General features: G+C 45.0%; 1 protein-coding gene across 3 annotated transcripts; it reads right to left on the bottom strand.

Annotated features, from left to right (window-relative positions):
- Positions 1-38,644: 38,644 nt before the first annotated feature.
- On the bottom strand, positions 38,645-66,238 carry SLC22A5 (solute carrier family 22 member 5). 3 transcript variants are annotated; one of them, XM_059063367.2, is made up of 10 exons: positions 65,393-66,238; positions 58,408-58,511; positions 51,486-51,640; positions 50,319-50,490; positions 49,000-49,126; positions 46,943-47,043; positions 45,113-45,327; positions 43,395-43,577; positions 42,016-42,151; positions 38,645-41,659 (listed from the first exon to the last, which is right to left on the bottom strand). In XM_059063367.2, exons 1-10 carry the CDS (start codon positions 65,783-65,785, stop codon positions 41,572-41,574), a joined length of 1,674 nt encoding a protein of 557 aa, XP_058919350.1. In that variant the 5' UTR covers positions 65,786-66,238; the 3' UTR covers positions 38,645-41,571. The 3 variants fall into 3 exon arrangements, with proteins under 3 accessions (XP_058919350.1, XP_066887714.1, XP_066887713.1); XM_067031613.1 differs by lacking the exon at positions 42,016-42,151; XM_067031612.1 differs by lacking the exons at positions 38,645-41,659; positions 42,016-42,151; positions 43,395-43,577 and adding an exon at positions 43,598-45,007 and having other exon boundaries at positions 65,393-66,231.
- Between the last annotated feature and the right edge of the window lie 5,851 nt (positions 66,239-72,089).

Here is a 72,089-nt window from a genome sequence, read left to right as displayed (position 1 = left end):
CCTGGTGGCGCAGTGGTTGAGAGTCCGTCTGCCGATGCAGGGGACATGGGTTTGTGCCCCGGTCCGGGAGGATCCCGCGTGCCGCGGAGCGGCTGGGCCCGTGAGCCATGGCCGCTGAGCCTGCGCGTCTGGAGCCTGTGCTCCGCGACGGGAGAGGCCACGGCAGTGAGGGGCCCGCGTACCGCAAAAAAAAAAAAAAAAAAAAAAAAGCCTGGGAATATTCTATTCTCATAGACATTCCATGCCCACCAGAGTCAGCATGGTCCCCTTCTCTGCCTCCACACACCTGCAGGGTCTGCTATGTCTCTGGGTTGTCCTCCTTGGAGGTGGATGTCAGACCACTTGGTGTAACTCTCAGGGGTTCAGCTCTCTGGATCTGTACCAACCACATCCACATGGTCCCTAAACCACAAACTCTGATTATGGGGTAATGCAAAGTTCCTGGGGGACAATCACAGTGTGAAGGTAATGATCTGGGTTTCTTTCTGGAATCACCCTGGGATCTCCATTACTCAGTGTTGGCAATCCAACTAGAATCCAGCTTTAGTAGGAAAACATCCTCTCTTTTTTTTTTTTTTTTTTTAATTAGAAAGGCTATTCTTCTTTGGGTTAAAGCAGTGGTTTGGATCACAGACTTTTCTGGTAAAAAAGAACCTGATGTGAGCTATGCCTCCACCAAATACACAATTTAATACTACCTGAGGGGAGAGGGTGGGTTCACAGCCCACGAAGATGAGCCTGTGGACACAGAGGTAAGAACCTTGGCCTTGGACGGGCTTCTTGATAACACAAAGCCTCTAAGTATTCCTAACCACTGCCAAACAAGCACCAGCAGTTAGGGCCTCAGCCAAGAACGTCCCTGTTTCCACTTGCACTGAACACCATGGGAGAGAAGGCAGAGGCACAGGGCCCTCATGCCTTGATGAGAAAACCCTAGTGTTTCTCCTGAGGGCCCAACAGCTTGGAGAGGTTGAGGAGAGAAGGGAGGGTGTGGCCACCCCAGCCCTAACCTCCTTCAGCTGAGGGACAGTGGCCAAGGGACATCTAAAGGAGGGTGAAGAGTCTGGGTCAGCAGTTTTTCCTCTCTGTTCTCTCCACCCACCCTTATCCCCACCAAGCCCCGATGTCAGCCCCGCTATGCCCACCCTGGAAACCCTCGGCCACTTCCCACAGGTCCCCTCCCAGGGAAGTTCTTTAACTGGTGGGCGTGGGAAAGAGGAAGAGGAAAAATATTTCTATCCCTCACAATTCTCTCCACTCTATAAACACCCAGTTAGAAAATGACTGGGTCTGACCTGGAGATCTCATGCCAGGTATCTTAATGGCTGTTCTTACACCCGTAAGGAGAATGACTGATGAAGAAATGCAAAATCCCAACACATAAAAATGTGTTTGAAAAAGGGAAGCCCCCCAAAAGTTCCCATCTGTTGAGGCAATAAAATGATGACTTAAAAAAAAATCTTTGGGGTCTTTCCAAATCATGGAGGAAAATATAAACAGAGAAAGACATGCTCTAGTCTTAAAACTCTGACTTGGTACCAAACTAGGTGATCCCTAACAACAGTAACCAACCTCTCCCCAGCACCCTTCAGCTCACTTTGCCTCACCCAACATGAGGTCCTGGACAATTGAACAAACATTTATTGACCACTGAATGTGTGCTTCCTACCATTCCAGGAGTTGGAGCTCTGCAACCTCTAGGCGTTTTGAGAGGAGCAGGAAAACAGTTCAGTCAACATTTACTGTTTACCTGCATTGTGCTAGGTTTTAAAGTTTGAAGGGACAAGAATCTGAGAAAAGAGCAGCTAAGAATAATCCAACCTGGGAAGTACTAATCTACAAATAGCACCACAGGTGCAAGAAACAATTAATTCTGCATGGTGGGATCAGGGAAGGTGATCTAGAGAGGTGACATTTAAGTGGGGCTTTAAAAACATATTAGGATTTTGATGGGTACAGCTGGGAAGGAATGGCATTCCAAGCAGAAAGAACTGAGTGAGCAAAGGTTACGGTTGGGAGGGGTGGTATGGACAGTTGGTCATGTGGGGTACGGCATGTAGTCAGGCCAGTGGCGCCAGAGCATGGGGTCTGGGAGCAGGGAAAGAGGAAATAAAAGGCAGGCTGCGGTTTATGATAGCCATGGATAAGTGCCATCCAGAGGATCAGCCTGCAGCTTCAGCATCTTCTATACTTACCATTCAAGTCAAGGCCCCATTGCCTCCTAGGAAGCTCCAAACCAGTGGCAGATTATGGCAGGGGTGGTAGGGCTTGTCCATTTCTGCTCAAAGTGGGACTCCTCTAACAGGCAATCTTTATGCTGGAGCTTCCCATTGAGCTGACTGAGATGTTCTCAAAACTGTATCACAGTCAGAGGATCTTCCTACCCAATCCTCCTTCCTTCCCCCATCTCCTTTCCCAGGAGGTAGACCTCCATTGCTGGATTGCCCTCTGAAGGCTGCCTTCTCCCTATGTACTCCTGCTCCCTTCCTTTTATCTTTCATAGGCATTACCCACCAGCCCCCAAGTAAATCTCCTGTACTTCAAATTCCATCTTGGTGTCCTCTTCCCAGAGGACCCAAACTGACTGAGAAGGATCCTGGATGAATGCTCCGTGTCTGGACTCTGTCTTGTTGGCAAGGAGGAGCCGTTGAGATCTTTTAAACAGGGGAAGCCATGATCAGATCTGAATTTTATAAACATTATCTAGCAACAGAGTAAGGAATGAACCAGTGGGGAGGGAACATGGTGGCAAAAGGACCATTTAAAAGGACAGTGCAGGGCTTCCCTGGTGGCGCAGTGGTTGCGAGTCTGCCTGCCGATGCAGGGGACGCGGGTTCGTGCCCCGGTCCGGGAAGACCCCACGTGCCGCGGAGCGGCTGGGCCCGTGAGCCGTGGCCGCTGGGCCTACGCGGCCGGAGCCTGTGCCCCGCAACGGGAGAGGCCACAACAGTGAGAGGCCCGCGTACAGAAAAAAAAAAAAAAAAAAAAAAATAAATAAATAAATAAATAAATAAATAAATAAAAGGACAGTGCAGGGCTTCCCTGGTGGCGCAGTGGTTGAGAGTCTGCCTGCCAATGCAGGGGATATGGGTTCGTGCCCCGGTCCGGGAAGATCCCACATGCTGCGGGGTGGCTGGGCGCATGAGCCATGTCTGCTGAGCCTGCGCGTCCGGAGCCTGTGCTCCGCAACAGGAGAGGCCACAGCGGTGAGAGGCCCGCATACCAAAAAAAATAAATAAAAAGACAGTGCATTTATTGGAACAAGATTTTGACATGAAGAAACTGGCAGCATCTATAATTTTCTATGTATATACTCTTTAACTCAACAATCCCAATTTTAGAAATCTTACAGAAACGGTAGCACAAATGCATGAAAGTATAAGGATGAGGATGTTTATAGTAGCCTCATATATATTAGGATGACATCAGAAAACTCCATGTTCATCTGTAGGAAGGAAGATAAAAAATGGTACATCCACACAATGGAATAATACCATGCAGCCTTTAAAAAGAATGCAGCAGGTCTCTTTGTACTGTCTTAGAAAGATGTACACATTATATTGCTGTTTGTAAAAAGCTAGTTGCTGAACAAATATACTGCAAGATCTAGTTTTCACAGACAAAATTGTGCATATACATATCTTCTACATGTGCTTGTGTAAATAAGTCTAGAAGGAGATACGTCAACTGTTGATAAAGGTTATTTTTCGGAGTGGAGGGCTTTTACTTTTTATGTTTTTACAAAGTACTAGCAATAGAGAGATTCAAGCTTTAATTTTATTTAGTTTGGTATTTTTCTGTACTTACCAATTTTTAAGGTGATAAACATAGTTCATTCCTCTTAAAAGAAAACAAGATTTTAATTTAAAAAGCTCTATGTCCACCTGGAAAAAATATATAAAAATTCTTCATATTTCCTACTCAGAGAAAAAAATAACAAAAAGCTCCTAGGATATTTGGGATGTCTGTCAATGACCTGGTCTAAGTAAACAGGAATTAGAGATGATCTGGAATAGAGCTGAACACAGGGTGGCAAAGACAGAAGTTCCAGAAGAAGCCCAGAGTGCTATCCTGGGTAGTGGGTAGATGACCCACAGAGGAGGGGTGAGTGGGGGAAGGAGACGGAGATGGGATGTGTGCTGAGTGTGCTGGACTGAGTGTGGAGGCTCAGGCCAGGCCAGGTGGTGTAAACGAGAAGTGATGCTGGCTCCTGTCCCACAGCTAGGAGAGTAGCTGGGGCTAGAAACTTATGACCTAAGAAAGACTCAAAACTCACCAATGGATGAAAATGCTAAATATAAACAGGGAAACTGTTAACAACAACAACAAAAAAACCTAGAACAAACACTGGTGAATGTTATCTGATCTGAATGGAGAAGGACTTTAAATACAAAAGCAAATAGCATTTTAAAAGTCTGTCAATATTACAACATTAAAAATAAACACCTATACTTTAAAAACAGAACTCACAAACAAAATCAAAAGTCAAGCAAAACTGGAAAAATATTCACAATATTTACAGAGAGGAAATATCCTTCAAAAAAACCCAAAACAAAACACAGATCAGTAATGAAAAAAATGGTTCAGAAGAAAACAGAGCATTTTGTATTAATTACAATTTGGTTCAATTACATATAATGGAAAACAACAGTGGCTTAAACAAGATGGAATTTTATTTCTCTCTCACACATTAGAAAAAAAAGTTCACAGTCCGTTCAGGGTTGGTATAGTAACTCCAGGAGTCATTAGAGACTTAGGTTTCTTCCAGCACATTCTGCCCCACCCATAGGGCACAGCTCTCATGGTCCATTTTGGTTGCTAGAGCTCTAGTCATTGTGCCCTCATTTAAGAAAGTAGGATGGAAAAAGGGAGTGTGGATAGAAGGGCACCTCCCCCTCCTTTTAAGGAGACTTATTAGAAGTCCCACATGATGATTACATCTCATTGGCCAGAGATCAGTCACATGGCCATACCTAGCTGCAAGGGAGCCTGGGAAACATAGCCTTTCAGTTGGGTGGCAAAGGCCTCAGCTAAAAATTGGGTTTGTTACTAAGAAAGAGGGGGGAAAGGATATTGGAAACAACTAGCAATTTCTAACATACAAGTGAACAGAATTCTCAAAAGAAATACAAATGTAAAACTTTTTTAAAGGGTCAACTTTACTAATAAATAAATGTAAAGCAGCCTTCTTATAGGCTTCTCCTGCTAAGATCTTGAAGGGCTGGCCAGACAAGCCATCAAGAGGACACTCAGAAGCTGACAGTCTTAATAACAACCTCCATACAGCTGCCCACAGACCGAGTACCAGGGTAAGGCCCTTCCACCTGCTGAGTGGCTCCTGGTCTTTCTCCCCAAAGTCTCCCTCTAACCCCAAGTGATGTCAGATTCTATAAACACTGGAAGGTGGAGAAAATTCTGCACCCAGGGATTCTCTAACTCAACTATGGCTACAATTAAATTTTAGGTGTTTTTGAAAGTTCCTTAAAAAGTAATACCCTCATGCAAACTGAATCAGCAGTTTCAGAACTAAAAAGAACCTCTGCTCCTTTGCTTGGAGTGTCACAAACCAAGCATGAAAACCGGCCACTAAACATCCATTAATAGGTTTTATCTCAGTGCCCCCTTTCCTCCAAAAACCAAGTAGTTAAATTTGTTCATGTGGATGTTCAAATACTTGCATGCTCCCATCTGCGTGTCTGCTTCAGGTGAATCTTATATTCTGATTCGGGAAATGTCTGCCTGGAGTGAGTTGGTACTCCCATGGGATGACTCCTGGTTGGTAGGGAGGCCCAGAGAGTGGTCTGAGCTCATGAACCCCAGCATCCTTTCCTTAAGCCTTTGCCTGTTGCTGACTTGGCTCCTTAGGAATCTGTCTTAACTCTACAAGCTATTCTTGAGTGTCTGGTATAGGCTCCAGAGCAGAGCATTCTTGGCTATCTGTTCTGCTCCAGCATCCTTCTCACATGTACTGACTCTTCCCCTCTAGGCCTTTGTACAAGCCACTCTCTCCGCCTGGAACATACACTCTGTATTATTCACCTGGCTAACTTCACCTCATCCTCCAAGACCCCTCAGGTGTCACTGCAACCAGGGAGCCTTACTGAACTTGTCTCCTCCCCTCAACACCCAAAGGGATTGGGAAGCCCGTTGTATGCTCCCACTAACCCTCTTTGATTGTCTCACCACAGCACATACCACAGTCTTGGTTTCCTGGCCTAACTCTCCCAACAGACTGAAAACCTCTTGAGGGACCTTGACATATTCATGTTGGTTTTACAACAGTTCAGCAGAGTGCCTGGCACACAAAGGATACTCAATAAAGTTTTACAGAATGAATGTTTAGGGAATAATTCAGAAAATAGAAAAGAAGTGTCACAAATCCCAAAGCATCAAGTTAACCAAACTTGATGAACATATGTTCATCAAGAACATATGTTCTAGAACATTCTTCCTCTCCTCTTGTTACCCGGGCTCTCCTGCTCCAATAGCAGTCAGGACTGGTAAACTTATGACTGTTCACCTGCTCTTTCCTCGGTCTTCTTCAGGAATCCTCTTAAATGCCACTTCCTCAGGGGCTATCTCTGACCACCTAATCCAAAGTAGTCATTCAGTTGCTTGATTACACATCAGTTATTTTAATTTGCTACACAGTGCTCACTGTGTTGCCATTTTATTTATGTGTTTGTTTAATTATTTTCTATCTCCAGCACTAGACCGTAAGTTCCATGTGAGCAGGAACCTTGTCCACAGGTGTATGCCCAGCATCTGACGAAGTGTGTGCTATACAGTGGAGTGTTCATTAAATGTCTGTTAAATGAATGCATGCTACTGTTAACTGCATTCTGATTTAATTTGATGTTTGCCTTCTCTCTTTGCTCTTGGATTAGGTGCTCCAGAGAAATGGAGAAGGGTCTCCCTCATGGCATTGGAGGGTGAGAGGGGGACCTCAGTTCCCTTCCTAGGCCAAGATGGGGTATGTTGCCTACCTACAGCTTCCTTGTGACCAGATGCTGAGGAATCTTGGCCCACGTATCTGCAGCCTCCAGATGCTGGAAACGCTCCTCCAGCTTTCTGTGAGAGCAGCTCCAGATGCCCATTGCACAGCCTGACAGAGGAATGTGTTCAGGGCTACTAGCTGGCTTGGCACCCATCAGGAAGAAAGTGCAGTGGCCAGCACACTGAGAACAGAAATCTTCCTTTTCCATATCGCCACCTTGAGAGTACACGTAGCCGCCTGGCTGGGTGCAGAAGCTGGCCCTGCCTCACGTGGCTTGGCAGCGTGGTTCTCTGGCTCTGCTTTAGAACTGCCTTGAGAAGCTGCAGCCTCTGTTCCTGCAGAAATTGCTCTGCCAGCTCAGGGGAGGGCCAGGACTGGAGTCTCTCACCTGTCCCTGGCCCTTCCTTGAAGTCCTTTGGTTTACTGGAAGTCATAAACTATGAGAGACAGCCTTTATCACACTCTGAACAGTGCACTCTTAATGTTTAACGCCAGAGGCTGAAACGACCAGGGACACTGGCCTCCTGGTTACTCCCAGTGACTGATATTTGCACCTGGTAATTGAGGTCAGATTTGCTTCTCTTAAGTCACATGGTTTGCTCCAAGGCAGGAAGACGTTGGGGCCACTTGTTGCAAAGAAACCAGGAGGTGATCACAGAAACGCTGCAAACCAGCTTTGGCAGCAAAGGCCATGCTTCCCAAGGAGCCAGCCCTGGGAGCATGGAGCTGAGCTGGTAAATGACCCACGTGGGGTCTAAACCCCAACATTTGACTCAGAGCAAGCTTAGGATACTTTTCTTCCCTCTAAGATAGCTACTAAATGGAGTCAACTTTGAATCCTTGCTGGAATAGAGTGGGACATTAATTAATTAACAAACTAATTAAACATACTGAATAGGCCACCCAGAAGATTCTGGTCACTTAAGGGTCTCCAAATCACAGTACAGGCCCCACCCTGTCCAGACACCCTAATCTTGCTCCAGGATTTGCTTGACCTCAGGTATTTATGTCCTGGTTGTCATGGAAGCAGCTCAGATAAACAGCAACATAGCCAGCCTGGCTTCTCTGCCAGCCTCAGGTCCTTCTGAGCGTGGTAATGCTCCCTGGTGGCCACTGGTGGTCCTGCCCACTGGGCTGGACGCAGCCCTACACCAACTCACGCCTGATGCCTCTTTCAGGTGGCCTCTTGAGGAACACAATAGGTGCTCAATAACTGCTTGTTGAATGAAGAATCCCCCAGGGTGTATGTTGGCTCTCAGGCTTCACGGCTTAGATAATCCTTCAGTGGCTGCTGTGGCTACAACAGATCCACCCCTACATGGGTCACCCCAGGGACTGCAGGCCATGCTGAACATGGCCACTCATCTCCTCAAGTGACCCAGTTAGTCCACAGGCCACTTCCTCTGCTCCCAGAACCAGGTGGCTACAGACCTGTGAGGAAGGAGTCAGCTGTGGTCAGGCAACTCGGCTGGAGGGCAAACAGGGACGATGTCTGGCCACAGTTGCACTGGATGCCACGCATCACAGTGAGAGTGGCAGAAGACCCCCCCACTTGCGTGCCAGTGGAACGTCACCCTCACTGTCTGCGTGTCCACCTGAGGACAAGAGCACACTCTCGACAGAACGACCCTCGAGGATGGACAGCTGGCCTCAAGAGGACACTACAAGGGAACTAAGAGAGAAGCCACTGTCCCCACAGACCCTGAAATGGTTACCAAAGGAAGAGCCACAGTGTTCTCAGGAAATTTTCTAAAGTGGGACAGATTCTCCCCTCTGTGACATACACAAAGGGCATTGGGGGATAGACCAGATTACCTGATCTCTCAAGGCCACCAAAGTCAACCACTGCCCTGTTTAGGGAGGCAGTACAGGGCTGAGTGTGGACTGTGGAACTGGACCTGTGAAGCCCAAGTCTGCTGCATGAAAGTGTAGCTTAGGCATCATCTAACCTCTGTTTCTTAATTTAGTCATTATGTGAATTAAAGAAGATAATATACATAAAACTTTTAGTATAAAACCCTCAATACGGGCTTCCCTGGTGGCACAGTGGTTGAGAGTCCGCCTGCTGATGTAGGGGACACGGGTTCGTGCCCCGGTCCGGGAAGATCCCACATGCTGCGGAGCGGCTGGGCCCGTGAGCCATGGCCACTGAGCCTGCGTGTCTGGAGCCTGTGCTCCGCAACGGGAGAGGTCACGACAGTGAGAGGCCCGTGTACCGCAAAAAACAAAACAAAACAAAAAAACCCTCAATACATTTTCACTATATAACTATTTTTTCTTTCAAGAACACTGAACTAAACAGAAAAGAAAGAGGGAAATGAATGGCATGGCATTACACGTCAGCAGAAACTTGATTACCCACCCCAGATAACAGAAATGACTGCAAATAATAGTACAGCAAAGACAGGTTTGAGCTTTCTGGCTCAGTCATTCTAGGCTCCTGAGTCATGGCAGATGTACAGCCTACATGAAGCTGAGCCACACGTGAAAGCTGTTTCCACCCACAGACTAGTGGAGCCTACTGATATGCTTAATAAGAATGACAAGGATGATAAAAAAAATAGCTACCATGGGCCACGCACATGCTAAACAGTTCACACAGGTTATTTTATTTAATTCAAACTGCAAATCTGTGAGGTAGGTTGTTCTTGTTCCCATTTTACAGATGTAGAACATGGGAGGTAAAGTAGCTGAATAATTTCCCAAGTACACCCCCCACTCACCTGTGTACACACACAAAGAAGCAGAGCTGGGATTCAAACCCAGGCCTAACTGACTGTGGACTTCTCCACTGTGCTACACCATCTGAAGCAAAATTCTAAGAGTTGTCCATACCCTGGGAAAACGCACTTGGGTAGTCCTTAAGTCTACTTTTCTAGGAGCAAGGGCCACAACTGTGTATCTAAGACCAATGGGAGCAGTCCTCAGATGACAGTGTGACTAGGGCAGATCTGCCACTCCTGACCCATAGGGCAAAAGTCAGGCTTCTTTTTCCAAAGGGTCTTAGGGAGACTCCTCCCACACCCAGTTTGCTGCAGGAGTAAGGGCCCAGCTTTGCTCAGGGACAGAGTTCTAGAGTATCCACCTGCCATCTGCATGTTTGCACCTGTCCCCTCCCCACTCCAGGTTCAGTCTCTGTTGCCCCAGGGAGGGGGCAGGGGGTGGTGCAGGGTCTGGCCAACCCCAGGCCAGGGTGGGGAATGGGGAAGAGGAGCACTGGAAGCACACCACCCCCAGCCCCACTCCACCTCTCAGAAAACAAAGGAGGCTCCCTGCCTCTGCTACCATGGATGACCCTCCCTGAGGGGCTCTTAATGCCCAAGACTGATGGTCCTGTGTGTTGAGGAAGCCCTGTGCCCCAATCCCCTGCAATAGCCGGAACCAGCTGCCAAAGGATTAGGCTCCGAACTGTTTCTGTATATTAACATTTTCTCCTGGAGACCAAAGTGAATCCTGGGGAGGGAGCACTACTGGCCTGGGACTCCATGAGCCATGGTTCCTATTTCCAGCTTTGCCTCTAACTCTCCACATGACCTTAAGTAAGTCACTTGACCTCCCTGGTCTAGAATTTCCTTCCTGTTAAATGGGAATTATTACATATAATCATCATTGTAGCTGCCATTCACTGAGGTATTACCCTGAGCCAGGCCCTATGCTGGATGCATCATCACATTCATCCTCAGAGTATACTTTGCGGTAGGTACTATTTTCATTCCCATTTTCAGGAAACTGTGGAGGAACAGGAAAGTTAGGGGACATGCCCACAGTCACACAGTTAGTAAAGGTGGATCTGGCTCTCAGGACCATGTCAGTTTTTCTAAGCTTTTCACCACTGTGACATACAGAGTTACTTTATAAAGATCAAGGACAGTTGTAAAAATGTTTGAAAGCAAAAAAAAACAAAGGGGGGGTGGCTGCAAAATACAAATATAAATCACAACCCCCTGGACATCACTTAAGGTATAATCCTAACCCCCTGAAGCACATTCTGTGGAATCTGTCCACAGAATCAGAGACCTCCAAAATGGGAAAGACCCTCAATTAGCCATTTTTTTTCTCCCTCCTTCCCTTTGAGCAAGAATGTCATGACTAGCCAAATTCTACAGGTGGCACCAGAAAGGTCAAGTGAGGGTGACCAACTTAGGCCCTCAGCTGGCAGGTTAGGAGGGAGACAGAACCAGGATTCCTGGCTCCTAGAAGAGGGGACAGGGATGATAAAAGGCCCATTTTTTGTCAAGGTGGAGCCCCGCCAACCAGAATTTAAACATTTTAACATAATATTCAAGTACACCTTTTCTAACCTTAAAAACAAATTTTATTTCACTACAAAGCTGGTCAATATTGAGTTCTGAATATAGTTGGTCCTCTCTCTCCTGGCAAAGCTCTGTATCAGATAGGGCTCACAATTGCAGACAACAGAACAAATGGTGGTTAATACTGTCAGAGATGGTCTATACAGAAGGATACTGAGATGTGCAGGATCTGCGAGGCCTGCATATTTAGAGGCCAACCAGCCAGGAACAATGCCTCAACCACACCTTACAGCTGGGCCAAGAACAAAATCCTACCTTCCTACAGTGCCCTACAAGGCCAGCCCCTCCTCCCACTCTTCTCCTGGCTCCCTGGTGCACGGGCCTCCTTCCTGCTCTGCCAGCAATCCCAACTCAGGGCTATGAACTTAGTGTTCCCTCTTCCTGGAACACAGACAATCACATTGTTTGCTCCCAGGCTTCACCCAGATTTCTGCTCAAAGACCCCCTCCTTAGAGAAGTCTTCCTGGACTAGCCTGTCGCTTTAACCCCTTTCCCTGCTTGACTCTTACTCATAGCACCTACTGCTCCCAGATACTCTATAAAGTATTGCCTGTCTCCCAAATCAGACTGCAAACTCCATGAGGGCAGGCTGCTTTGTTTGCTGCTCTAAGCCCACAGACTGATAACTTTTAGGTGCTTAACTATTTGCTGAATACTTTATAAAGGAATAAACAAAGGAATGAATGGAAAACTTCAATACAAACCAAGTCCTCACATTCTCCTGCCCGAGCTGGAGGATTAGGGTAGCAGCATGAGTCAACTTGTGTTGTGGCTGCAGCTGTGTTGTCACCATTCCCGGATCTTGATCTGCCCTGCAGCTCCTACTCTGGAGGGAAGACATGCCTGGGGACCTGTAGCTCCAAAACTCCCCTGACAATCTCTGCAGCTCTTGGAACTTGTCCAGACTGTTGCTGTGCAGACCATGAAGGCCTGGCTGGGTTCCTGTCCCTGCTTTCCCAGGGCCTCAGATAGGCTGGGAAGTGACTTACCCAAAGTCCCCTTTTCCCCCTGGATGAGTTCAGCCCAGGGAGTGACATTAACAAAAAAATGCAGTCATGTATAGATTCAGAGGGTCACATGAGGTCAGAGTTGGGGGAAGCCTTGGTGATCTGGAGACCAGCCTGTGCTCTGCAGATAACGCAGGCCAGTGTAGGGGCAGGCGTGTGTGTGGACTCTGGGGTCTGGCAGATCCATCCTCTACCAGCTATGTGATTTTGGAGAATCTTTTGAAAAGACAGTATTTGAAAAACACTGCTTTCCTCAGATGTAAAATGGAAATAAACGTCCCTACTTTATACAGTAAGCTTGTCCTCCTGTTCAAAAGTCTTCCCTTCCCTATTCTTTATGGATATTTAAAGTGAAACTCCTTGGCTTGACAGTCAAATCCCACCACCACCAAAATCCAGTCAACCCAGTGTACCGGGTATGGTCCCTCCGACTCCCTGTGAAACTCCTGCTCCTTCTCACACCTGTGTACCTGTAGCCTTCTTCTTCTCTCCTACCTGAGCCTACCAAAGCCCAGGGGCAAGCTTCACGAAGTCTCCCCTGACATGGGCTTTTCTGGGCACTCACTCGTGTAAGTATTGCATGTTAACAGATAGAAATAAAGTTTTGACTCTCCAACCAGAATGTGGGTTCCTTGAGGGTCTCTTCTCTTATGATGTCCCCCCCCAACCAGGCATTAAATAATATGTAAAAAATCCTGCTGACTGACTCACCTGAAGTTAGAATTTAGTTAAAATGCTCCCAAATACTACCTCTATTACCCAAGGGAAGGAAAATAAAGATATAAAAATAAATTGGAGACAAATTCAAATCATTCCGATTTCTGCATACTTGTTATGGAAAAAAAACCCCCCTCTACCTCCAGCCCAGACTTGACAAGTAAAGGAACTCCCTGAAAACAATGCATAGAATAAATCACAAGTACTAGTCTCACTTAAAGACTTCAGGAAGGAAAACACAGTTAAACTGAAAACTGTTAACTGGTGTTTAAAAAAAAAACACAACAAACAGCCAGGAAATGTTTTTAGGACCATGTCTCTCAGAGTCCCTTAGGGGCTGATTCATCCTTCAACATATTCTTCCCAACACCTGCTTTTACTAAAAACCAACAGCCCAACACCAGAGCTTTGTGAGTCAGAAGCAGAGTGAAACTGGACACAGAAGCACTCATAAAGCACATCACCCAGATAACAAGCAATAGCCACACTAAGTATGACTGCCCAGTGCCCTGTGGCCATGAGTGTAGGCCCTGGCAAAGCTGAACCAACATCACCCCAGACTCTCCTCCTGCCTTGTTCCTCTCTCTGATCCATGCCTCTACTTCCCCCCACCCACTTGCTAAATACATCTGGAAAAAGGTACTTGCACAACCCTCCACCCAAACTAATTCTACAATATTTCAAGTGAGACCTAAGGACCAATGCATATTTCTTTCTTGTGTTTTTTTAAGCAAGAATATTAAAAGACAGAGCTTAGAAAAACTCAAGTGATATGGAGAAGAATTAGATCTACTACTGTTTGATTTTAACCTCATATTAGATAGATAATCTTTTTGAATGCAGTTCTACATCTACACATAGAAACTGTCCCTTTAAATTTCAAACATCAACTTAGTTTTCTTCCTTTCTCAGATTTTTAAAAACAGGACTTGGTCCCTACAGCTTACAGAGTCATAAAACACAGTCCACACAAAACCTGTATACAAAAATGCTCATTGCAGCATTTTTCGTAATAGCCAAAACATGGAAATAACCCAAATGTCCGTCAAATGATGAATGAATAAACAAAATGTGGTATCCCCATATAATGGAATATTATTTGGCAAAGAATAGGAATGGAGTACTGACACAGGCTACAACATGGATGTACCTTGAAAATATCATGCTAAGTGCAAGAAGTTAGAAACAAAAGACCACATATTGTATGGTTCTATTTATATGATCCAGGATAGGCAAATCTATAGGGACACAAAGTAGATTAGTGGTTGCCAGGGGCTGGGGAAATGGGGAGATTGGGGAGGTAATAATTTAGGGGTACAGTTTCTTTCTGGGGTAATGGGCAGAAGACCTAAATAGATATTTCTCCAAAGAAGACATACATATGACCAATAGGCACATGAAAAGATGCTCATCATCGCTAATTATTAGAGAAATGTAAATCAAAACTACCATGAGGTACCACCTCACACTGGTCAGAATGGCCATCATTAAAAAGTCTACAAATAACAAATGCTGAAGATGGGGGCTAGAAAAGGGAACCCTCCTACACTGTTGGTGGGAATGTATATTGGTGCAGCCACTATGGAAAACAGTATGGAGATTCCTCAAAAAACTAAAATAGAGTTGCCATATGATCTAGCAATACCATTCCTGGGCATATATCCAGACAAAACTATGATTCGAAAAATATATACACCCTTATATTCATAGCAGCACTATTCACAATAGCCAAGACACGGAAGCAACCTAAATGTCCATCAACAGGTGAATGGATAAAGAACATGTAGTATGTATATACAATGGAGTATTATTCAGCCATAAAGAATAAAATAATGCCATTTGCAACATGGATGGACCTAGAGATTATCATACTAAGAGAATTAAGTCAGAAAGAGAAAGACAAATACCGTATGATATCACCCACATGTGGAATCTAAAATATGACAGGGCTTCCCTGGTGGTGCAGTGGTTAGGAATCCACCTGCCAATGCAGGGGACATGGGTTCGAGCCCTAGTCCAGGAAGATCCCACATGCCGCAGAGCAACTAAGCCTGTGTGCCACAACTACTGAGCCTGCGTTCTAGAATCCATGAGCCACAACCACTGAGCCCGTGAGCCACAACTACTGAAGCCCGCATGCCTTAGAGCCCATGCCCCACAAGAGAAGCTACCGCAATAAGAAACCCACTCACCACCATGAAGAGTAGCCCCGCTTGCCACAACTAGAGAAAACCCGCACACAGCAACGAAGACCTAACACAGCCAAAAATAAATAAATAAACTTATTAAAAAATAAAATAAACCTTATTAAAAAAATAAAATAAAATACAACACAAATGAACATATCTACGAAACAGAAACAGACTCACAGTCATAGAAAACAGACTTGTGGTTGCCAAGGTGGAGGGGGGATGGGAGAGGGAACGACTGGGAGTTTGGGATTAGCAGGTGCAAACTATTATTGTAGAGTGTACTAACAACAAGGTCCTACTGTATAGCACAGGGAACTATATTCAATATCCTGTGATAAACCATAATGGAAAATAATATGAAAAAGAATATATATATGTATAACTGAATACATTGCTGTACTTTGCTGTATAGCAGAAATTAACACATTTTAAATCAACTATACTTCAATAAAATTTTTTTAAAAAGAAGACACAGAAAAAATACCCCACAATCTCAAGTTAGTGACTGTTGTTTATGAGCGTGACTATTGTATAAGTCTATCAGTTTGAAACATCCAGAGTTAACGTGTCCTTGAGGCTATTTGTCCTGAGTGGCCTGAGAATAAGTGCCCCAAAGCAGTGCTCAGAAAGGTTCCACAGAACAAAGGACAGCTTTTGTTTCACTGACCGCAGTTTTAACTGTAATATTTTAAAACATTCAGGTATCAGCAGGTACTTATGAGTGACTTGGTTTATAAAACAGTTGATTTTGACAATTTAGACTTGCGTTGCATCAGTTACTAGAACTAGGCTGAGACAGAGTTATGCTCAGGGAGTTTAGGGTTTGTCAGTGCCTTCATCCTCAAACAAGTCACCGAACCTCCTGGGTACAGAGGAAGAATTTTCAAATTTTTGAAATAAAACTTTTCCAATTTATGGAGGTTACAGGTTCTTCAAATGAACAATTAAACTAACTTGCATCAATTGGTACACATAATGATGCATATAAGGCAAACAGTAATAAAGGCAAATTTTACCAGTGTGTGCCAACAATTCAGGTTAAATAAAATAAGAAAGAAAAATAATACTGTGTAAACTTAGGATAGTAAATTTAGAGATGGGGGTTGTTGGGGAATTATAATGTGGTTTCCCATTAATTTCACTTTGTTCCTTTTTCAGTTTACAAGAACAAATATAATTCATCTTCTATCCATAGGTGGTCAGCCTAATTTTCTGATAAGAGGCAAGAGCTACAGAGAGACCTTGGGCTGCCCCTCTGGCTTGCTACATTTTAGCTCTGTAAGTAATCTAATCTCTGAGTCTTGGTTTCCATATTTGTAACAAAAGAATTATATCACCTATTTGACCAAGTTTTTGTGGAGACTGAATAAGATGTAAACTGTGGAGCATGGTGCCTAATGCACAGAGGCTTGTGGCAAAGCTGGCACAGGCTGGGTGAAGGTGGGGATCATCAAGTTCCCCACAAAGAAAGACTTGCGACACTGAGGGAAGATGTCAGAGAAACTTTGTCAGGCAGGGCCCTAAAGGGTTGCAGGTAAGGGAAGGACACCACCAAACCTAGAAGATGCTGGTAATCAAGGAAGGCTTTTGCTAGACCCCTCATTAGAATGCCAAGAAGTGGTGTAGTTGCCCTTAGCATTAAGGACAGAAAAGTACCCTTATTCCCAAATATAAAACTTAGAATTAGTGTCTATTGAGGGTAAAGCTAACAAATAGGGTTGAAACAGAATATAAACAATCTCCACTCAAACTGCTCAGATTACAACACTAAGGGGGAGTTTTAGGATTGATAAACTAGAGCTGTGAAATTACCAGCTGTGGGATGAGAGGGAAGATCAGATGCAGAAGCCCTCCAAGGGGGCTGCAAAGTCAAGGCAAGCAGACAGAAACCCTGGGCCCTGCTGGGCCAGGGATGGCTCTCCAGCAGTACATGAACAGTCCACCCTATGAGCAATTGGAAGAAGGCCAACGAAGTCCACGCAAAGAACACCTCATATTTCTGGCTTACCACACACTTGTTGAATTAAAGGGACTGTCTGGGTGGGTACCACCTCCTAGGATGACAAAAGGGGACAGGCCCAAGGAGCAGAAGGGAAGGGACACCACACTCAAACTGCAGAGGATGGCCCCCTTGCCCTGCATCCCCTCTGCAACATTCTAGTAATACTTCTGGTGTCACTGCTATTGTTTTTTTGTTTTCATAAGCAAACTGTGAAAATCAACAAACTACCTCAACATCAAACACGTGTGATTTGCACCAATTTTTACACACACACACAAAAAAACCAAATAATGTAGAACAAATAAGAGAAAAACTCGGGTCAACCTCTAAGCTCACCCATGGCTGGTGGCTGGCATTCTTGTCCTCAGAGGAGGGAGTCCATTTTCTTGTTTCTCTGCGGCCTCAAGACTGCCTGCAGTGCAGGGAAGTCCGGGGCCTGCTGCCATCTGCAGGCAAAACAGAAAAAACACAAGTTATGGCTCAAATCACCCACCTGAAGCCCCCAACCTGGGCCTGTCCCCTGGCAGCTGGAAGACCTGGGTCCTGTCCAGGTGTAAGAAACAGGAGAACTCACTCAGTTCTGTGTTTGGGACCCCACCACAGAGTTGTGACAGACATAGTAAAAGTTCTAAATGATCAAGGGCTCAAGTATTTCTTTTTTTAGAAAATAAATTTATTTATTTATTTATTTTTGGCCGCATTGGGTCTCTGTTGTTGCACGCTGGCTTTCTCTAGTTGCGGTAAGCTGGGGCTACTCTTCGTTGCGGTGCACAGGCTTCTCATTATGGCGGCTTCTCTTGCTGCAGAGCATGGGCTCTAGAGTGCAGGGTCAGTAGTTGCGGTACACGGGCTTAGCTGCTCCTCAGCATGTGGGATCTTCCCAGACCAGGGCTCTAACCCGTGTCCTCTGCATTGGCAGGCGGATTCTCAACCACTGCGCCACCAGGGAAGTCCTCAAGTATTTCTTAACAACAGCAGCAAACCCTTACACATGTGCCAGACATTGCTCTGAATGACTTACATTTAATCCTCATAGAAATAGATGAGGGACTTCCCTGGTGGCGCAGTGGATAAGACTCCTCGCTCCCAGTGCAGGGGGCCTGGGTTCGATCCCTGGTCAGGGAACTAGATCCCATATGCATGCCACAACTAAGAGTTCACATGCCACAAATAAGGAGTTGGTGAGCCACAACTAAGGAGCCCTGGAGCTACAACTAAGGAGCCCACCTGCCTCAACTAAAACCCAGTGCAACCATAAATAAATAAATAAATATTTTTAAAAATAATAGGTGAATGTTTTAGGAGGTCTCTGCCAATTTGCCTGACTATTGAGTTAGGCTGAATAATTAAAATGAAAACCTTCATAAAACCTGATTTCAAAGAAGGGTCAAATATGAAAACTCTGTGAGAGATTCTGAGCATCCTCCAGATCAGTCATTCCCTGAATATTTATCAAGTGCCTTTTATGGACCAGACACTGCTCTAGAACCTGGGAATAGCAGCATGGACACAAAAGACAAAGTCCCTGCTCTCACAGAGCTTCCATTCTGGTGGAAGGGGGCCACAACAGAAGAGGTGATAAATGTTGTACAAAGAAAAAGCCGCATAAAGGGGACAGAGAGTGATGACAATGCTGCTAATATTCATTCATTTATTCATTCGTTTCCAAGTGCTTATTAACCATCTACCACAAGTAGGCACTATGCTGGGATGCAATGATGGGCCAAAAATAGACGTGGCCCCTGCCTGTAAGGGCTACTTACTCACACAGGAGAAGCATATGATCACCTAAATAAATGCAAAGATGTTAACTCATGGTAGGTGTGATAGCAGAATGGCACAGGTCCCAATGAGAGCATCTTAGGGAGCTCAGAAGCCTGGATGGAGTGGGAGGAGGACAAGCATCCTTGGTAAAAAGCAGACCATGTGCAAAGGCTGGATCACAGACAGCAAGCCAGAGGCAGAGTGGGGAGAGAGGAGGCATATGGAGGTGGAGAAGGAATGTGGGCTCTTGCACGGCACTCCCAGCCACAAGATGTCCTTATCCTCTGAGAACTGCAGCACCACACAAGGGCCTTACGCAGAGGATTAAGATGGTTGGATGATTACACTATGTGGTAGGCTGAATAATGGCCCCACCAAAGATGATGATGTCTGAATCCCTGGAAGCTATGAATATATCTCCTTACATGACAAAAAGGACATTGCAGATGTGATTAGGTTAAGGATCTCGAAATGGGGAGATTATCCAGGTGGGCCCAATGTAATCACAAGTGTCCTTATAAGAGGGACACAAAGAGAGATTCAACTACAGATGAGTGTCAGACTGATGCAGTGTGAGACAGACTTGTTAGTTTTAAAGGTGGAGGAAGGGTCCATGATCCAAGGAAAGCAGGAAGCCTCCAGAAGCTGGAAAAGTCAACAAAATGATTCTCCTCCAGAGTCTTCAGAAGGAAAAGGGCCCTTCTGAAACCTTCAGAACTGTAAAACAATAAATTTGGATTGTTTCAAGCTACTAATTTTGTGTTCATTTGTTACAGCAAAAACAGGAGACTAATACACATTGGTTTCTGTAAAACACAGGCTAGAGGTTATGGGAAGGGGAGGCAGGGACCAGCTGGAGGTCATTGTGTCATCCAGACAAGAGATGTGAGAGCTTGAGCCACAGTGGTGGCAGTGAGGTAGAGGGGAGCTGAAGGACCCCAGGAGGGAAGGAGTCGGCCAGTCAAGTTCCAGACATTATTGGAATGCAGCAGCAGGCCTTCTTTAGGCTCAGGACCCACCTGGCTCACCCTGGGCAGCGCCTACCACCCTTTGTAGAAGGAGGAAGCTTGCACTAGGGCTGTAAGACCACCTCCAGATAGAGACACCGTTTGCTCACTTAACAGGGACCTGCCAACCCATTTCCCACAAAGGAGTCCAGGGATTTCCAGGAACACACTCTAACACTCTTGGAATTTCTACTAGGAAAAAAGTAGCAGTTGTTTCTGCCAAGCATTAGGCCTTGCAGTGAACCTTTTTTTCTTCCTAAGAGAGATTTTGTAATCCTGGAAAGGAGGCATCTAAATTTAAATATACCTGTCTTCAACCCAGGTGAAACAGAACCATGATTATATCTAACATGTAGAAATGTCACGGTCAGTAGCATAATGCAGAAGTTAAAGAAAGAGAATAAAGAAGAAACTAGGAGACCTTCTCTCAGCATTTCCTCCATTGTTATTTAATGATTCAGACCTACTGAAAAAGTGGGATCCTAATTTGGTCCAGCCTAAAAGGGCTATTAAGAAGAAGAGGCAATAAAAATTATTTCAAAGGATTTTTAGATATATTCTATTTTACTCCAAAAGTATAAATATATACCCACTAAGACAAGTACCTTGGAGGATACTGAAGGGTGACAAGAAAGTCTTGTCATCCTCCCATGGCTTTGCAGGAGGCCACAGGGACCTAACTGGATTCTAGGAGCATATAAGGACCCAGGAGTGCCTGCAGATGGCAAAATACCAGGCAGTCCTGTTAAGGTTAGGACATGTTAATTTAAAAATAGTTATATGTTTAAATTGTTTTTCTGTTGACAAAAGTGACATATATTTATTAGTGGAAACCACAAAAATTTCCTGTACTCCCAACAGTCCAGAGATAATTTATCTGTAAATATTTCTTCCAATTTTTCACACACAAACACACACACAGGCATGCACACATACACACTTTCTTTTTAACAACATTAGGATACTGTGTATATTCTTCTTTTGCAACCAGCTTTGTTTTATCTAACAGTATATAATTTTTCCATGTCAGTAGATATACTTTAATAGTTGGCACTATTCTATCACCATTTTCCAAGGTATCAAAATCACTTAACTAATCCCTTATTGTTAGACAACAGAGTGGTTTCTAACTTTATGATAATGGAAGTCACACTGGGAGGAACAGCCCCATATATAAGAACACCTCCCCATTTAAAATCTGTGTCTGAAGCTCAGATTATTTCTTAGGGTTGTGTTTCACACCTTTCAGTCATCCATACATCAACATTATTATTTTGCCATAATTAAATGCCATCTGTACTGTACTTAACATTTCTCTTCAAATCAACTCATTTTTGCCCTTAAATAAGTGTTTTAAAAGTAAACCTTATTTACTATTGTAAATGGAAACCAGCATCAAATGTCATAAATGAAGGCAGTCACAGTAAATAAATACAATGGAAAACACAACAGTGTCATGAAAATACAGTTGATATTGCTATCCCTTTGCTCATCCTTTTATATCAAGTGGGAGATTAGGAAGGCTTAACAAGGTGTTAAAGACATACTAGCACCAAGCTGAGATTTTTCTCCTTCCCTTTATCAGAAGATTGGAAAGGAACTGACCAGAGGAATAACTTTCTTACCATGGGAGTCAGTGTTAGATGATGCTGCAAATGTATCCCACCTAGAATTACCCTGCACCACATGAAATAAGCCCAAAGGCAAACATGTTTTAGGATACATGCTGAAAGCAGAATTACTGGGATAAAATGTATGGACACTTTAAAAAGGTTTTGATAAACTCCATCCAAGTTAGTTTTACCATAGTTTTACTATGAGAGTGCCCACTTTACTTCACCCTCAGATACTGTTATAAACAAAAATGTTAAAATGTTAAGCTTTTTAGTGTAAGATATTCAGCAGCTGAATTTTCAAAGCTATTTTCATACTCCTCCAGCCAGTTTCTGACCCTGGGGAGGGCAATTATATGAACCTTCAGCTAGTGGTAAATTTACACAAACTGATATTGCACTTGGTTTAACCAAGCTAAAGTAAACTCAGTAAAACATGAGGAAGTGACTTTAGCATTTGCAAATATTTTAGAATGCTTTTGTGCTGGCAAAGGTCAAATGAGGATCAGAATAGCATGGATTCCAAAGAATACTTTTGAGAAATAAGAGACCCAGAGAGGCATTACTCCTGAGACACAAATCACTAAAAATTTTCAGTAAGTCAATGTAAACTCTAAAATAAACATGTGTTTAAGCCTTCTTATCTTGGTGCAATGAGCAACTGCACAAATAAGTTACAGATTAATGCAATTGTTAAGACTTCTAAAATAGAAAAATAAAAGTGTATTTTGAAGCATGAAGAGTTAATAACAATAGGAAGCTTCCAGATTATTTCAATTATTCTTAGGCAGACACACGTGTGTATGTTCCTGTGGGAGAGGAGAATTAAAAACATGCTAAAAAGTTTCTTATGTTTGAAATGAAGTTGGACATTCTGATTTTTAGCATTTATAGGAAAATATGTTTACCTATGCTTAGAACTTAATGAGGGCTCCTAATAGGATACAGAATTCCAAGTCACTAAATGAAATGAAGGAAGGAAGGAATGGGGACAAAGACACCTTGACGATTCCAGAAGACGTCATAAGAAAAAAAAAGAATATATAAATAACACAACTCAATAAAAAAAGACAATCAAATTTTCCAAATAGATCTGAATAGACATTATTCCAAAGAAGATATACAAATGGCTAACAAGCATATTAAAAGATGCTCAATATCATCAACCATCTGGGAAGTGCAAATTAAAACCACAATGAGCTAGAAATTTACACCTGCTAGGATGGCTATAATAAAAAATATAGACAAGTGTTGGTGAGGATGTAGGGAAATTGAAACACTCATGCACTGCTAGTAGGACTGTAAAATGTTGCAGCTACTTTGGAAGGTTAAACAAAGACACACCATATGATCCAGCAGTTCCACTTCTAGGTATATACCCAAGAGACGTGAAAATATATGTTTACACAAAAATTTGTACATGAATGTTCGTAGAAGCATTATTAGTAATAGCCAAAAAGCAGAAACAATCTAAGTGTCCCTCAACTGATGAATGGATAAACAAAATGCAGTATATCCACATGATGGAATATACTGGGCAATAAAAAGGAACAAACTGGGTCTTCCCTCACGGTGCAGTGGTTAAGAATCTGCCTGCCAATGCAGGGGACATGGGTTCGAGCCCTGGTCCAGGAAGATCCCACATGCCTCGGAGCAACTAAGCGCACGCGCCACAACTACTAAGCCTATGCTCTAGAGCCCGGGAGCCACAACTACTGAGCCTGTGTGTTACAACTACTGAAGCCTGCGTTCCTAGAGCCTGTGCTCTGCAACGAGAAGCCACCGCAATGAGAAGCCCGCGCACCGCAATGAAGAGTAGCCCCCACTCACCACAACTAGAGAAAGCCCGCGTGCAGCAACGAAGACCCAATGCAGCCAAAAATTTTTTTTAAAAAGGAACAAACTACTGATTCATGCTGTAGTGTGGATAAACCTCCAAAACACTATGTTAAGTGTATGAAGCCAGTCACAACAAACCACATACTGTTACAATCCCATTTATATGAAATGTCCAGAAATAGGCAAGTATATAGAGACGGAAAGTAGATTAGGGCTTGCCTAGGGCTGGGGAGGGGAATATTAAGGGATACTGGAGAATGACTACTAATGGAGTAATAAAAATGTTCTAAAATTAGATTATGGTGATGTGATGGTTACACCCTCTGTAAATATACCACAAACCACTGAAATGTATCCTTTTAATGGGTGAATTTTATGGTATGTAAATTATATCTTAATAAAGTTGTTAATAATAATAAAAAGGAGACCATAAATGAAGCTAACAGATAGGAGACCAGACTAGGGGAAGATTTACAACATTGACATTTCACGAAGGATTAACATTTTAGTGAGCATACCAATATATAAGGATCAAAATGAAAACCTAGAAGAGTAATGAGACAAATAGGCAATTCACAAATGGCAAAACAATATGATGAGATGCTCAATTAAAACAGAAATGGAGTACTGCTTAACCTACTAGTTTGACAAAAAATTAGTAAATTAGATAATAAGTTCTGGCAGATGTTGGAAAAGGGACTCTTCATGGACGCCTGGTGGGAGGAAACTGATGAAGCCATTCAGCAGCACAAAGTAGCAGTTTTTAGTAAAAGACATCCTACAAGTATCCTAGAATTAGCAATCTCATACCTATCTATGGATCTATCTATCTCAGAGACATTCTTGTCGGAGAACACACGGAGACACTGCAAAGTACATCTAGTGCAGCACTCTTTGTGGAAGAAAGGAGTTGGAGGCCACTTAAAGTCTATTTCCTGGGGACTAGTTAAGTACTTGTGGTGTACACTCTTGATAGAAAATTATGCAACAGCCAGGATTAATGAATCAGACTTACATATATCAATATGGTTCGACTTAAAAACATAATGCTGAGGGAAACAAAGAAACAGTATGAGATTTATAGCACAGCAGTGTTTATTTAGATAAGTACAACAAAAGCAAAACATGACATACATTTCAAAGATACACATTTTCCGAGAAGATATAAGGAAAGGTAGTTTGAAAGAACAAACAAAAATGCCACCATGGCTGCCTAAGTGTGTGTGCATGGGAAGGAGTGTGTTGAGAAATGGAGGATAAAAGGAGGAAATAACGAAATAAACAAAATGACAGACTCTAAACGTACCAAGGGTTATAGTGTGCCATGACTGAAGAGTATGAGCAATTCAATTTTGAAGGCCTGAGATCCTAAGGAAAATAAAATCCCATGCATTGTTTTCTTGTGAAAAGTGTAATAAAGTACATCACATGCTGGTGGCTAAACCAATGAATAATAAAGCCACGAGAAAAGAAGGTAGTAGGGAAGGCTTTCTCGGTCTTTAGCGGATTCATTCGGTTTTCAGGAACATGGAAGCAAGAACCTGGGGTGGTGAAATGCTGTGGATGGTGTCTACTACAACCCTCTCCCTCTCCACCCGCAGACAGAAGAGAGGAAAGGGAGAGAACCATGTATTACAGCTTAAATTTAGTTAATAGGAGAGAGAAGAGACATTAACGAATTCCAAAGAAAAGGAATAGCTCGTTGAAAGTACATCACAAAATTAAAGAATCTGACTTTCTGGCTCATGATAAAGGTGGTATTTTCTAAAAGCAATAAATACTTACCACCACCCTGAAGGGGTGTACAGAGGGGGAACTCCATGTTTTAAAAATTAGGACCTTGATCTTTTGTCACGGCTGTTTTCAAAGTTAAGGTTATTGAAGTGTTCTTTCAGTAATGGGCCTTATGATCAGATCCATGTGATTAGGCTGAGACAAAAGTTGAGTAAAAAGGGGGTGGGTGTTCTTGGTATTGCCTACAAAAACCATCATCACTCAAATATAAGTCAAGTGCCTGCAGATTTAGTCACTTTACTCCTAACACTTAGGGTCTTCTCCCATCTACATAACTGGTCTTGTGGGCACCTTGCATATATATTTTCTCTTGCCAGGGAATGTGGGACACCCAAGGACAGGGGCTGTCTCCATAGCCTTGAGGTGGAGCCCAATTTTGAGCTGGCATGACCAAGGGCAAAGACCTGGGCATTCATCTTTCACCCTTCTGCTGGTGGACAGAGTGGACAGAAAGTGTCCTGTCTGGGATGGACTCAGTCCCCGAGTGCATCCACCCCTGACCATTTCTGCCAGCCCTGGGGTTTGGGCCCCTGCAGAGTCAGCCCCTGTTTTCACCTGGGCAGAGCCTTGGGGAGGGAGCGGCATCCTGGCCTAGTTACTGTCCATGCCTATGACCAAGAGAGATAAGCTGCAAGCTTGCCAGCTCAGGGAACACCTAAAAGGCACCCCAGGTGCGGCCAAGTACACCAGATCTGAAAAACGTAGCCAAACAAGCCAGGTATGGGGCTGCATGCCCAAGCAGAGGAGTTTGATAGAGAGAAGAAGGCGTAAATTATGTCCCTGCTGGGCTCCGGTGAGACACTCTGGCTCAGCATTTTACATACATACTCCCACTTTGATTTTTACAGAAACTCGGTGGAGGCGGGGGCGTGGGGGGAGGGGTTTTTTTGGGGGGGTGTCGGCCTTCTGCAAAAAGAAAACGTGTGATGGGAACGGTGGCCTGGCTAGCCCCCGCCCCACCTCGACCCCAAGCAGCCAGATCCTTGGCTCGTTTGTCCAAGCCCCCCGCCACCCCGCCCTGGGCTTCCAGCCCTGCCTGGAGGTCCAGAGCCACAAGAGCCCAGCGGTACCGCATCTCAAGGCCCTCCCAGCCCCGCCGCAGGAACCCCCGGCCAGGCCAGCCCTCGCCCAACGTCCGCCTGGCGTCCCGCCCGCGCGGTCCGCAAGGAGGAGCCCGCGAGGCGACCACGAAAGGGCTGCGCTTACCTCGCCGGGCGCGGGCTGCGGGCCCAACTCACCAGCCCCAGGCCCACCGCCCCGCACCCTGCGCCCCTCGCCCCGACGGCTGATACGCAGGCTGTTGGACGCCGCCACTTTCATTTTCCTCAACACTCTCGGCAGGAAAGCGAAAGCGAAAGCGAAAGCGGCCGAGAGGCGGGGTTGAGCCGGAGCGCGCGGTGAACGCTGAGCGCGCGCCGGCAGCCAGAGGCGGGGGCCCGGGCCTTGGGTCTGCACGCGGCCGTCCGGGCGGCGTTCGGCTGCAGCCGCGTCCACCTCAGACGCCGCTAGCCAGCCCGTTGCGCACGTCGCGGCCGCGCATTGCGCTCTCGCCCGGCTACGCGACCCACGTCGCCTCGATCCCCGCAGGCTGCTTTCTCATCTGCCCTTCATACAGCGCCCGCCGGGGCCTCGCAGCTGGAGGCGGGCCCGGGACCTGACTGCTGGCGGCGCTTCATGGGTTTCTGGCCTGAGCAGGCGGGTGCTGGCCTGGGCATTCGGAGGCAAGCCTCTGAGGGGTCCCGGTGGGAGGTGCTGAGAGAACTGCTGCAGGTTTTGCTCGCAGACCCCAGGGGTCCCGCGCTCCCCAGCCCAGGCATGCGCACTGGTGCCTCTACCCAGCTGCGGGCACAGGCACCGCTGACAGCCCGTTCTTGACCACGGGGTACCAGGCTCTTCATCCTGGGTCAGCGGGGAACTAAAAGTCAATGATGTCGGTGAAATGAGGGGCGCTTCATTTGATAAGAAAAACTGGAGCAGCAAGTTTGAGGTTTGGAATCCTGATCTGAGTGGTGCCCATCAATACCCGAGGATTTAGAGATTCCAGGTTAAAGCCCTGACTCTGGCACTTATTGACTGTGTGATTTGGAGCAAAATATTTACTCCCTTAGCTTTAGTTTCTTATTCTGTAGGATGGGGATAATAACCATACCTACTTCAGGGTTGTGGGAATTAAATGAAACGATATAAGGGAGAAAATATTTGGTATTTTCTGTTAGGCTGTAGGTGGGTTCTTTGAGGGCAGCGACCAAGTCATTGTTTTTCTGGATGCTTGATAGATATTCTCTAATGGTCAGTTGATAAAAGGATAGTTTTCAAAGTTCGAACTGTGTTATCTTCACTTAGAAGAACTGGAGGGGGGGATTGGGAGGGCACTGCAGTCTTTTTGGAAGGCCTCTCACACTTAGCCTGACAATTAGCCCCTATAGTTATGCCACTGCTAACAAAGTTTGACAGAAGTCTCTACAGCTCTGTCCAGCATCAGCCACTGACAGCTGAAAAATACTTTTGTAAGCACTTATGTAGAAACCAAAAAACACTGTCAAGACCCCATACCCAAAAAACAATTTGCCATGTGTTTCTTTGTTATTTTTTGTCATAGAGCAGTGTGATAACTGGAACAGAAAAACAAAACAAACTGCTTAATCTGCCAGTCACTTCGGTTTGCCTGTTTGTAATTTGGGCACATTCCCTGCGTGATGGAGGCCTTGATCTGTGACTGATGTTGTGGCTTTTCATGTGTCCTTGCAGTGTTTCCCTCAAGAGCAGGTGGGGCAGTGGGGCAGGCCAAAGGATGACCTTAGAAAAACACGTTTCCCCTTCCAGAAGATGACGCTTTTGGTCTGTGGTATGAAGCAAAAAGGAAAAAAAAAAAAAAAAAAAAAAAAAATCAAGGCAAGCCTTGGAGCCTCTTCCTTGTTACAGGACAATAATTCTTGACTCCATGAGAGCAAAGTAGAGCTAAACCTACATCAAAAGTATGTCTGGGAGATAAGGGGCAGGAAAAGAGAAAAAAAAAGTCACAAGAAGATAAAGCCGAATCCTGGTTACCTTTTATAAATGTTACACATGCGAACAGAGAGGTGCCAGGAGGTGATGGCTAGCCTGGAGTCTTGGTGATTTCCCAAGGTCTAGATTTGGTCTTCAACCTTGTGGGGTCAAAAATTTCATCTTTCAGTGTTCCAGTGTTGATTAAAAATCAGCAAAGTATAAAATCACAAGCAAACTTATTGATTTCATTAACTATTTGCTAGACTCTATGTTAAGTCCATTACATACATTGCCTCATTAAATTCTCTCTACAGTCCTGTAGTGCCTTTCGATCTTTTTTCAGTTGGGGGAAAAAAATGAAGGAAAGCCCCAAGGTCACACAGTTAATATGTATACAAGTGGTAGAGTCAGGGTTCAAATAAAGGCTGATTCCAAAACCTGGAGCTTAACTATTCCTCTTAGAAGCAAAACCGCCCAGAACACCAGACTGTAGAGTTTGCCTGATGAATGCGCTCTCTTCTGTGCATTTTGAACTGTGCAATTTGGAGCCTAATTGTCAGAAAGTGGCTTGGTGAGCTTGAAATAGAATCGGAAGAGTGAATTATCTGCCTTAAATGTTTAATGATATCAGCCTTGGGTAGCCTGCTGTGTCTTCTTCCACAGCAAAGGTCACATGACTTGCTGGGGGGACTGGGCACTCACTCCTGCTGGCCTGGCTGGCCCTTCTCCTTGGTATGGTGCCTGATCGACACTCACATCTTTTTTATTATGCTACATGGGCTGCTCCTTCTCAGATGGACACATTTCTTTTTTAGATAAAATAACGCCTTACTGAATAACAGTAGTTAGGACTTGTAAGTCCTGGAGTCCTTATTTCTCTTTATGGAAGCATATCTTTGCTCTGATTGACTTGATTTTGTATCCCAATTCTTTGAGGGCAACTCACTTTCTTTTCTTTCTTACCCTCCCTGACCTTCTAAATCTAGAATACAATCTTATGCAATAGCAAGTTCTGCAGCAAGCACTTTATCCGGGCCTGTAGTGCTCATCAATGAAGACCTGAAAATCCAAGTCCAAGGCCAGCCCTCAAAAACTTTATCATGGACAGAGAGTGGGGATGGGGGTGGGGTGGAGGAGATCAGGCAACACAGCTAGAGAACAGTGTAAATGGAAAGAAATGGTTAGAAAACACCTGGTGTGATTCAAATAAAAAGGAAAAAAAAAATCTCTTTTAGATACTTCATTCATTCAACAAGTATTTGTGGCAACTGCAAAATGCAGCCACTCTGCTAATCCTGGGGATTCAATAATGAGTGAAAATAGACACAGTCTCTGCTCTCAGGAAACACACTTTAGTGATGTAGTCAGACAACCAAATAATCAGCCAATTATAGAATACCATCCTAAATGTTACAAAGGGCATTTCATTCTATGAGAAGAATTTGAACTTCCCCGGGGGGTGGGTAGGGGGTGGGGTGGGCGCCGGGTCCGAGAAGGCTTCTCAGAATAAGGGTTGTTTGAACTGGGAGCTAAGGAATGAGGATTAGTTAACTGGGTAAAGGGGCATGGGCTTGGAGAAGAGATAATTAGTGGAGGAAACAACATGTGCAAAAGTTCTGAGGCAGGAAAGAACTTGGAACATTTGGGGAACTGGAAGAAGGCTGGATCTGAACCATTGTCTGTCTGATACTCAAAGGGTCAATTGAGCCATAAGAAGAACCCAAGTCCACAGGAGGCTATAGAGTAAGGCAAAGCCATAACAGGTAGGGAGGGCCTTGAAGGTCATGCTCAGGACTTAGGTCTTTATCCCATGAGCACTGATGTTGTTTAAGCAAGGGGTTATAGCATCTGACTTGTGTTTTGAAATGACTGCTTTGTCTGCTGTGTGGTGAATGGATTGAAAGATGGTCACCTGTTGGGAGCAAGATGATGGTGGTAGTGGTAGGGGAGACGGAGAGAAATGGACAGATGTTTAGGAGGTAAAATGGTCAGGAACTTAGTAATGGATTGAGTCTTAAAGATAAGGGAAAAGGAGATACCAAGCATGACTCCCAGGTTGCGTAATTGAATGAAAGATTGTGGCAGGAATGTAGGTACTCAGATCTCTCTTCAAGAGACCCTTCTACAATGAACATAGTTAGCTGAGAGCCTCCAACCACTGCACCTTCAGATCCACTGCAGTATCTACACAAGGCCTCACGTTCTGGCTGCTCCCAGCCAATGAATGATCACAGTGTGGGTACAAGAGCCAGGCCATTTCTGCCCAAGGTGGGACTCCTCCAACAAGAAATCTGTATTCTGGGGCTTCCCATCAGTGTGGCCAGCACTTTCTCAGAGCTCTGCAGTCTGAGGATCTTCCTACCTAATCCTCCTTCCTTCCCTCTCCTCTTTCACAGGGGACATACCTGCATCGTGGTCTGAGTCTCTCTCTGCCTTCCCTTGCTCCTTCTCCTCTTTACACTTCATGAACATTTTTCCCATTAAACTCACACATTTAATACCATCTTGCTATCTGCTCTAGGAGGACTCAAACTGACACAATGATGTCCTTCACTGAGTTGGAGAATCTTGAAAAGGACCAAGTTTTGTAGCGGTTCGGTTCTGCCCATGTTGGGTTAGGTGTCAGGTGGGCAGGGGACCTCTCTATCCACTTTCCCATTCATAAGATATGTTCTGCTTTACTATTAAACTATCAGCTATGTCCTCTGTGTGAGCTAGTGGCTTTATAAAACGCTTGTTCCGTGGATAACCTTCAAACCTCACTTTAGAACTCAATACTATAACTGTTTGCCTCTAGAAAAATACGACCTGCCAATAGCAAAAGTATCTCTTAACTTTCTTGAGGAAGAGGCAAAAGTCAAAAAATAGAAAGGGAGTGAGCAATTGTTCTTGAACAATCAAAGGTAAATAATTCTGCTTTGGGTGTCCCTGGTTTTCTGGTGAAAAGAACTAGTCTTTTATAAGTGTTCCCATAGGGAAAGACATATGTTTGGCAATACAGATGGAAATCTCTGTCATTCTGTACGAAAAAGAAGTTAGCACACCAAAAGGCACTCTTGTTCTGATATCTTTCTCCCTGAGCAAGGTGCCCCTGGAGAGCTGGGTGGCATAGGATGACCTTGCTGTGGAGACTTGCTGTTTGAGTGAATCACCTGTGAGAGGGCAGAGCTCTTCTGGTCCAACATTGGCTTATCCCACTGAAACAGGCTAGAACACAAATCATGACTACTACTGAGCTTTCTCATAGGTCAAACATTTCCTTCACTAATCCCAGACACCAGACAGCCCGAACCCATCTTACTGTGAAGTCTGGAGGCTGACAGTAAGTGAGTTTACGTGTTTTGTTACCAAAGCTTTCAAGAAGCCCAGGTACCACTAATCTGCTTGGACTAAAAAGAAAAAGAAGTCGGTGTGGGCATCATGAATTATATTTTCCTGAGGGGTCTTCCTCTCATTAAGGGATGAATGAGTAAAAATATCTGTTGAACAAAAAGAAAAACTACCAAATGTAAAGTGGATGTACTACTTAAGTACTTTAGGGGTAGAAGACTTGTCTTTCCCCGCAAAGGTAGTTATAATTCCCCTCATGAAACCAAACAGAAAATAAAGATTAATTATTTGTAGAGTCAATAATTACATTGGGGGGGGGTCAGGAGGAATAGCAATATTATTATTTTCAACACAAATTTAGTTCTGCTGTGTACTTTACATGCATGATCCAGTTGAATCCTTATAAAAACCTAATGAGATCAATCATCTATTCTACAGATGAGGAAACTGAGTCTCAGAATGGTTAAGTGAGTTGCTCAAACTTATAGAACTAGTAAGTGGAGAAGCCTACTTTTGGACCTTAGGGACCACATATCTGCTCCAGGTGTGGACACTTAGCCAATAAGCTATAGTGCCTCCCAAGAGGATGTGCTTCGAGGTAAACCTTGAACAGGGATAGAATTAGGATAATCAGAGATGAAGGAGGACGATGTATGTATGAAGGCAGGAATGTCAAGAAGAAATATAAAACTGGAAGTGTGTCATATCAGGAGTTGAAATACATTAAAATATGTGAAAGTTTGGGAGGGGGATGGAGGGGTCTAAAAAATACTGAAAATTACACAGAAGAAAATAATTCATCTTTGTCCTCATCTTGCATATTTACTTCCACTTTTATTTTTTAACTAAAGCTACTTAAAAATGTATACATGCTCATTATAAGGAATATAAACACTATAGCAAATACAACAATAAATGTTTTAAAAAGCTCCCCAGATCCTACTATCTAAAAATTATTACTAATATTAAGACAATATCATTAGATACATTTTTCTTTGCATTTATACAGAGAGGAGGATGGATGGGCAGGTGAAAAATGATATCTCAGTATAGTTTTCATTTGTATTTCTCTTATTAGGAGTGAGGTATAGAATCTTCTCATATGTTTAAAAGTCATCTATGCTTCAATACCTGTGTATTATTTATATTTCTTGCCCAATTTTCTATTGGGGTTGTTGATTTCTTATTTATTTGTAGTAGATCTTTTTATGCTAGGTAAATTAGCTCTTTGTTATATGGGTTGTGAATGGATTCATTTAATAATGGGCTGGCTTTAATTTTTAAATAGTTTCTTTCAAAAAGGATTCATGGGTACCTTATTGCTTGAATTTAATATTTCAGAATGTTTATTTCCATTATACTTGAACAATTCTTTTAAAAAATTATTATGGTAAAATATATGTAACCTAAAATTTATCATTTTAAGCTTTTAAAAATTTATTTATTTATTTGGTTGCACTGGGTCTTAGTTGTGACACATGGGCTCCTTAGTTGTGGCATGCATGTGGGATCTAGTTCCCTGACCAGAGATGGAACCTGGGCCCCCTCATTGGGAGTGTGGAGTCTTATCTACCGTGCCACCAGGGAAGTCCCATTTTAACCATTTTAAGTGTACAATTCAATGGCATTAAGTACATTCAAATTGTTGTGCAGTCAATACCACCATCAATCTCCAGAGTTTTTCTATCATCTCAAGCTGAAACTATTTACCCATTAACTCTTCCCACTTAGTCCCTGGTAACCATTATTCTATTTTCTGTCTCTATTAATTTGACTATTCTAGGTACCTCATATAAATGGAATCATACAATATTTGTCCTTTTGTGTATGGTTTATTTCACTTAACAATGTTTTCAAGGCTCATCCATGCTATAGCATGTCTCAGAACTCCATTCCTTTTTAAGGCTGAATAGTATTCCATTAAGTGTATATATACCAGTTTGTTTATCCATGCATCTGTTGATGGACACTTCGGTTGTTTCCACCTTTTGTCTATTGTAAATAATGCTGCTGTAAACATAGGTGTATAAATATGTTTAAGTCTATGCTTTCAATTTGTTTGGGTGTATACCTAGAACTAGAATTGCTGGATCATGTGGTAATTCTGTATGGTTTTTCTGAGGAATGGCCATGCTGTTTTCCATAGCAGTTGCACTGTTTTATATTCCCACTAGCAATGCGCAAGGATTCCAATTTCCCCTCATCCTCACCAATACTTATTATTTTCTGTTTTATTTTGTTTTAATAACAGCCATCCTATTGGGTGTGAAATGGTATCTTATTTGTGGTTTGATTTGCATTTCCCTAATGATTAGCACATCTTTTCATGTGCTTATTGGCCATTTGTATATCTTATTTGAAGAAACCTCTCATCAAGTCCTCTGCCCGTTAAAAAAATTTTTTTTTAATTGTTGAATTGTAGGAGTTCCTTATATATTTTGGATATTAACCCGTTATTAGAAATATGATTTGCAAACATTTTCTCCCATTCTATAGGTTGCCTTTTCATCTCTTGGTAATGTCCTTTGATGCACAAAACTTTTTCCCCCAGCTTTATTGAGATGTAATTGACATAAAGAAAAGTTTTTAATTTTGATGAGGTCCAATTTATCTATTTTTTTCTTTTGTTGCCTGTGCCATATCCAAGAAATCATTTCTAAATCCAGTGTCATGGATATTCCCCATATGTTTTCTTCTAAAAAGTCTTAGGGTTTTAGCTCTTATGTTTAGTTGTTGATTTTGTTTGTTTGTTTGTTTTTGTGGTACGTGGGCCTCTCACTGTTGTGACCTTTCCCGTTGCGGAGCACAGGCTCCGGACGCGCAGGCTCAGCAGCCATGGCTCACGGGCCTAGCCACTCCGCGGCATGTGGGATCTTCCCAGACCGGGGCACGAACCCGTGTCCCCTGCATCAGCAGGTGGACTCTCAACCACTGCGCCACCAGGGAAACCCCTGTGTTTTTTTTTAATCCATCTTTGAGTTAATTTTTGCATATGGTGTCAAAGGTAAGAGTCCAACTTCATTCTTTTGCATGTGGACATCCAGTTTTCCAAGCACCATTGTTGAAAAGCCTGTCCTTTTCCCCTTGAATGGTCTTGGCATTAAAAAAAAAAAAATCATTTGACTATGTATGTGGAGGTTTATTTCTGGGCTCTCTATTCTATTTCATTGATCTATATGTCTGTCTTTCTGCAAGTACCGCAGTGTTTTGATTACTGTAGCTTTATTTTATTCTTCACAATTTGCCTACATTTTATTTCTTCTTCTTGCCTAATTTTTTTTTTTTTTTTTTTTCCGATACGCGGGCCTCTCACTGCTGTGGCCTATCCCGTTGCGGAGCACCGGCTCTTGACGCGCAGGCTCAGCGGCCATGGGTCACGGGCCTAGCTGCTCTGCGGCATGTGGGATCTTCCCGGACCAAGGCACGAGCCCGTGTCCCCTGCATCGGCAGGCGGACTCTCAACCACTGCGCCACCAGGGAAGCCCTTCTTGCCTAATTATTATGGTCAGAACTCCCAGTACAGTGTTGAACAGAAGTGGCCAGATGAACATCCTTGTCGTGTTACTGATCTTAGGGGATGAGCTTTCAGTTTCACCATTGAATATAACATTAGCTATGGGGTTTTCATAGATGCCATTTGTCATGTCGAGGGAGTTCCCCTTCTATTTCTATTCTGTTGAGTGTTTTGTTTCTATCAAGAAGAGGTGTTGGATATTGTCAAATGAGTTTTTTTTTTTTTTGGCCGCGCTGCGTGGCTTGCAGGATCTTAGTTCCCTGACCAGGGATCAAACCTGTGCCCCCTGCAGTGGAAGCATGGAGCCCTAACCACAGGACCGGCAGGGAATTCCCTATCAAATGATTTTCTGCATTAATTTATATGATCATTTTTTAAAACCTTCATTCTATTAATGTGTTGTATTACATTGATTAATGTTTGTACATTGAACTTCCCTTGTATTCCTGGGATAAATCCCACTTGGTCACAGTATGTAATTCTCTTATTATACTGCTGGATTTGGCTTGCTAGTATTTTGCTGAATATTTTACATCTATGTTCATAAGGGATTAGATCTATAGATTTCTTATCTTTTGACGTCTTTGTCTGGATTTGGTCTCGGTAATGCCGGCCTCACAGAATGAGTTAGGAAGTGTGTTCTCCTCTTCTATTCTGGGGAAGAAGTTGAGAAGGATTGGTGTTAATTCTTCTTTAAATATTTGGTAGAATTCACCAGTGAAGCCATCTGATTCTGGGCTTTTCTTTGTTGGGAGGTTTTGTTTATTAATTCAATCTCTTTACTTAAGTCTGTTCAGATTTTATTTCTTCTTGAGTTGATTTTGGTAATTTGTGTTTCTAGGAATTTGTTCAGTTCATCTAGATTATCTAATTTGTTTGCATACAGTTGTTTATAGTATTCTCTTATAATCCTTTTTTCTGTAAGATTGGTATTAATTTCCTCACTCTTATTAATACTGTCTTTTATATTTATTAGGTAGTTCCCTTTTTCCGTGTTCTTAATTCCTTCATGTGGATTTGCATTGCTGTTGTCCTTTTTTTAAAAAATAAGTTTATTTTATTTATTTATATTTTTGGCTGCATTGGGTCTTTGTTGCTGCGCATGGACTTTCTCTAGTTGCGGTGAGCGCGGGCTACTTTTCGTTGCAGTGCATGGGCTTTTCATTGTAGTGGTTTCTCTTGCTGTGGAGCATGGGCTCTAGGCATGCGGGCTTTAGTAGTTGCGGCACGCAGGCTCAGTAGTTGTGGCACACGGAGCATACTCCATGGCATATGGGATATTCCTGGACCAAGGATCGAACCGGTGTCCCCTGCATTGGCAGATGGATTCTTAACCACTGCACCACCAGGGAAGTCCTGCTGTTGTCCTTTCATTTCAGCCTGAAGGACTCCCTTTAGCATTTCTCATAGAGCAGGTCTCATTTCTTTCAGAGTAATCAGCCTCGTTGTCCATTTTCTCTGTTTCATCCATTTGTTCTCTACAGTAGTTGCCAAAAATCTTTGAACAGGAAAATAGAGAGCTTCACCCTGTCTGCTGTTTGCCAGATATGGGAGTAAATAGAGAGACTGTTTGAGATGTTGATGACTTTCCAGTATGGCTAAAGAGTTGAGGAGCAATGTTAGAATCTTCTGTTTCTTTCCTTCCACCGATTTTTAAAGTGTATCATTTTAAGTTTTGCTGCTTTCTTGTTTGGTTAATTTTGGTGAAAAATATTCATAGGTTTTTTTTTTTAATGCTCATTTTGTTTGGTCTAGGGGAGGGCAATTCTATGATGACATTTGTTGTTTTCAGAACTATTTCATTCATAATCAAAGGTTACATGATTATGAATACAATAGTTCTGAAGTTTCAGTAGACTAGCCCTGTGAAATACTGATACCGCTGTATGCATTTAGCAGATTCTCCTTGATGTATAGAGTATATGTCCACACCTCCCCTACACATCCATGAGAAGAGTTTCTCATGTTAAGAGTCAGTCTGGTGCCTGGCTGTTGCCTTCTGGATGGCCCAGCAGAGAGATGATGTCCCAGTGTCTCTGGAAGCCTCTTGCACACCTGTCCTTGAGATGAGGCCCCTTCTTCCCAAGGTGAGACCTTCTGGGGTGGGTCTGCCTGAGACTCCAGAAAGACATGGTTTCTGCTGAGAAACCTCTGATGTGTCATTCTGGGCATCCTTTCTCAATCTAATAAGACTTTTATGAGGATCAAAGGAAAATACAGTTGTATTTTTCCAAGGTGCTTTTATAGCATTGGCATACAACATAAGGTATTGTTAATGTTGAATTGTATCAAGCTTCTGTCACCTTAAAAACCCTTTAGGAAAATCAGTTAAATGACAAACACCTAGAGGAAAGATTTGTTGTGATATTTACTGCCTGACAGGGAACATGGCCCTCTGCCCAAGGCATTCATCATCACTTATTCTAGGTTTTAAGCAAACTAATTCTCTTTGGTAAACACCAGCCCTTCTGGAATTCAGGATAGTGTTCCAGGGAGGTCTGGGAGGCAGGAACTAGTTGCCAAGAATAGGAAAAGATTATGGGGTACACTCCTGTTTGCACTTTGATCTGTGGTAGATGACTTCTTATTATTTTTAAAATCTGAATTGTTCCTCCACTGCCTTTGCTTTGTCCTTTGCATTTCTATGGGTATACTGGTTCCTAATTCTTATGGGCATTAACTGAGCACCTTACCACACACCAAACATCCCTATGGGTTCCTTGAGAGGAGATCCCTGGGCAGGATAATCGGGTCAGTTTCCCAAAATCATGACTGATGGAAACAAGTCACACAAGAGTCCAGCAGGCCTGCACAGAGGCCTCGGATTTTTCAGATACTTGGTTCAGCCCAGGAGCAGGGACTTGGGCTATTGCCCTGCCACTGGAAGAGATTGAAGCATTCAGGTAATTACGATTTTTCCACCCAGAAGGTCACAAATGACTGATCAGTGACATTGAGAATAAGAGAGAAAACTCAGAACTGCTCATTTGTGCAACAGGAGAAAGAGCAGGAAGGACCGTAATTATATTCTGGAGGCACTGTGATGTCAGTTAATCAGGAACCCTGCACAGAACTGGGTGTGAGGAGAGTAGAGAAGTTAACACTGTTACAGAAACCAAGCTTCCTTCCCTCCCCACCTGAGTTTGATGCTGCTCGTTTTGTTATGCTACACGTTTTTTTTTTTTTTTTTTTTAACATCTTTATTTGAGTATAACTGTTTTACAATAGTGTGTTATTTTCTCTTTTACAACAAAGTGAATCAGTTATACATATACATATGTTCCCATAACTCTTCCCTCTTTTGTCACCCTCCCTCCCACCCTCCCTATCCCACCCCTCTAGGTGGTCACTAAATACAGAGGTGAACTCCCTGTGCTATGCTGTAGCTTCCCACTAGCTATCTAATTTACATTTGGTAGTGTGTATATGTCCCTGCCACTCTCTCACATCGTCACAGCTTACCCTTCCCCCTCCCCATATCCCCAAGTCCATGCTCTAGTAGGTCTGTGTTTTATTCCCATCCTACCACTAATCTCTTCATGACATTTTTTTTTTTAGATTCCATATATATGTGTTAGCATACGGTATTTGTTTTTGTCCTTCTGACTTACTTCACTCTGTATGACAGACTCCAGGTCCATCCACCTCATTATAAATAACTCAGTTTCATTTCTTTTTATGGCTGAGTAATATTCCATTGTATATATGTGCCACATCTTCCTTATCCATTCATCTGTTGATGGACACTTAGGTTGCTTCCATGTCCTGGCTATCGTAAATAGAGCTGCAATAAACATTTTGGTACATGACTCTTTTTGAATTATGGTTTTCTCAGGGTATATGCCCAGTAGTGGGATTGCTGGGTCATATGGTAGTTCTATTTGTAGTTTTTTAAGGAACCTCCATACTGTTCTCCATAGTGGCTGTATCAGTTTACATTCCCACCAGCAGTGCAAGAGTGTTCCCTTTTCTCCACACCCTCTCCAGCATTTATTGTTTCTAGAGTTTTTGATGATGGCCAATCTGGCCGGTGTGAGATGATATCTCATTGTAGTTTTGATTTGCATTTCTCTAATGATTAATGATGCTGAGCATTCTTTCATGATGCTACACGTTTTTTGAGTTATCTATCCAACCCTGGAGCTTTTTACCCATGTCTCTACACATTCTAGCTCAGATCTCCCTGTGACACATCATATATATCTTGTGCACCACGTCCAATCCCCAGTCCCCTCAGCCCCACCGCTTACTCCAAGTCACTGTTGCAGCAACCAGTTCACACACTCTGACCAGCTTCACTGAAGTGCAGCCTGACAGTGCTTCACCTCAGGCCTGCAGTGCATTACTTCTTGCTTTCTATCCAGGGGACACAGCCTGTTTGGGACTCATCCATGTGCAACCTGGAAATGTGGGAGCTGACACCTGTGGGACTGCCTTTGACGAATGGGGAATTAAGGCCAATATGTAAATGCTTTCCCCTTTCATCACCGTGCAGATGGTTTTTTTTTTTTTTTTTTTTCCAGTACGCGGGCCTCTCACTGTTGGGGCCTCTCCCGTTGTGGGGCACAGGCTCTGGACACACAGGCTCAGCGGCCATGGCTCACGGGCCCAGCCACTCCGCGGCATGTGGGATCTTCCTGGACCAGGGCACGAACCCGTGTCCCTTGCATTGGCAGGCGGATTCTCAACTACTGCACCACCAGGGAAGCCCAGTGCAGATGGTTTTGAGATACATTTCATAAGGCTCCTGAGAAATCCTGGCTGGATGGAACAGTGCCCTTGGTGCTGGCCATCCTGATAATGCATCCTTGTATTGGGTCTCCCTCCTTCCCTGTTTCGTCCCCCTATCCTTTACTTCTGCTCCTTGGAATCTTATTCCCAAATAAATTACCTAACTGCACAGAAGCACTGGCCTCAGGCTCTGCTTTCTGAGGAACACAGGCTAAGACACTTGTGCAAGAATGCTGCCTCAGTCCATAGTCAATAGAGTGAAGGTCTCTAGTACATGGGGATTAAATTTTAGCTTTAGAGACTAATCATAAACCACTGATAGAATTAGCCCAAGCTGATACAGAGAAAAGTGATGTGATGGTGTGGCACGGCTCACCAAATTGTGGAAGTAAAAGTTGTGGGCAGTTGTTATTATTTTAAAAAATCATTTTATTTATTAAAACATCTTCATTTCCCAAGGCACTTCAGTAGCTTTCACAAAAATACTTTTTTTTAAAATCAGGTGAAGCATATGCTTTAGAAGTACCATGGTAGCATGATCAGAAAAGAGAAGACAATTTTACACTGAACACAAAATATCTCCCAATGTTACACCACTGAAGTGAGCAACTCTGAAAGACCGTGAACACGACTTAATTTTCTTCTTTGTAATTTTTTTCCATGATTAAGTTTCATGAAAGGAACACACACAATGATGTCATTTTTGGCACCCAAAGAAGTGCTAGTAGCTAAGGCTGGTGAGGCCTTGCATAAGTGGCAACTGTGGACCATTGCCAGAGTGATTCTGGGTTGAAACAAACAAATAAAGGACACAAACCAGGAGGCTAAGGAACCAGCCTTTCCTAAGTCTATTCTGAAGTGCAAATAACTTAAGGAGAAAAAAAAGACATAATAACAAATAACAAACAAAACACAATCAAAATCCATATTATAGTTTTGGGAGAAGAGACAAGTTTGCTCGTCTCTCTCATTGATATACTTCCTTCAAACCATACATCAGAAACCATAGTAGCTAGGAGACTTGATTCACATTGCAGTGGAAAACAAGAATAGATTCAGTGATGAATCTCTTATGGGCCTGCACAAGCCCAGTGCTTTGATCAGATGTAAACAAGTCTACCCAATAGTCACTCTGAGTGGTCCAAGAGCTCATAAGTCAATGCACTTGTCTCTGTTCTGTATCTGCTGAGTCCTCTCCATATGAAATACCTCTAGGTTTCCTCAGACTTGTGCTCTCCTGCCCTGGGGAAGCAACAATCCCATTTAATATCCTTTGTAACTGAGAAAGTATGAGAAATCAGACTCCCTGTGAAATTATTTCTTTTCCTCTAAAGTGCACCATTAGTGGGAAACAGGGAAAGGATTTTTTGGCAGGATGAGGAGGTGGAGAACTAGACCCCCAGTTCTATCAGGGGCCTTTTCAGGCAGTCTGAAATTAAAATGTAAATTTAGCAAATGCCTCTCATATTCTTCCAAATCCTACTGGTTCTAGTGAGTAGTTAACTTCTTAGGAAGTGCCAAGTCCATCACTGTAATAGTTAGGATTTACCCAAAGTTGTCCATCAGTAGCCATGGTGTCCCTGGAGGGAAGGTGGTGCTCTAGGACCATATGCAGCTGAGTCTGGGTATCCATCCATGAGCAAGGCAGACACAGCATCCACAGAATGAACAGCAAAGACCTTTGCCACTGAAGGACTCAGTGTCTGCACAAGTCACTTCTGACAAGACGGTCTTTCCTCTTTACTTTCTCACTGGAGGTTGTGTTAGAAGCCTGTGTTTTTAAGGACTGTGGGGCCTTCTTCACCATCTTTTAACATCTTTGTGTGGCTTGGAGTTTGCCTGTATTTTATTCTATGAGAACAAGCCAAACAAATGTTAGTAACAAATCTTAAAAAGATGTCTACCAGTCTCAAAGCAAACAAAAAACCCCCCAGAGCTGAGGGTATCTCACTAAAGGGAAAATATCATACAGCAGATTCTGAAAGGTTTCTTCTTGTCTCTGTACAATCCCACAGTTGCTATGGCTGTCGAGATGTTCATGGTGACTCGGTAGTCTGGGTCTGGCCAGAGACAACAGGCTGTAAGTACCTGGCCATGTCTGATCCTATTATGGCTAAACTAGTCCATGGCATTTCTAAGTTCGTGGGGAACTCTCTGCCAGGCCCAGACCCAGTGCATTAACTTTGTGAAGAAGGAGGCCCCCTTACCCTTTGACCCTTAGCATCTGGTCAATGGTGTCTGGGAGTGGGGTGCTGAAGCTCTCTGGGAGGAACAAGGTGAGGATGGCTGTCAGGATGGTCAGACTCCCCATGAGAATGTAGGGCAGGAAGCGGTCGTAGGCACCTGTGGCAGACAGAGCCCCAAGCCGGGAGTGCAGTTAAACATGGTCTCTCTCCCTCCCTTTGTGTCCCCAGGACTCTAACAGGGATCACTTGCCTTCTCGGCCTCAGCATCTCCCAGTCTGAGCTTCCATATTGGAATCTGGCACCTAGGCAGGTCACAGAACCCAGAGCTGGCACAGAGCAGCAGCACCTTGGTGCAGGGGATGGGTGCAGCCTCGGTGGATGGGGCTGGGCCATTTCTATTCCTATTTCCTTTTTATTGGCCGTGCTGTGCGACATGCGGGATCTTAGTTCCCCGACCAGGGATCGAACCTGTGCCCCCTGCACTGGGAGCACTGGACCACCAGGGAAGTCTTAACCCATGGACCACCAGGGAAGTCCCTCTATTCCTATTTTCTAGCCAAAAATAAATTAATTAATCAATTAATTAATTAAAAAAACCCAACACAGCCAAAAATTAAGTAATTAAAAAAACACAAAACACCCTATTTCTTAATGCTGGGTTTCCAAGGAACTCAAGGTATGTGTCCAGGGATAGGAATAACTCCTCCGCCTCTCCTGATGTGTCACAGTCCACTCAATTTGTCTTCAGGCCAGATCAGAAGGTGTTTCTGCTTGTCGGATCTATGTAGCATGTTCACAAAGCACTCTGAGTACTCCCAAGGTGGGTGCCACCTGTCCCCAGAGATGTGCCAGCTAGGCATGTGCAGGGGGACAGCAGCTGCCATGAGGAAATAATTCTGAGAAAGATAAAACTGGGGCCCTATTACATAAAATGGTATGAGGCAGATCTTTGCACAGTGTAAAAATGCTGTGTTAAGTGCTTCAAGTTACAGAAATTCTCGGTTCATCAGACCTCTAGAATAGACATCTTCCCCTTCCTGTTCCTCATAAACTATGATTCCAAGAAGAAATTTCTCCAATTAGTACACTGGTTCCCTAAATGACACTGCAATTTCTTAGGACAGGGGAATTATGTCTCTGATGGAAGGCCTGGGAAGGCTAAAACATACAAAAACCCTCCACTCTTGTCAATTTCTAGCTGTCTATAGGTTGTTTTCCACATGAGCGCTTCTAACACACTGCACCAGGACAGGAACCTTCTCCAGGCATAGATCCAGTATTGGATGGATCCCATTTGCTGAGTGTGCTTGCTTTCCTGTTAAGCCATCCCCAGGTCGCATTAAAGCCCATCAGTGCTTCCACCCCATCCCTCCTGTGTGCGCTCGACCCACGGGACTTACCAAGGTAAATGAAGTAGGGAGACAGGATGCTGCCCAGGCGGGATGCTGTGGAGCTGACTCCCATGCCCATGTTCCTGACCACTGTGGGGTACAGCTCAGCTGTGTACACGTAGACCATGGAGAAGGCAGCAGTGACTCCAAACTTACCCACCATCACCAAGATGGTAGCCAAATAATACAAGTCTGAAGAGCAAAGGGAAGAAAGTAGGAGAAGGCACCAACCCAAGGCACACCGCTTCTAGTTTTTTGTCTGAAACAGACATACTTTCTCCCTGGGAAGGGTGCGGGAGGAAAGTTTCTATAACTTCCTATTGTGGGATAAGGGGCTTATGTCCTTCCAAGTTGATTACTGAGAGGAGGCTGGGACCTGCAGCTGTGTGAGGACATGCTCTTCTCCTCAGCCTAAAGACCACCAGAGTGAGCCCCTCAATAATCCAGAGAAACCTGCTCTCCAGTCCAAAAGTCATTAAAGACTTGTCTGTCAGAGGAGGCAGCTGGCACCCCAGAACCTCATGCTGCAGGCACTTGGAATTAACTAAGGATTTGTGGATGAATGGAAAGTTCAGTTATAACTCACTTCACGCTTTCACTCTATGCAACACTTCACAGACCAGCAGACCCTCAGGAATGATCCTCGGATCTCTCCTGCTCACTGTGCCAATGAGGGGATGCTGTGAATGGCCTGTGGGTCTCCCTGAGCTCTGGTGTGAACCTCCACATACATTCCTGGGCTCCCAGCCATGCTGCAGCGGGGGCTCTTCCTGTGCAGAGTGTTGCCAGCCTCAGGGGCCCACAAATGATTACCAGAGGTCCCCAAACCCATGACAACTCTCGGTACCATGATGGACATGAGGATCCATAAACCGTTTTATGAATTTTCAAAGAGGGCTGCCTCCCACCCTTCTGTGGGATACCAAGATGGTTTTACAATTAAACTCCTGCTACTGGCCTGTGAGAGCCACGCTGTAGCCTGGCCCCGCCCTTTTTCCTCTCCTCATCTCTTACCAAGCATGGCAGGCTCATTGCCTCCTCAGGTCTTGGCCTTTGCTCTTTTTCGGCCTGAAATGTTCCGCTCCTAGACTTTCTCATGGGTTTCTCCATCATTTCATCTGTTTCTGCTCAACTTTCCCCTCTTTAGGGCCACTGTCTGTGACCACTCTATATAAACTAGCTTTCCATTGTCCTTCAGTGTCATTATTAAAGGTAACACAGTCTGTACTATAACAAGCATTTTATTTACTTGTTTGTTGTCTGTCTTCTCAACTGGAGTCTGAGCGCCAGGAGGGCCTGGGGCTCTGCCCGACTCTTACTCTGCACCGTCAGCCCCAAGCACAGTGCCTCCCGCACAGTAAACACTCCGCAGCTACTTATTGAATGAATAAATGACTAAGATGGGTCCAGGTTAAAAAGACATGGGGATGGCCCTCTTTCCTCCCCCTCACTCTGCAAAAACACACACACACACATATTAACTTGGGTAGAGAGTACAATCAACCGCCAGCCCCACATGGTTACTCTCCCTCCTCCCCCAAAACCCAGGCCATGATGACTGTCTGGTCCCAGGAGATACTTTCTCTTGATTTGCTGGCTGAGAACACAGATATGCAGGCGAGCTGTAATGGCATAATTTTATTCTCTTTATTAATTGGCTGAGACAGTGTGGTAGAGACTGAGTGACTCAATGGATATCCCAGACTGCAGACATGTATGGTACCTACCTTGGGGCACCAGCTGCACGAAGAGAAGAACGCTGCCACCCAGGAAGAGGGCGGTGGCCATGGAATAGCGTCGGGGCAGGTGCTGCAGGAGCAGCCAGGCCAACACATAAGCTGGGACTTCAACCACAGCCGAAAGGAAAGAGTTCAAATAGACATCCCCATGCAAGTTAGGAGTGTCAAGGGAAAGCCCAAAATAGCCCACTGATATGGTCATCCTGAAACAGAATGCAGAAAAAAGCTGGAGAAGTGGCATCCACGTGCCTCCCAACGTGGATAACTTTTAAAGTACAATTACTGCAGGAAATTCAAAACTATCCTTACCAGGAAGGCAGCAGATTTAACCCTGAGTCTTACTTCTTAGAAAGAAAGATAACTTCCCCTGAGACCAGGGTACCTTCTGGGTCAGAGCACTTTCAGAGCTTTCTAAACAAAGTGTTCCAGCAAAAAGACATATAATTCAGATAGATTCACTTTGTTGGAAAAAATAAATATAAAACCAAAAAAACTCCAACCTGCCTTTTGGCTTTAAAAATCCTAAGCTAAAGCACTCACAAAAGCCTACTTCCCTACTCTCTGAACCTCCCAAATCCAACAACTGCAGAAGGAGCTAGGGTACAAGTAAGGAGGCAGATAGCAAGTGGGGTGTGATAAGACTGATGAGATAAAATAAGGAACAATCATTAGGTCAAACATTTAGAGAAAGATCCCTGGCGGACCCTCTGTGGTGACCAGCCAGCAAGAGGCTGGTCAGAAGCAGGTGACCCCAACCCCACCAGACTCATGGGGAGGAAAGGGAGCTCCCAGTGGGCCATCTGTATGCCCCCCGCTGCCCTTGGCCTAGACTCTGTCCCCAGTAGGCATTCTCTCTATTGATCGTCAACACTCTTTGGCAAACCAGACCAGTATGAATCAGACTATTTTTAACTCATCTGCAGGTTGAAACCACAGCTGGTACAATCAGGGAAAAGGGCATGTACAGGAGTCCCTGGGAAATCCAGAGCAGGAGGGGTGCCTGGGTGAACCACAGAAGGGTGACTCATCGCAGGCTGGCAGGTCTGTGGTGCAGGCTGAAAGCTGGTTTTGTTTGAGGCTGACTCAGGGGCGGTGCACTGCCCTAAGGGATCCCGTACCATTCCTTGGAAATGGGTGGCTGGCTGCCAAGGCTTGTTGACTCCAGCAATAAGCAGTCTGAGATGAAGTCTGCCTTCCTCCCCCACAAGCTCAGGTAGTCACTTGTAATCCCAAGTGTCTGGCCACTAAGCAAATGCTATCCAGGCACTCGGATGTGTTCCTTCTCTCTGGTAAATCACAGATCCCTCCCTGACACACTTGGTGAAACACCTCGTTAGAAGGAACCTGACAAGGATGTGTAGGCCATGGCTCTGCCTCCAGGACAGTCTCCAAACATCCCAGAGGGAGGATGTCCTGCTTCCACATTTCCAGAACATACTTAGCGGCCTCTATAACTGAAAGGACATGGTGTCTTCACTTAGAATTTCTTAAAGGCCTCAGTCACTGTCTGATGCACAGGCAACAGGAACAACTAAACTAGGGACCCAATGTGAACAGCAATTTGCCTTATGACCCAGAGGGATCCCCAAAGATCCCATACCTTCCCCCAAAAGCCCCCACAACAGTTTTCGTTCTCCTCTTCTGAGATGCCGTTAAGAACTGGGACATGCCCACTTCTTTTATTGCAAGGCACATCCCTGCCACTTTCTGATGACACAGGCTTTCAATTCTGATCTGAGACATGTCTGCAAATGCGAGGCCTGACAGCCACTGACAGAAGCTTTGTCTGGAGGCCTTAGGTATGTCTCACTTACGCACCACAGAATTATGGACATGATGGTGACCATCCGGATATTCCAGGTTCGGAGCAGATCCAGAATGCTGTGAGACTGCTGTTTCTTGGAGCTTAGGTCTTGTAGCTGCAGGAACAACATGACAAGGGTATGGGATGGAGAGAAGGTTGGAGACTCAGAGACCCAAGAACATACCCTGGCATCTTAGCTTTCTGCGTCATCGAGTTGGGGAGTGTTTTATGTTTCTTGCTTGAAAAGAAGGGTAAGTATAGTGACTATGTCTTGGGCTGCAGAAGGCTTCACCGGGCCTTGTGGATAACAAATTAGTGAACAAGAATGAGGAGGAAAAGTAAGTGACCAGCCCTTGGTGCGATACAGTCAAGGAGGAGGCCCAAGCTGACTGCCCCCTCCCGGCAAAACCTTCAGCCCCATCAATGGCCACATTTCAGGGAGGCCTCTGAGCATTCCTTTCCAAGGCTGGCTCCCGGCCCTCTGGGTCAGAGAGAGAAACTGGCTGTGTAGTTTATTGATATTATATTTTAAGAGAATTAATGTTTTCAGTCCTCATACCATGTAGTTACTGTTCTACTTCCAAGGAAAAAAGTTTCAGATAGAAAAACAGGAAAATTGACCTCAGCTTCACTCTGAGTAACTTCCTATGAAATCTGGCACAGCCAAGGACATTAATAAACCACACATCTAAACATACTGATGTTGCTTTCTTAAGCAAACCCAGCTTTGGAGTTTGTTTTTCCCGTTAGCAGTTCAACAAAAGGTCAACTTTTGACTTAATGGATTCCCTGGAATAGCCTCATTTCCACAAAGATGCCAGTGGGACTTATGGTTTCATCCAGACTGACCTCTGCAAATCTACCGAGGCCACCTCACTTAAAAGCCCTCCCTGCTACCTACCCCTCCCTGAACTTTGTGCACCAGAGTCCTTTCTAGGATGTGCCGAGTGGGATTTGGTGCTAGGCCACCGCTTAACCATGAGGCCGGCAGGGCTGTCAGTGGCCAGCAGCTTCTTCGCTGCCTATAATAACCGGTATCTCTTTCCCAAGCCCCAAGTCTGCATCTGCATGCCTTTGCGCACTGCGGTAAGACTGCTGGTGGCTGTTCTCACAGCCAGGACCTTGTCTTCCTATCAGAGCAGGGACACATTCCAGAACCCCATCAGCCAGCAAGGACAATTTCTAACCTCTTCTCAGAGGCATGAAACTGAGGAAAACCGCTTGCTGCAGAGGAGGTGGAAAGAGAGGGAACAGGAAGGAGAAGCAAGACCCAGGAATCAGGCAGAGCCAGGAAATTGCTCATGGTGCGTGAGAACAGGGTTTGCAGAGAGGGGTGGGGTAGGGGGAGGGCGGATATCAAAAAGGACCTGGCTCCAAGACAATACTCAACAACTCCCCGTTGGTGGGCGGAAGGATACAGGACATTTCTAACTCCAAATCTATTTTTGCTTCATACTTTAGGTACTTGTATTATTTTTTAAGATGAGAAACAACCTAAGGTATAAGAAACAATGATTTCCCAAAGTGCCAATTTCATGAAAGACCTATTAACTCATAAAGAGTTTTTATTATTAAAAGTAATGGTTCAGGGCTTCCCTGGTGGCGCAGTGGTTGGGAGTCCGCCTGCCGATGCGGGGGACGCGGGTTTGTGCCCCGGTCTGGGAGGGTCCCGCGTGTCGCGGAGCAGCTGGGAGCAGCTGGGCCCGTGAGCCATGGCCGCTGGGCCTGCGTGTCCGGAGCCTGTGCTCCGCAGGAGGAGAGGCCGCAGCGGTGAGAGGCCCACGTACCGCAAAAAAAAAAAAAAAAAAAAAGTAATGGTTCAACTGTATGATCACTTCGAAAATAATTATATAAAGTATGAAAACCTAAACTCTACAGGAAGGTGAAGGAGTTTACACAGTTGGCACCTTCTCAACTTCTGAATTTTAACAGGACCTGCCTCGGGGGCAGCTGGGGCTTGGGCAGGGGGAGAGCTGGGCTCCCGTGTGAAGGGAGGGCTTCAGGGCTGTGTGGTCCTACCCTAAAATCATGGTCACCGAGGCCCTCCCACCAGCTCCCGCATGGTGCTCACCTCACTTGAGTCAAAGATGGTTGAAGGTGCAACGATCCCATTGATTTTGGCAGCCCTGCGGATGATCACCTCTGCCTCTTTAAATCGGCCTTGAGAGATGAGCCATCGGGGGGACTCAGGGATGAACCTGGAAGTACAAGGAGCAATCTCACTGAGGCCTTCCCGTCCCACAGAGCAGGTGGAGCATAAGTGGAGGTGGGAAAGGGGGTTTCAGAACTAGAGCTAGGTTTGAGGGATGTTTGGTGTTTCCAAACCAGAAGCTAAGAGATGCACCAAACTAGAGCCAGTAAGTGTGAGCTTCTGATTTCACTGGAGTACACAAAATTTAAAGGGGCCAACACACCATGATGGGATTCCTCCCCTGGCTGGCCACCGTCATTTCTGAAGAGTGTTGGTGCCACCTGCTGGACACTAAGTAGACAGGCGCAAAATGGGCTCCTGAAGCTTGGCTTCCGTCATGGGCTGAGCCCAGCCCAGACCCTTACCTTGCCGTACTCCCTTGCTTGTGCCTGGCATCCACAGCAGCTTTTTCACTGGCCTCTTATAGCCTCTAGTTTTTCCTCACTCTCCCCCCTCCCCCCGCCCCACCTTGACTCATCCAATTGACTCTCTATAAGGCACTTAGGTGTTTTGAGACTTTATGGATCTTATTTTCTACATCACGAGGTAGCCCCTGCCCTTAGGTCATAACTAGGACTCATCTGTACCATCTCTGCTCTGTATCTTCTCCCACTATGCTCTGCAATGCTCTCACATCCAGGTGAACCAGTGATCTCACCATCCCCACCTGCAAGGGGCGATTCTCGCCTCAGCCCCTTGGCTGTGTTCTCTCTCTCAGTATGGAATGGTCTCCTCTCTGCCTGTCCAACCTCTGTCCTGGAGGCTCAGATGAAGCCTGGTTTCCTCCATCCAGCTACCCTGAGGACTCTCACAATGTGCTCCCTCTTCTCCCGGTGCCTCTGGCACGAGGGTGCAGCAACATACAACCAGAGCCAGGGCCTAAGCTGTCTTGTCCTGCAGTCTGATAGCTTCCTGGAGCTTATGCTAAACTCCATCATCTCACAGCTACTGCTCTTTCCTCTGCTTGCACTCCAATCAACCCAGCACAGGGCTGAGAACAAGTCTGTTGATGTCTTGGGGCTGTTTTGTTTTTGACTTTTCTGAGTATGGAAAAACATTCTGAAACACCTTATAAAGACTTTAGATTTTCTGTCTCTGTGAGCCCAGATGGGGATTTGTGGGTTGCTGCTGCCCCCTAGTGAAGGCCAGATAGAAGATATCCTGCTGGTGGGCACCACTGGGCACCGGGCCACACTTACCACCACAGCGGGAAGCACAGCACCCCCGGCACCGTCAGCGCCAGCAGAAGCATCCGCCAGTCTCTGATGAAGTAAGCAAACAGCGGCAGCAGCATGTAGCCAAATGCATAAAATATGCACACGCCTAACGTAGAGAATATAATACGAACTGACTTGCCAAGAATTTCCGTTCCTGTTCAAAACAAGGGAGGAGTCATGTTAGTATTTTAATTCCGGTTATTTCCTTATTAATCTTCTTGTGTGTAATTTTCAACATACAGATAAGAAAGCAGGCAGAATTATCTTGAAGCTTCCAAGCCCTAAGGAGCGATGGGATTCTGACCACCTGCTGGGGGTGCCTCCTTGCGGCCTCACAGCGACAGTTCTCTCATGAAACTGCCATCACTTTCTGAAGCCCTATGCTAAAGATGCCACGTGAGGCCTCAAAATTTAATCCTCACTGAGGAAGGAGATTCATTAAAGGGGAAGTCACTATTAAGGCCACACATGCTGACTATTATGCTTTAAGGAAAAATATTTTATCAACTGTGAAGAGAAACAAATAATCCTTTTAACAATCAACCCAAGAAACCCAAAGACCTATAAGCTAGAGTTAGATGCCTCTGAACAGTGAGACTGGCAACTTTTCAGTGAGAGCAGGCCAAAGCCCTGCAGTGTGGACTCAATTAAAACCCTGAAGGTCATGTGACTAAAGCCCACTCCTATCAATTCATTCTTGCCAGTCGATTTCACTGGCCACTATGTTTTGCAGAAGAGGCAGTTTTCTTCCTTGGTGAGCCTGCCAATCATGGTCCTTGCTCCTCATGTCATGCCTCCTTATTTCCTTAGCTACCCCAGCCCTGGGCAGAGGCAAGCCCTATTTTTAAGATCTTAGATGAATTCCAGCAAAATGGCCATCAAGTACTAATAAGACCAAGGTGTCACACCTCGGGGGCCAGAAAAGAACTGGAAATCAGCAGTCAGGCTATTGGGCTGCAGGGGACACAAGGCTGGGCACTTGGCTGACTCAGTTTCCCTGACTACTAATTGGATTCATCAAGAATCCCTGGTCGGTGTTGCCAGAGACCACTTCCCTTGGGGGGACATCACAGCTGTCTCCAGAAAGCGGGTGGTGGGATGATGGTGAAACACAGGATCAAGTACTCGACTCCAAATTGATGGCCATACCCAGGACAAATGCTGCCACGTAGTTGGAGATCTGGCCCATGCCTACAAGGAAAAACAGCATGGCAAACATCTCAAAGTTCTTCGAGAAGATCTGCAGGAAGCTGAAGCCAGTCTGCATGCCCATTGTCACAAACAGCACATTCTTCCGACCAAACCTGGGAGGGAAAGGAGAGTGATAGAAAACCAGCTGGGAGAAGGCAGCAGGAATGGGCCCCACCAAGAGGGGCTTTCCCCAGAGTCATTTCAGGGAGGGGTCACGGACACTGCTGCCAGGGCAGCTGGTGCAGGTGCAATCCTGGCCTCTCAGTCCCTATGCTGTTACTCCGCTCCCCACTCGCCAGGACCAATGTGCAGCCTGGGCACCAGGGTTGCCCAAAAGGCAGTGCCAGAATTAAGACAGTGATTACAAAGGATTGACACACATTCATTATACTTAAATTCATACATTCATTATTTATTATTTTTTAAAAAAGAGCTGGTTTACTTTGGAGGGTGATGGAGAAACAATTCATTATGGTAAATAAAGGGGAAAACATTTGTCCTGACTTTTCTATGTAAACTATGGTGAACAGTTACCAATAACAGATGAGGGAAAGTATCATTTCATAAAAGTATTCCAACTATTAAATGAAACCAAAGTGATAAAACTAGAACATCATCATTTTACAACCCCCAATGAATGAAGAGATATGGGCATTGTGTTTCAATGACTGCTAACATCATAAAAAGAGACACTTGAACATTGCATGACTCCCATAGTCTTTACAAAGGGGCTGAATCTGAATCTGATGAAGTCTCTAGATCCAGCTGCAATTTGCAAGAAATGCAGGGAAAAGAGGAATATGCTCAATTGTACCATAAGCATACAGTTAGCAAAATTCAAACTGGGAAATTCTACAGGTAGAACAGCCCAGGCAAAGAAAAGGATGGAGAATCCATAGGTTAAAGTAGACTAAAAGACATATAAAAATTTTTAAGTGGGCAAGACTAAACTTGTGTTTAAGGATGTACATTTGGACGATAAAAGTACAAACCCACAAGGAAGTGATTATTATAAAAGTCAGGCTAGTGTTTACTTATAGGTGAGGGAAGCTGTTGTCTTTGGGATGGGACAGATGGATGGGCTTCTGGGTGACCAGCAAAGTTCTATTTCTTGACTTGGTGGTATTTATATGGTTATTTCCCTGCAATAATTCATTAAGCCTCATTTGTTCCGTGTGGTTTCTGTACCTGTGTTCATTTTAAAATTTTAAAAAATGTTGTTTTTTGGAGATTTGTTTGCTTTTAAAGACAGTGACACAACAAGGAGGAACAAGTCAACCTAGTTCATTCAACCTAGCAGATTCAGCTTGAGTCTGCCCAGGGCTAGCAGACACCCATTTTCATTCAATGAATATTTATTTGAACATCTATTATACACTATCACTACGAATGTATTTGAATTAAAAAAAGACACTGATTCTGCCCTCAAGGAGCTTGTAGTCTACAGTTGGTGAGACAGACAGTAATCATATTTTAATCAAACAACGACACTGCTGAATGTACAATTACACACTGGCCCACAAGAGACACAACAGAGGAACCTATCCTGGACTGGAGGTAGGCGCTGGGGATGTGGTCATTCAGGGAAGGTCTCCCTGATTATGGGGCACTGAGATCAGACCCAAAGGAAAAGAAGTTGTTGACAAGGGGGAGTCGGGGAGAGGGACCAAGCTTTCAACGATATTCACAGTACAGTGGGGGAGGCCAATATTAATCATATGATGTCGGGCTTCCCTGGTGGCGCAGTGGTTAAGAATCCGCCTGCTGATGCAGGGGACGCGGGTTCGTGCCCCGGTCCGGGAAGATCCCACATGCCGCGGAGCGGCTGGGCCCGTGAGCCATGGACGCTAGGCCTGCGCGTCCGGAGCCTGTGCTCCGCAACGGGAGAGGCCACAGCAGTGAGAGGCCCGCATACCGCAAAAAAAAAAAAAAAAAAAAAAAAAAAAATCATATGATGTCATCTTTTATTTACCAATTTCTGATAGGAACAAGGAACCAGGGTTATGTAAACTGGGGACCCTGAGGAGGCCGCCTGCGTGGTCAAGGAATGCCACGGCATGGGGGGTGGCGGGGGCGGGAATTCTTCACTGTAACTGTGAGAAGAGCACACGCAACTGTGGCTAGAGGGGCATGCTGAATACGAAGGGCAGCTGTTCAGTAGAGGGTGGCAGGAGCCAGACTGCACAAGACCTTCAGCCACGGTAAAGAGTTTGCTGCTTCTTCCCATTACAACAGGGTTTTGTTTTTGATGATATTGGCATCTAGTAGATAGAGGCCAGAGATGTTCTAAACATCTGAAAATACCCAGGATAGTCCCCCACAACAAAGCAGTCTCTGGCTCAAAATGTCAACAGTGCTGAAGTTGAGCAACCCTGACCTAAAAGGAGGGTCCCCTGCGTTGTCCTGTAACAACAGTGCCCTGCACGCCAACCAAGGGGAGGGCCCTTCCTACCCTGCTTTCCCTTCCCAAGGGCTCCCTGGATAGTAGGGAAGAGGAAGACTCAAGGATCCCTTACATTGCAATAGTCCTTGGCAATCCAGGGTTGGGGCCAGAAATACTCACTTTTTTTAAAAGAAATATTTGTCTATTTTTATTCTTTGATATTTATGCATAAATTGTACATTTGTAAAATATAGAAAAGCACAAAGAAGAAAATAAAAATCAGCTGCATTCTCTGATAGCCACTAACATTTTTTTCTCTATTTTTAAAAATTGAAGTATCGTTGATTTACAACGTTGTGCTAATTTCTGCTGTATAGCAAAGTGAGTTGGTTATACACATAAAGACATTCTTTTTTTATATTCTTTTCCATTATGGTTTATCCCAGGAGATTGGATATAGTTCCCTGTGCTATATAGTAGGACCTTGTTGTTTATCCATTCTAAATGTAATAGTTTGCATCTACTACCCCAAACTCCCAGTCTATCTCTCTCCCTCCCCTACTCTCCCTTGGCAACCACAAGTCTGTTCTCTATGCCTGTGAGTCTGTTTCTTAGATAGGTTCATTTGTGCCATATTTTAGATTCCATGTATAAGTGATATCATACTGTTTTTGTCTTTCTCTTTCTGACTTAATTCACTTTGTATGATAATCTCTAGTTATACCCATGTTGCTGCAAATGGCATTGTTTCGTTCTTTTTTATGGCCGAGTAGTATTCCATTGTATATATGTGCCACATCTTTATCCATTCATCTGTCGATGGATATTTAGGCTGTTTCCATGTCTTGGCTACTGTGAATAGTGCTGCTATGAACATAGGGGTGCACGTATCTTTCTGAATTATAGTTTTGTCCGAGTATATGCCCAGGAGTGGGATTGCTAGATCATATTACCATAATAAACTAAAATAAAAACTAAACTAAAAACTATATTTTTAGTTTTCTCAGGAACGTCCATGCTGTTTTCCATAGTGGCTGCACCAACTTACATTCCCACCAACAGCGTAGGAGGTTTCCCTTTTCTCCACACCCTCTCCAGCACTTGTTATTTGTAGACTTTATAAGATGGCCATTCTGACCGTTGTGAGGTGGTACCTCGTTGTAGTTTTAGTTTGTAAGAAATGCTCACTTTTAAAGTCTGTCAACAAAAGGTCAAACACACACACGCCTACAAAAATAGGAAATATCAGCTACTTCTTCCCAGAGTTGTGCCTCCCTTCTATTTCTGCACATAGAGGTAACTCAATGATGTCAGATAAAATGCTTTGACAGCCCAGGATTATTTTGATTGCTTTTGACTTTTTGGCTTATTCATATTCCAGCAAGGAGTCCTATATAAAAAGTTGATATTCTAGACAACTCTGGAGGGCATGAATCCACTGCCGTTAGGTAATCTGTTTGGCTTAGGTTTTTGAATTGGCTCACCTAGGAGTAAACTGTCCATCCCACAGAGCCCTGGGCCTTCCAAGGGGGTGCAGACAAGCTTGAGGGGTGGTGTAGGGAGCTGAAGGTAGGTGCTGCAGCCAGAACAGCCACATTTTTAGCTATTTCATTTACTGAACTTAAACGATCCTATTTAAAAGACGAAGTCTGCTGGCAAAATTTTTTTTAAAGGTTTGAGAAACCCTGTACTAGCCCTTCTGAAGACTAAGGTGGTCCTCAACATACACACCAACTTTGTTTCTACTGTTTCCTCAGGAGCAGATCGTTGGGAACTGAAACACTTTCCTCAGGTAATCATGGTGTTACGTGGCTCTGAGGCCAGCCCACAAAGATCTCCCTACCCCATGACACAGCTGACCAGAAAAATGCACTGAGCTTCAACTCTGTAACTGGGGTACCTCCTCCTAGTCTTTCACATCAAGGTAATTCCTCTGAGTCTCAGCTGCCACCCAATCCTGTGAGAAGGGAATTCCCACTACCCCTCTGGGAGGGCCTCTAAGCTCTGTCCAGGCACGCCCTCCTCTCACTCTATACTGTTCCCAGGCAATCTCATCCACTTTCGGGGCTTTGATGAGGGTTCTAGCAACTGACAATTCCCGAACGTGTTTCTCCAGCCCAAACATCTCATGGAGCACCCTATCCATACATCCAACTCCATACTCCATTCCTCCTATGAGACCCCTAAGTCTCATAGTTACCCGAAATTCAGTATGTTCAAATTGAACTCAACATCTTCTCCTACAAACATGGTCCCCTTCCAGAGTGCTTTGTCTTAGAGAAGGGTATCATCATTTACGCGGCTGTGCAGGCCAGAAGTATCCCTCCCCTCACTTCCTGTGTCCAACTCATAGCCAAGTCCTGTTGGTTTTACCTCCTACCACTCCTCCCCATGTCTACCGCCCTCAGCCTAGTCCAAGCCACCTTCATTTCCTGCATAAATGATTGTGACCTCTTAATTGGTCTTTCCACAATCCTCCTTGCTTCCTTTCAATCCTTTCTACACAAAGCTATCGAACAACTTTGTAAAAATGCAAATCTGATGATGTCACACTGTCAAAAGCTCCCCACTGCTCTGTGACGAAAGCCCAGACTCCTAACTGTCATCTGCTAAGCCCAGCCTGCTCTTCTGCTTGGGCCTCATCCTGCCTCGCTGCTTTGTTTCTATACCACTCTCCACACACACACCCATCTGCCACCAACACTTTCTTCCGGTTCCTAAAGTGTGCTATGCCTTGAGTCTAGGCTCAAGTATTCTTGGCACTCTTGCCCAGAACACTCTTTCCTCTCTTCACCCCTTTAGCTAGCTAATTTCTACTCATCTTTCAACCCCCAGCACATGCTTCAGTGCTTCACCATCTCAGGTCTCCTCTGTCAGACCCTCTCTGAGCACCCTGTACTTCTCCCCTGTATCACTTACCACCACAAAGGATAACAAGTACTTCCTTCAATTCTTTGTTTAATACATTCTACCTTGCTAGGAGGCAAGTTCTAGAAGAGCAGGCACCTAGAACAGTAGTCCACACGAAACAGAGGATCGGGACTCTGGGCCCGAATCCTAGCTCTGCCACTTGCCAGCTGTGTGACTCTGGGCAAGACATTTAATTCCTCTGGGCTTCATTTTTCCCATCTATAAACTGAGAAGAATAATGCTTCCTACATCATAGGGTTATGAAGATTAAATTATTTGTTGTTTTTTTTTTTTACTTGGTATACAGTGCTCATAAGAGTGAATGGCACATATTAGATGGTCTGTGTTTATTAAATAAATATAAGTAATCAGCTGATGCTTGCTGCTAAGTTAAGGGTCTGGGGAAGCAAAGGCCTTTTCCCTAAAGGGGTAAGTGTCTCAGGCTCATCTAGAATCATCAGTCAGTGGTCACAGCCTACTTAACTCTTTAATGCTCACTGGTGACTGTAGGAATTTGTCCCTTTTAAAAATCCCTAGATGACACTCTGGAAAAGACAAATCTAGTGAGAAATGCACATATTTCTTATGAGGAAAGACTTCTCAGGTAACAACATTAATCATAGATGCAAGCATGCCAAAACATCACTCTGCATGTGTGCCGCAGGATAAAATGGCTGTATTTTTTTTTTTTTTTTTTAAATGGCTGTATTCTTAAGGCAGGATGACATTCTCACCCTGAACTTCTCTATTAGAGACTCCTCCTGCTGGGAGGATGCTGGGACTCCTCTCCACTGGGTGACCCAGTGTGGCCAAGGACCTTGCTGAAGGCTGCTCTTCTTGCCATGGGCTTTGCTCACGGACCCTGAAGCTCTGGGGTAACAAGACACAATATAATAAACCCCTCTGAGAACACCACGGAAACTATGGAACTGTTTTCCCCAGAAAAATGCTCACATACAATCTCTAAAATTTTGTATGGGATTTCCAGAGGAGATGAACTCCCTAAGCCATGGACTTTGAGTTAAGAGCCTTGGAATTACACAAATAACCTGCTTATGGGTCAAAACAGCACACTTCCTGATTGCTGAGAAATGCCATAACCACAAGCCTGTTAGATAAAGGGAATCAGCCCTGTGGACATAAGAGTTCTGCCCATCACACTGCCATTGGCTAGTGAGACCTCTCACCTTGAGGAAACAGCAATGGTTTTGGGAACACAGAGGTAGCCATCCATCTATGGAATGCCCTAAGATCTACAACACAGCTGACATGCGTGTGTGTGGTGTCTCCCTCTCCTAAGCTTAAAGACGCCAAAGAGTTACGCTCACCTAGGGAAGGCCAGCCAGGCAGTGCAGAAGTAAACTGTGGCATATTTCCTGGTCAACTGGATCGTGTATACACTTGGCTGAGGTTGTTTCGCTCAGCAAGCATTAGTGAGAGGAGGTTGCTGGCTCTCTTTACTTGGTATGGAGCCTATACTATAGATGTGCCTTCGCCTTTTTAAAACACACAGCCCTGGGCTGAGAGAACACTACCTTGCTCTGTGCTGAGGTGCCCTGCAGCTGCAGGAGTAGACACCCACCTTACCTGTCTGAGAGCTGCCCCGAAATGAAGGAGCCCACCAGCACACCCCCGAAAAACAAGGAAACCGTGAGCGGGGCCTTCCAGTCGTCCTCACACACCAGGTTCCACTGAAAGAGGAGCAAAGGGATGTATCACTCATTTCTTTTTAAAAATGTTTTAAATGTAAGGCTTCTTGGAAAATGAAATCAGAACATCCTGCATCCCTGCATGCTCTGTTTACATTACCACAAGGGTGTGTGAGCTTACTGAGGCAGGCGATGGCTCATCAGGCAGCAAGGCAAAGAGCAGGTTTCCCCTCACAGGGAGACTGACCATCCTATTTTTCACAGCTCTTAGCCTCATTGTTTTGCTACCAATATGAGACGGGGAGACAGGCTGGGAGCAAGTGTTCTGCCCATGTGCCAACCCAGGAGGAGGCGAGGCCTTTCACGGTCGCTTCTAAGGACCTGGGCTGAGGCTGGGGCTGTGGTGGGGCAGGGCAACCTTTCAGTGGGGTTCAGGTCATTGGCAGGGGTGGCACAGGAGTAGTTCCGGAGCAGGGCTCTGCAGCTCTAAGGGTCAAGGCTTCCAGTGAGGGACTGAGGCCAGAGGGCCTGGTATGCACCATCTGGATCTGTTCCTTCAGCTCTGCTCAGGCCCCAACTCTGGGCCAGTGACCCCTGGGTCCTTCTGCTGACATTTAGAGCTGGGATCCCTGATGCTGTGCCAACACTAGGCCCAATTACAGCCAAGAGCTTTGAGCTGGGAGTCAAGAAGCTGGGTTTTAACTTCTACTCTACTGTTAACTAGTTACCCAACCTCAGACAAGATTTTTCCCCTCACTGTGCCTCAATTTCCCCATTTGTGAAACAGTGATGGGGGTTGGGGGGGAACAGGCTACAGTGCTTGAGGTTCCCAGTACCCATTGTAGAGTTTCATCTCTAGTTAGCACGGAAAGAGGTCTATGGGCATGGGGAAGCACCTGAACACTCAGACATTAGGTTGTTGCAGCCTAACAAGGGCCAAAAGAAGGAAGAAAAACCAAAATAGGAAGCTTGGTGGTTCCCAGAAAAATGTTTCCCAGAACAGAGAGATGGTGCTCAGTAGTAACCAAGAAGGCCGCCTTCTAGGGAATTTAGACCCTTGCTTGCCTGGCACCAGGCTGCAGGCCTGCCCTCCATGGAGCCTTCTGGCTCCCAGGAAGTGTGCGGCTTCCAAGAATAAAGCATCTCTTCCAGGCCAGGGTCAGAGGGAAAAGCAAGTCTGCTTTTCGGCCCTGCTGGGCAGCGTGTGCACAGTGCCTCCAGGCATCTCAGAGCGGGTCGGAGGGTAGCCCTTAGGGTGGACACAAAGAACCCCTGCAGCTGATGATAAGAGCCGCATAGCTGGCTCTCCACTCTGGAACAAGCATGCACGTTGGATGGACTGAGAATGGGGTGGTGATCCCCACTCCAGGGAAGAGTTGGGGGTTACCAACTCCTAAATCTAGAAGAAGCCCAGACTAGCAGAAGACAAGCAAGGAGCACCAAGGCCCAATCACTCAGGCTATGGCAGCCTTCCCACCTCTGCAGCCTCAGCCGTGCCAGCACCCAGATACCATCTCCCTTCTAGGAGGGTGAGTGCTCCAAGAGCAGCCCCCATCCAGACAGGGCTGCTGAAGTCAGGATGGGGGTAGCAGGGGAGTCAGAGCTGAGGGACTTGGTGACGGGGTGCTGGCCTCTGGGGGTGTTAGGCAGAGCTTCAGGACCAGACTATGCCTATTGCTGCTCTTGAATATGATGTGATCTATTCCCACCTAGCATGTGCTACTTTTGTAGTGACAGAGATTTAAAAAAAAAAATGAATAGAGTCAGTAGCTGCTTCTCAATAGGTCTCTCATGAGGGTTGGGGACTGATATGGCTGCGCTAGACTAGATACCCACAGGGGCTTCTGCAGTGAGTTCTTGGGTGGAACCCCACCCCCTCCCCATGCCAGGTCTCCTAATATAGGCTTCTAGGGGCTTCTGGACTGGCAAGGCCAGGTGCCACCTGGAACCAGGTCAGACTATGCTCTGCAGGAGACAAGGTGACTGTAGTGCTCATCTTGGAATAGGTCCCCAGAGCATCTCTCCAGCTCCTGCAGCCTCACCACCACCACTTGGTCCAGCCTGTCCCTATTCTGGGCAAGCGTGCAACTACTTGAGGTAACTGGGCTCTCTATCCACTACTGACATTTCTCAACAATTCTCACAGCCTGGCTTTGGGTCCTCCAAAAGCAAGCATGGGTTAACACTTATTTCCTCCTGGACACAAGGGGCCTGTGAGTAGGGTCAGGAAAGGTAACAGGTCTCAAAAAATGAACAGAAGGGCAGGCACGGGCTAGGTCCCACCCAGCCAACCCATCCACTTACCTGTCAACCACCAGATGGACTGCAGTGGGCTCTTGGACTTGGCCTGACTCCTCCTTAAGTGGGCGGGGGGCGGATGAGAACCCCATAGAGTCCAGGCTACGTACCCCGGGCTTGTTGTGTTTATAGAGGAATGCAGTATTTCTATACTGAGCTCCTGGCTTGGCAGCTGCGACTAAAGCAGCTACAGACCAGCTCACTGATGCTGCCACTTGGTACAAATGATGGGCTGTACTGGCTGATGGTAACGGGGATCAACCTTAGAACTAAATGTGTAGGTTTAAGATTTAGGTCATGAGTCTAGTATCCTTACCCCTCAGCTGGGTTAGCTATGAAAGCAGGTGCAAACTGAAAACATCTGGGAGTAACCCTTGCAAGGAGCCTAGACTTGCCACCCTTCCTGGTCAGAAATGTGCCTTTCTAGTGGTGTTGTCTTCATGGATATATATGTGTATGTGTGTATATCTATATCTATATCTATATCTCAGAGCTTTTCCAACTATATACTTTAGTTATGTACAGTTTGTTTTATGTCATTTATACCTCAATAAAGCTGTTAAAATTTTTAAGAAGAAAGAGAAATTGTGTCTCTTGTACACAGTATGTAATTGGTGCTACTTCTCAGTTATGGGAAGTAGAGAGATGATGTCGTTCCCTGGGACTAAATGTCCTTACCTGTGAGTTGGCTGGAAGAAAAAAGAGATAGGGCCTGTGCCCACAGGGCAGAAGTTCTTCCCAGAGATGTACCTAGGCTGACCGCATCAGCAGTCAAACACACTGGTAAGCACTACCTGTTACTGAATGCCATGTATTCTACACACATTTCATCCGGCCTCCTGCTGCAATTAACGGTGAATCCTTGCCCCAAGGCTATCAGGGCAAGGAGGAGAAGAAGAAAAATAATTTGCTACCATATCCTCTACAAAGCCTGGCAGTGCCCTGCAGAGGAGAGGCTCAGTAGCTATTTGGTACCTAGGTGAGTGAGTGAATAGATGAATAAAAGGACAGTCAACCTTCCGAACCATATTATCCCTTGGGTTTAGTCCTTGGGCTTGGCTACCCAAAGCCCAGATGAACCCTGAGCTTCATTCTCTAGGACAGATTATTTTCCTTTCTCCCTCACACCTTCTCTGTGACAACTGTCAGAACTTTGACCCAGGATGTCGGTTCTCAGCTAGCTAGACAGACTATCAATCTGACCACTCATGGCCAGATGGGTCTGTTGTGACTGCACATGCACAGGGCCCTTCAGGGACCCAGCAAGTGGCTTGCCATGAGCTGCAAAGGCAGGGAAAAGGGTCTGCGCTTTCCTAGAGTGAGGGAAGTCAGCAAAGGCATACCAGTGAGGCACAGTCTCCAGGTCTTTTTGGTCTCCCCACCCCAGAGTCAGCCCGGGGCCTGCCTCCCAGGTCGATGTGGCTTTTTCTTCAGGTGGACGTGGAGATAACGGTGGGGGCTCTCCTGTTTTCCAAGACTACACACACATAAGGCTGATGGAAAAGCTGGTCCAGAAAAAGAGGTTCTCCAGGACAACAGGGAGTAAAAATGTTGCGAAGGGCCAGGGCTGGGGGCTTCTGGGAAGCAGAGACTGGCAAGGAGCAAGGGGACGCAGAGGACTGCTGGGTTTTGGCTGAAGAGACCCCACCCCATGGGTGCAAGAAGAGTTAGAAGTTTCTAAAGGAACCTTTCCAGCCACAGGCTATGCTATGGAGACACCAAAAAGCAGGTGTCTCAGACCCAGACAGCCTGAGAAATCACCCAGGTTCCCCCAGAAGGAGGCAGTCCTGGGCCAAGAAACACTCAGGTATTGGAGCAGCACTGCACAGTGGGGTGGCTGATTCCCCAGCACTCCAGGAGTGACTTGAAGGGCTAGAGAAGGGGCTAGCCTAGAAGCACATGGACCACCAAACTATTCCTGAAACATGGGAGAACCACCTTTCTCACCTCATAAATAGTGTCCCCTTCTTTCTGCCAGTCCCAATGCCTTGTTGCAGATCCACGCAGGGGCAAGCCCCAGTTTGTGGAGTGGGGGATTACATTTACTTTAAAATATTCCAGTCAGTGCCTTTCAATGCCCCTAAGTTTCCCTTCTATAAGTTAAACTTGTCCTTTTCTTCTTCAGTACTCACACTTTAGAGAAGATTTCAAAATTATTCATTAATCCATTCAATAAAATTTTTCCTGAGTAACCAATCTGTATCCAGTATCAATGTTAGGACTTGCAGGAGATACAGAGATGTTAAGTCTACCACAAAGTTTAGTACTACATGTGCACACGTTAACCCCAACAAAGAAAAAAAATCAAACAGGAGACCTGAGGTTTTCATTTTCTGTTGAAAAACACGAATAAGAATTCAATACCAGTGTACTTACAAACACCTCTATGATGTGGGGCAAAGGGCAGTCTTGGAGACATTTAGCAGGCACAGGACTAGCTGCAACTGTCAGCAGGCCAGGTCCATGTTGAAAGAAAATGGGCCTTAGAAAAATGGAGCTCTCAGAATGTTAATGCAACAGCTTCCAACAGTGACTGTTCACCAGAAGAGAACAAGCGGCCTTGAACTTAAAGTCTTGGCATTCCAGCATCCTCAAACAAAGGGCTAAGTAATATATTAATCTTGCCTCCCTGCAAAGACTGACAACCTGAAAGTAGGTGAAAGGGCACATAGCTCTTACAAAACTGTTAAGATAGCTAAAGAAATAGGCTAAATATATAAGGGGAAAGGCTGACAGCAACATAGCTGTCAACATTGGCAGCAACATAGCTCAAGGACCCTTCTGGAACAGTCGGCCTTTGGGAGCTCATCAGTGCCATCACCACTCTCAGCCTAAGGCATGATGGGGGCAGCAAAGAAAGAGCAAATGACTAAAGTAAGTTGGGGACGACAGGGGTTAGGAAAAAATCCTAAGAAATGCCATGAGCTACTTCTGACTTCACTGCCTTTTCCTTCCACAGGCAGCCAGAAGAAGAATTTGCAGGGACTTCTGAGTCATGGAGTGTGGCTTCCCCTCCGTGTTCTCTGCCTGCAATCTGAGGGACAGCCTCTACTTTCACAATGCTCACTGGCTTCCAGGAGGGTGACAGACTCACTTGCAAGGCTAGGACCAAAGATTTGTGATGACTGGAAGTTTTAATACTCCATGCACTCTTCAACCACAAATCACAGTCAGCTACCTCCAATCAGTACCTCTTTTCTCAAGTAACAATGCCTGAGGACACTGGAATGATGTCACTTGCTCAGAGATCCCAGTGGGGCTCTTCTCTTACTCCTACTACATACATGTGGAGTAAGGAGGCACAGATGCTAGGGACATCAAATGTCCAAACATACAAAAAACAACACACACACACACACACATACGTCTGTTGGGGCAGCACTCAAGACTCCCTTGAAGGGTGACAACCCCCAGAAGCAACACACACAGGGTCTCCAGAACCCTTGTAAGCCCCTTTGAGGCTCAAGCGGGGTTTGATGCCATACCAGGACCTGTGCACCCTTCCCTTCAGCCTCTTCTCTGTGAACTCTGCCCTCCTGCCAGGTTGTTTCTTGCTGTTCCAGACTTTGCATCTGCTGAGCTATATACCCCAGACTCACTGAGAAGCCTCCTCCTCCAAGAAGCCTTCCCTAATCCTTGAACCCCTGATCCTGACACTCAGTGAACCCGGGCACCCTGGAGCCTATCAAGGAGTGCTCTTTTCAATGTCCTGCTTGCTCAGTTCTGCTGAGACTACAGGGAGTTAGAGTGCCAGTGTCGGAGTATGATGCAAAGCGCATCCACATGCATCAATAAACATCACATCATACATCCAGCTTTAATGACTGCAAGGTCACCAGGGGACAGACAACGCCACCCAAAAGGAAAATCCAAGGGGCTGGGGCATGAGAAAGGTTTTCCCCCTGCTTCCTATGAACTAAGGTTGTATGCTTTAACTAAATCTGGCTAATGACATTTCCTTAGAATACCCTAAAACATTCCAGGTCAACAAGTCACCCTGAATGGATCTGCAGATGCATGAGTCCTAAAAGTCTAGTAACTAACCCTGAACAAAAGGTAAGCAATTCTTTAAGGGGAATGGCCAGACAGTCATTTGGGGGTGAAGGTGGGTGGGGAAGGAGTAACTGGAAAAAGGAGCAAGAGACAGTTTTACAGCCATGCTTCCTTTAACTTAAAAAGTTTGAGAAAGTAGAGGGGCATTTCCCCGCTCTCTGAATAGATGCCAAAAGGCCGGAGGAAAAATGGTGACAGCTCCTTGGCCCAAGCTCTAGCTCTGGTCCTCAGCACTCCCACCCCCATCTAAAGTCTCTGACTACTCAGAATCTTAAAAGTATCTACAAGGAGTCGCCAGGGCCTTCTTGGCTTCCTCTCCAAGATAGCTAACAGGATGGGCGGCCAGCCTGACACCCGTGCTTCGATGTCCATGATCTCTCTGGAAGTCACCACGAAAAGTTCTCCGGAGCCACCTGGCTGGACGATGGCCATTGCCAGTGTGTAGGTGAGTGGCGGAGAGGGATTGACAGCATCCAGCGCGCACCTTGGCGGGTGGAGTGCACGACCTTAAAGACTGTTAAGGTCCTGCTTACTCCCCGGTCCTAGGCCCCGGACGCGGATCTGATACCCACCTCGGTCACGATGGTGGACAGGTAGATGTCCTGGTTGAACTCCCAGCCATCCAGGCAGCCCTCTTGCTCCAGCTGCTCCAGGCCCACGTCGCGCCCCGGCTCCAGCCCGAGCGCCGAGAAGTTGACGATCGTCGCGAGCCGGTAGCGGCGGCAGCTGTGAGGCGCCTCGCGGCCGTCCTGCAGCTGCAGCGGGAGACTGTGGTTGCGCCACACGCTGCTCAGGTTCGCTGTGTCCGGCACCCGACAGTGGTGCTCCGGGGTCGCCGTCAGGAACACGGACGAGAGGCCGTTGAAGCCGTTGGGGATGATGCTGGCGCTGAGCAGGAAGAAGATGAGGCGCTGGAAAGGGCCCCACTCGCCCAGGAAGGCGGTCACTTCGTCGTAGTCCCGCATGCCGCACTTAACTGCCCGAGAGGCGCGCGGCCGGGGGTCGGAGGACGCGGCGGCGCGCGGGGGCGGGGCGCGGCGTGCCCCACTGCGCGACCGAGCGAGAGTCGGACCAGGGAACGGCCTGTCAACTGAACAGGCTCGCAAGCTCCCGCCGCCGCTGCCGCTGCAGCCCCGCCGAAGCGACGGGCCTTACATAGGGCGCAAGGCCGGGGCGGGCTCTGGGCCTGAGCCTTCAAGCCCGCCCAGGCCGCTGGTGGTGCGGCGCGGACGGGGGCGGAGCTGGGCCGCGCGTGACGGCGGTGGGCGGGCCCGGGCCAGGTCTCTGCTCTCGGGTGGAGTCGGCCTTGGCGGGCCTAGGTGGGCCTCGGTGAGCCTATCCTTGAATTTACATCCGAAGGAGCCCTGGCTGGGCTGAGGAAGGTCGCGAGACTCGTGACCTCGGCGGCGTTTGAGGCCGAGCTCGCTGGCCCAGCGCGGAGCCCGGGCGACCCGGAAGCTAGGCTCAGGTATTAAAAATACTGCACCGCCCCCCCCTTACCGAAGCCAAAAGGGGCACTGTGACTGCCCCAAGGCCTCGTTGCTAGTTTATTGCACTTGACACCGCCCATTTTTGTAAGAGTGACCAGGATTATCTTGAAACCGGAACCGTTAACTACCCTAATGGAGAGCCTGGGAGCAAGGACTTAATTCTAATCCAAATGCCCTTTTCATATTTTGGTCTGTAACAAGCCCTTTTGTTGTCCTTTAACTTCAAACAAATGTAAAATTTTAACTTCGAGCTTATTGACGATCCCAGCCTAGGATTAAATGTTCCCCTCAGGTTAGTTATTTCTGCACAGAGTTAAGAGTTGAAGGGTAATTCAAAAAAGCAACTAGGTGATTCTAAAGCTTCACTGTCCAATAGAATAAGTAGCTACATTTGTAATTTAAAATTTTCTAGTAGTCATATTAATAAAGCTACCAGATTTAGCAGATAAAAGTATAGGACACCCATTTAAAATTTGAATTTCTGATAAACAACGAATTTTTTTTCTTTTTTTGGCCTCGCCATGTGGCTTCCGGGGTCTCAGTTCTCCCACCAGGGATTGAACCCCGCCCACGCCAGTGAAAGCCGGGAATCCTAACCATCAGGCCACCCAGAACTCCCAAACAACAAATAATTTTATACTAATAAAATATGCGCAGGGACATATGAAATTCAGATGTATTGTGTAGGGCAACCTTACATAATAAAGTCAAAAGAAATGGGTGAAATTAATATATTTAATCCAACATATCCATAACTATTATTTCATAATCAATATAGAATTTATGGAAATATTTTACTTTCTTACATAAATAAGATCTTATATTTTAAAAATTTTCATACTAAATCTTAAGAATCCAGTGTGCATTTTATAACACATTTCTCTTTTGTGTTAGCCACACTAAGAGCTCAGTAGCCACAAGTAGCTTGTGGCCTATCTTATTGCACAACACTGTTGGTCTTTAAGAACTAGGGTTGCTAAATTTAACATTGGAGCATTTTCCTTTTTATAATAATAGTGGCTTAGTGATTAAAAGAGAACTAAGTGCACACTTTTAAATGTAATCTGTTGAATAAACTATTTAATAGTGATTGTATTCTACACTGAAAATAAAAATAGAGAGGGGTAAGCTAACCTTGCCAGCATGTTTTACGCAAAGGAATAAACATTTCCATAAAGCACAGTAATTTCTTTTTTTATAAATTTATTTATTTAATTTTTATTTTTGACTGTGTTGGGTCTTCATTGCTGGCCGCGGGCTTTCTCTAGTTGTGGCGAGTTGGGGGCTACTCTTTGTTGCGGTGCGCGGGGTTCTCATTGCGATGGCTTCTCTTGTTGTGGAGCCTGGGCTCTAGGCACGCGGGCTACAGTAGTTGTGGCGCACAGAGTTAGTTGCTCTGCAGCATGTGGGATCTTCCTGAACCAGGGCTCGAACCCGTGTCCCCTGTATTGGCAGGTGGATTCTTAACCACTGCGCCACCAGGAAAGCCCTGAATTGCATCTTTTAAAAGAGAGACTGAGCTTAGAATCTGAGAGAATCAGTTACCTGAGGCCCTTTAACCCTCAAAATTCTGAATTGGGATGTTCCTATTTCATAAATAAGAGAAAATAAAACTGATTTATATGGTAGATAGCAGATTCAGGGTTATAACCCTAGATTAAAGGAATTAAAATGTTAGCAGATGTGGTAGTTGGTCTCCAAGCTAGCACCCAATGATCCTTGAGTCCTGGTATTATGTAACAAAAATCAAAATGGAGTCAGTATTGCTAAGAGAGCTTTATAAAATGGAGGCAGAGGCCATTAAAGAAGTGTGATTTATGGACAACTCAGTCTGAATGGAATCTGACGTTTTGACCTGATGCAGTCACCTACCAGAAACTCAAGCTAATTACTGTGACCCTTACCCTAAATTAACTTGTGATAATCTATCTACTTATCAGACTCCTACCCTAAAACAACTCATGATTCCTTAAGGACAATTATTTTCTGACACGCATCAGAGCCAATTATAATTCTTGCTAGGCAGCTTTTAAAAACCTCCATGGCTTTTTGTCTATATAAGCCCCTGACTCTCTTCCATAGAACACTCCTTCAGAGTTATCCTAATCTGTGTCTCCCGAATTGCAATTCTTTTTTTTTAAAATTTATTTTTATTTTTTAAATATATTTTTTTACATGGACCATTTTTTAAAAGTCTTTATTGAATTTGTTACAATATTGCTTCTGTTTTCTGTTTTGGTTTTTTGGATGTGGGATCTTAGCTCCTCAACCAGGGGTTGAACCTGCACCGCCTGCATTGGAAGGTGAAGTCTTAACCACTGGACTGCCAGGGAAGTCCCCCAAATTGCAATTCTTAAAGACCCCAAGTAAACTCTTTTCTTATTTCCAGCCTCCTGCATTTTTTTTTTTTTTTTTTTTTGGTTAACAGTATTCATATCCTTGTGTGGGCTCCTCCCACTTTGTACCAGGATTGGTCTGTGTGACCAACAGCATATAGCACAAGTGATGTTTCTTTACTTCGTTGATTACATTACAAAGTGACTTCCCTCTTAGATATTCCACCCCCCCATCTCTTTCTTTGGGCGAAACAATCTGCCTGCCATGTTGTAAGCAGCCCTTTGAGTGTCCCAGGTGATGGCAAAGAATGAAGACTCCTTCCAACAGCCAATGAGGAACTGAAGCACTCTGACCTGATGTGAGTGAGCTTGTGAACGACAGCTTCATCATTAGTTGAGTCTTTAGATGACTGCAGCCCTAGCCAATAGCTTGACTGCAAACTCATGAGAAACCGTGAACCAGAACCACCCAGCTAAGGTAGCTCCCAGATTCCTGAACTTTATCAATTGTGAGAGATAAATGTTCATTGTCTTAAGCTGCTAAATTTTGGGGTACTTTGTTATGCAGAATATATAACTAATGCACAGATTATTGAACAATATGTTGAATTAAAATACAGAATAAACATCTATAACTCCTTGATTTGTTTTACCTTCTATTCAACAGAATTTTTAATTTATTTCCCTGACAAGAGACAGCATAGTGTATGAGACAGCACAGTGTAGCATAACTTCTGTATAAAGATCAGTATTCACTGGCTGACTCCTTCAAGTCCTAGTTTGGCAAGTTTTTATTTATTTATTTATTTATTTATTTAATTTTTTGGCTGTGTCAGGTCTTAGTTGCGGCACGCAGGATCTTCATCAAGGCGTGTGGGATCTTGCGATGTGCGTGCTCTTCCTTGCAGCACACAGGCTTCTCTCTAGTTGTGGTGTTTGGGTTTTCTTTCTCTAGTTGTGTTATGCAGGCTCCAGAGCGTGTGGGCTCTGTAATTTGCGGCATGTGGGCTCTCTCGTTGAGGCACGTGAGCTCAGTAGTTGTGGTGCGTGGGCTTAGTGGCCCCATGGCATGTGGGATATTAGTTCCCTGACCAGGGATTGAACCCGCGTCCCCTGCATTGTAAGGCGGATTCTTTACCACTGTACCACCAGGGAAGTCCCTTGGCAAGTTTTTAAAGCTTTCCAAGCCTCAAATTCCCAGATGATAGTGCTTAGCTCAGTGCCTAGGACACATTAATTGTGAAGTAATTATTAGCCATAATTAATAGTTTTATTTTGATTACTGACTCTAAAGAAGTACCTTTGGACATGTCTGCAGGTTGTGTGGGATGAAGTTGTCAGTACTTACTTGCCTGAGGAAGAGGAAGCCTTCAAAGAAAGAACTCCTTTGAGAAAAAAAAAGAGTAGAGGGTCAAGGCTTAGTCCAGTATTAGAGCTTCTGCATCAGAATGGAGGAGGATTCAGAGGGTCTATCCAGCCTCTGCTGTTGACCCCACAGGTCGTGTATGGATTTTATAGAAAGGGGACCTTGAGTAAAACCTGAAATAGTTATTTTTGCCAAGATCTCTATGAGACATTGTTTGCGTTGGCCTCATAACATACATCAGAGTGTGACCCAAGAGTGAAGGAACAGGAATCTATCCACCTCATCAGACAACATCCCAAGTGGCATGTCATAACCTATGCATATCAGCATTTTGGTTACAGTAGAGCAGCTGCAGCTGAGCTTGGCATAGCAGGACTTCATGTGTCAGTGGGTATGCAGCACTTTTGTGCTTTTCTCCAGAGGTCCACTACAGATACATCTCAGAAAAAAAAAAAAAAGTCTTTGTTCATGAGCCCAACTGTGGTTGGAGGTTTGACTTTGAAGGAGATTGGAGTTGCACAAACAGAAGGGCCAGAGAAATCACATTTGTACTGTTATTATGATTCTACATTTTAATGCTAGTCTATTTTGGCCTGCATAGATAGGTAACTAATCATGAAGAGAATGGGCCTTGAAATATTCTGCAGACTAGAAAATTATATATTCGAATACTTTGAACAATTTTTTAAGGACTTAGATGTCCAGACTTTTCCTTTGAATGAGTATAATTTCCAATGTGAAAACCCACAATTTGGCTTCAAGAGACACATGCGAGTTTTAAAATCCCATATAAATAATTACTCATTGCCACAAACTTGAGTGGGGGTAGGAATGTAAACTTGTTCCCTTCAGGTATACCTACATAAAGTGAGATGTGAAATAGGCTGCTTCTATTTTAAAGGCTGGTTATCACATTCTAGAATACATGGAAAAGACATTGGTGACAGCTAATGTTAGAAATACAAGTTTTCCCCAAAGGCTTTTATGTATGTATGTGACATAGAAGGAAAATGGGTTCATTAATGTTATTTACTTCTTCGTTCATTCAGCAAATATTTGAAAAGGTTGTTATGTGCCCAGCCCTGTTCTGGGAATTGAGAAAAGAAACAAGATTTCTGTTCTCACAGAGTTCACATTTTAGTTGTGGGATGGTGCTACTGACAATAAACTTGTGAAAATAAATAAGAATTTCAAATAGTGGTTAAGTGACAGGTAGAGATAAAAGAGCATGATGGTGTAAAGAGTGACAGTCAGTGGGTGGCTACTTTAGACTGATTGGTGAGTGAATATTTTTCTGAGAAGGTGATATCTGAGCTGAGACACAGGGGTGAGAAGGAAACTATCATGTGAGGAATTGGGAAGACAGTGTTCCAAGCAGAGGAGCAGCAAGTGCAAAGGCTGTGAAGTGAGGGCATGCGCTTGGGGTGTTGAAGCAACAGAGAGAAGACCAGCGTGACTAAAACATAGTGATCAAAGTAAGTAGTGGTAGGACATAAGGTCAGAGATGTTGGCAAGAGGCCAGATAATCTAGTGCCTTGTAGACAGTGGCAAGGAGTTTGAATTTTATACTTGGTGCAATGAGAAGCCATCAGAGTATTTTTAAGCAGAGAAGGGATAAGGTGTGATTTCTATCATTAAAAGAGTTCTCTGCCTGCTATATAGATAGTTGACTGTAGAGGACAAGCATGAAAACAGGTCAACTGGTTAGGAAGCTATTGCAGCATCCCAGGCAAGAGCATTGGATGGCCTGAAGTAGAGTGGTATCTGTGGAAGAGATACATGGATGAATTCAGAATACATTTTGCAAGCAAAAGGTAACATGACTTATTATTGGATATGGGCATGAGAGAAGAAATTAAGGATGACTCCTGGATTTTTGGCTTAAGCAATTTGGTGCCAGTTTTTGGAATGAGGAAATTGGGTGGGATAGGGGGTTTAGGAATTTAAGAGTTTTGCTTTATTTTAATTAAAACATTTTTTATCATGGTAAAATACACATAACATAAAATTTATCATCCTAACTCTTTTTAAGTGTATGGTTCAGTGGCATTAAGTATGTTCACATTGTTTTACAACC

Source organism: Kogia breviceps, chromosome 4, assembly GCF_026419965.1.
Source record: "Kogia breviceps isolate mKogBre1 chromosome 4, mKogBre1 haplotype 1, whole genome shotgun sequence".
Taxonomy (NCBI): domain Eukaryota; kingdom Metazoa; phylum Chordata; class Mammalia; order Artiodactyla; family Physeteridae; genus Kogia; species Kogia breviceps.
The sequence above is the reverse complement of the archived record's forward strand: the minus strand, read 5'-3'. Positions and strand labels throughout refer to the sequence as shown.

Excerpts from the sequence above, each read along its gene's own strand:
- SLC22A5 (XM_059063367.2), bottom strand. The coding sequence starts at position 65,785 with ATGCGGGACTACGACGAAGTGACCGCCTTCCTGGGCGAGTGGGGCCCT. Across the intron at positions 49,127-50,318 it reads CTGTGCTTCCCGCTGTGGTG|GTTCATCCCTGAGTCCCCCC; the intron begins GTAAGTGTGGCC and ends TTGTACTTCCAG. Across the intron at positions 43,578-45,112 it reads CGTGCAGCTGGTGCCCCAAG|ACTTGTATTATTTGGCTACC; the intron begins GTAGGTACCATA and ends TTTGCTCTTCAG.